The sequence below is a fragment of the Berghia stephanieae genome, chromosome 1 (genome assembly GCF_034508935.2).
Source record: "Berghia stephanieae isolate SIO BIC M18660-M18661 chromosome 1, UCSD_Bste_1.3, whole genome shotgun sequence".
NCBI lineage: Eukaryota > Metazoa > Mollusca > Gastropoda > Nudibranchia > Aeolidiidae > Berghia > Berghia stephanieae.
This window is the reverse complement of record NC_088360.1, coordinates 58,839,198-58,911,227: the sequence shown is the minus strand read 5'-3', so window position 1 is coordinate 58,911,227 and position 72,030 is coordinate 58,839,198. Positions and strand designations below refer to the sequence as shown.

At 34.3% G+C, this 72,030-nt stretch overlaps 2 protein-coding genes across 9 annotated transcripts; one reads left to right on the top strand and one right to left on the bottom strand.

The window, feature by feature from the left end:
• Positions 1-19,160: 19,160 nt before the first annotated feature.
• Positions 19,161-52,552, bottom strand: LOC144978365 (protein O-linked-mannose beta-1,2-N-acetylglucosaminyltransferase 1-like). Of its 8 annotated transcripts, XM_078924319.1 has the most exons (20): positions 52,481-52,534; positions 50,709-50,739; positions 48,937-48,964; positions 34,973-35,122; positions 34,092-34,176; positions 33,529-33,632; positions 33,107-33,172; positions 31,172-31,285; positions 30,758-30,875; positions 29,671-29,769; positions 28,830-28,954; positions 27,727-27,797; positions 27,032-27,107; positions 26,522-26,647; positions 25,555-25,613; positions 23,327-23,399; positions 22,269-22,397; positions 21,796-21,986; positions 20,139-20,253; positions 19,161-19,539 (listed from the first exon to the last, which is right to left on the bottom strand). In XM_078924319.1, the coding sequence occupies exons 4-20, from the start codon at positions 35,102-35,104 to the stop codon at positions 19,282-19,284; spliced, it is 1,941 nt and encodes a 646-aa protein (XP_078780445.1). In that variant the 5' UTR covers positions 35,105-35,122; positions 48,937-48,964; positions 50,709-50,739; positions 52,481-52,534; the 3' UTR covers positions 19,161-19,281. The 8 variants fall into 8 exon arrangements, with proteins under 8 accessions (XP_078780445.1, XP_078780455.1, XP_078780480.1 ...); XM_078924329.1 differs by lacking the exon at positions 50,709-50,739 and having other exon boundaries at positions 52,477-52,544; XM_078924354.1 differs by lacking the exon at positions 48,937-48,964 and having other exon boundaries at positions 52,481-52,514.
• A 3,776-nt stretch (positions 52,553-56,328) lies between these two features.
• On the top strand, positions 56,329-57,582 carry LOC144964360 (phospholysine phosphohistidine inorganic pyrophosphate phosphatase-like). Its single transcript, XM_078898511.1, has one exon. The coding sequence runs from the start codon at positions 56,401-56,403 to the stop codon at positions 57,220-57,222; it is 822 nt and encodes a 273-aa protein (XP_078754637.1). The 5' UTR covers positions 56,329-56,400; the 3' UTR covers positions 57,223-57,582.
• Positions 57,583-72,030: the final 14,448 nt, after the last annotated feature.

The window sequence follows — 72,030 nt, the reverse complement described above, 5'->3', positions numbered from 1 at the left end:
GCCGGGACATGACGTCTGATTTGCGATAAATATTTCTTCTTTTTTTTTTTTCGTTCAGACAGAGACAACACAATTAACGACCAGATACTCATTTTATACCTGAGTACGGTAAGAGAGTGTGAGGAAAGAGTCTTTTCCAAGGATTCAACTATGCGCCGCTCAGAGCGGGACTCAAACCTAGGACCTTCCGATCTGGTAATACCACTAGACCACAAAGTATCAAACTCCAATAACTTGTTCAATCGCTAACTTTGACAAGGCCCTTTACTTGAACTGGTTTTACTGGAATACTTTCTAGGAAAGGGAATAGCTAGGGGGGGTTATGGGGTCTGTTGACCTTGTCGCCTTGACACCTTGGCGGCCGGTGAGATCACTATAGTATTATTCTCTTTCCTCCCACATTGCCTTTTCCCTTTCTATGCTGCTCTCCGACCTAATCCTGGAATGAGCTAACTTAGTTTGTCCTACCCTGGTTGGGATTCTTAACCGAGAGGCAAACAATGACATGGTCTGAATATATTTCCTTTTTTGAGGGGAGAGAGGAGGGGGGAGATGATATTTTTACCCCTTATAATCCATCCCTCTATTATGTATGGATATGGATCCCTTGTTTTGGTCTTGTTTGGAACGTTTAGAGTCTCAACTAGACACATCGATAGATTGCTCTTGTAATTTACTTAATATCCCTTGTTAAAACTTGTTAACCTTTTCTTGGATGCTTTTACCTGAAGTTCTACAATCTTTTGAATTTATTTTTCTTTTTAATAAAATGCAAACCAAATCTAAAGAGAAACGAAAACAAAGAGGGAAAAAAGAAAACCAGGAACAAAACAAGGAATAGGAGCATCTGGATGTTTGATATTTAGGAGATTATTCTTGATCCAGACGCTCTGATAGTTCGCACGCGGATTTTCTTCTTTTTCCTATGATGTCTATAAATAGAATGCAAATTTTGAAAAAAAAAAAAAAAAAAAAAAAAAAGGAAAGGAAAGAAAAATAGGAACAGGCCCAGTTGACTGGAAAGACACGATGACCAAAAGTAAGTTGAGCGGGCCGGAATAAGAGCAAGGAAAATGCCAGGTACGCAATGTGAATAAGCTTTACACATGTCTACAGTCTTCGCCTGTTGGGAACAGAAAGTAGGTCGTAGTAAATCTGGAATACATTCCTTTAAGGTTTTTCTTTAAGAAAAATCTAGGCCTCCAATACAAATACGAAGAGCAGAGCAAAGAAGGCACATTGTGGAAACAAACCTTTCTTCTAAAAAAAAAAAATAGAAGAAAAAGAGAGGCATTCAATATGGGAATCTAGATAATCCATCAAACAAATGTCTGGTGTCAAGAGGAATCATACAGGGTGTCCAAATTGAGCAAATTGGGGGTGTATAATCTTACCCAAGGAAAAAAAACGAAAGTACCTGAAGCGGGCTCTGACCCGGCGACTTCCAAGTCGCAATACAATGCCTTAACCACTCGGGCACCTCGCCCTCTTTTGCAGAAGCAAACTAAAAATTGAGCAAAAATGCATTATGCTAAGACGCAGAATTTTTGTATTTTATTTTGTGATATGTCGTTACTTGTAGTTTGACGGGGCAAGGCTTTAGACCTCCCATGGCTTTATGGCTATTGGTTTATGTCATGATGAATTTCTTCCTCACTTCACTTGTCTTACCAGATGACGAATGTGTGAGGGGTCCGCTCCCCCATCATAAAATGCATACTTACTGTCTTAGTGAGCGATAACAGCAATGAATGGCGGTGGTGTGGTCACGTGACAAGAGGGTTTTATTTTATGAGTCTCTGATTTTAATATGGTCTCTGTATAATAATGGATTCAGATTGAGGTGAAATCGTTAGAAAACTGGACATCTATTGTAAAGAAGCAGATACAGCTTTTCTTATTAAAAGCAAATGTTGAGCCATTTTGGTGTTGATGACTCAAAATTATATAAACTCACCAACTTTTTAAGGTTTCTTTCACCCCTACCCCGCCATCGATTCAAATTCCTCCACTAATATTTTATCATTTTTCACAAAATGTCGATTGACAAATGTTGTTAAATAAAAACTTCAGCATCAGAAAAAAACTCTTTTTACAGTAATAAAATAAAATTACAACCGCCCATTATGAGACTGATTTCTCGTAAGCTGTAGGCATGATATTGCAAAAGGTATTTATAAATAGTAGATAGAATGTAGGTATTATCTGAACCAAGACTTAAAGTTTTGTTATCATGATCATCCCATGATACAAATTAAAAGGTCTAAACTGATTATTAAATTGAAAACCCTTAGGATTGTTTTTACTTCAAAGAAAAGGCTTCAGTTGCTAGATCTATGAAATTAAAAAATCAAAATCGGAGGAATGTTCTCGTGTTACAAATCAACAAAGACCGAATGATTTTCAAAACTATTTTATAAAAACACAGACCTTATCACGTTCTTTTTCTTTGTGCGAGTATTTTTATTATCTAAATAGGCCTACTCCCTAACCGCGCCAGTAGTTTTTTTTTGTCTTCAATACTCTAGATGCGAGTGGTACCTATGTTTGAGGCAAATAGAGGACTGGCGCCGTGCACACATATCAACTTGAAGTAATTGAATTCGGTCAGAGCATAGGATAAACACCCCACCATGCGCATTTGAAAATCACCAATACAAAGACGATGCGGGAGACCCGGCTTCGTTATATAAACTATTTGATGAGACTGCTTGACCCACATTCAACAGTCGGCCTTATGTTCGCCTTATCTTAAATTCTTTTGCCTTATTCTTTTTCAAACAAATTTCCCCCATCACACTTATGATTAAATTTGAACTGATGATAAACGATCTCACTAGTTTTTAGAAGCTAAGCAAGACTTTTTGTGCTATTAAGAAGCATCCTCCATAATTTTTCAATTCATTAACAAATATTTAAACGTATTTTTAAAACTCCTTTCGAAGACTCATAAATTTACATTAGAACTTCAACAGTGTTGTTACTTTCTTCCAATTGCACATAAATTATGTATTACACTTAAAATGCCGCTTTGAGCACATTTAGTCGACATTGCGCTACATACAGGTTCATGTTTGTTTTGTATATTATTATTATTTAGTGTGTACGTGCGTGCATGTGTGTGTGTGTGTGTGTGTTTCAAAGGGAAATAGATGCTGTCGGTTCTAAGGCACCGTTACTCAGAGAGATGATTACAGGAGGAGAGAGGATATTATAGTCTCTTAACCATCAAAAGGTGACAGGCACTCATATCCCACTGTTTCCCTTAGAGAAAAGGACTCCAGCAAGGGCGTTGACAAAACCAAATTGTCTCACCCTAGGACAGGGAAAGAAAGCTGCTGGAGAGGGGAAAAAAGGTGAGAGGACCGTCCAAATTAGTAAGACCCGCCAAGCGCTCTTCAAGCGTGGACTTAAATCTTAAAAATAGAGTTAGATGACAAGGTTGATGAAAGAGAGGACAAAATAAGCATAAGCAATAGGCAAAAAGTCCTTTTATTATAGCTCTTTGTTTTGTTTAGTTTTTTGGGTGTTTTTTTCTTCATTTCAATGGGTTTTATGTAGCTTGAATCAAAATTATGTTATTTTAATATAGCATCAAAAAGGGAGATGTGAAAAGTTTGTGTTGGTTTTGTTTTGTTTGTTTGCTTGCTTGTATTGTTTTTAGAGGTTTTATAGCGCTTGCGACATTTTTAGGTGATTCAAGTGCCAGTAAATAGGAATATGGTACTGGAAAAATTGTAAAATTGAAGTTACCAAGCACCAAAGAAAAATTCAGACGAAAGGAACTGGTTCCAACAGGGAATAGAAAATTCCACGAGAAATTTATCAATTATGTCTATTTTGACAATACCTTAATGTCCCAACCAGCCACAAGCACATGATTCCCCTATGTAAATGCACCCGTCTCAAATGTTTACAAACAAACAAATCTATATATTTTAAAAATAGTGCATAGCGGAGAGATAATTTAGAAGCAAAAAATATCATATATCCAAAAAGAAAAAAAAAGAGGGGGGGGGGGGGGGGGGGGGGGCGAGGGACTGTATATTTGACTGCATCCCTCCCAGCTTGGGATCTCTTCCACGACCAAGAGGAAAAAAAAAACAGCAATCCCAATCCAAAACAAAGACAGAGAGCAACACAAAAAGGTAAAACAGATATAGGGGAAATAAGACACCGCAAAAATTATCTTTCTGCCCACCATATGAGGTCAAAAGACACCATGCCTAATCGTTATAGGTCTGCGCTAACAACCACAGAAGAAAAGGGAGAGAAAAGGGAGTAGTTATTCAAACAGGGAACAGAGGGAGATTCATCAAGCAATTTATCAATGTGTCCAGTTTGAAACACATAAAAACTAGCACAGGTCCCGCTAATTGGGCAACATCGAGTGGTTACAAATGTTTAAAAAGATAGATACTAAACAATAATAATAATAATAATAATAATAATAATAATAATAATAATAATAATAATAATAATAATAATAAAGACGACGACGACGACGACGACGGCGATGATTATGATGGTGATGAAGATAATGACGATGATAAATAATAACAACAACAATAATAATAATAATAATAATAATAATAATAATAATAATAATAATAATAATAATAATAATAATAATAATAATAATAATAATAATAATAGTTTGTTTTTGTCTTTATGGGTTTAACGGCGCTTGCAACACATTTAGGTCGTATCAGCGCCAGTAAAAAGGAAGAAAATGGGATAGTGCCTACTAATAGTAGTAAAAGTTCTAGAATTGCAAGTACCCCAGAAAAAGTAAGGCGAATGGGGAACTGGTTCAAATAGGGAGATCACCTAAATGTCTCATCCTGACTCAAGCGCAGGTCCCCACTAAGAGGAACACCCTCAATTTTTTACAAATCATAAATATATGTAAAACTAAAAATAATACAGTACATAACAGAGAAGTGATTTACAAGACAAAAAATATCATCTCCCTAAAAGCTAACTATACATTTGACTGTTTCCCTCCCAACCAAGTTATCCGGCCAGAGTCAGGACAAAACCAAGTATCATTCCAAGACAAAGACAGAACGCATGTTGGAAAACGTGTAGGCTATATAGGGGGGATAGAAGACACAGTAAGTACCTCCCTGCCCACTATGAGAGATCAAGTACGGCACCTAGAATAATAATAATAACAATAATAATAATAATAATAATAATAATAATAATAATAATAATAATAATAATAATAATAATAATAATAATAATAATAATAATAATACTAATAATACTAATAATACTAATAATAATAATAATAATAATAAAAAAAAGAAGAAGAAGAGAAGAAGAAGAAGAAGAAGAAGAAGAAGAAGAAGAAGAAGAAGAAGAAGAAGAAGAGAAGAAGAAGAAGAAGAGAAGAAGAAGAAGAAGAAGAAGAAGAAGAAGAAGAAGAAGAAGAAGAAGAGAAGAAGAAGAAGAAGAAGAAGAAGAAGAAGAAGAAGAAGAAGAAGAAGAAGAAGAAGAAGAAGAAGAAGAAGAAGAAGAAGAAGAAGAAGAAGAAGAAGAAGAAGAAGAAGAAGAAGAAGAAGAAGAAGAAGAAGAGATGATTTACAAGAACAAAGATGATATCTCTCAGAAAGAGGATAAAAGGAAAACGAAAAATGAACAGCAGTGACTGTCAACAATGACTGTGTCATTCCGATATGATGAGAGAAAAAAAAAGAAGTCAAAATATTTTTTAAAATGTTATTGTCATTTATTTGATCAGGTAATCATTAATATACGACATAAATTACCACAACCGCTGTACTTCATATTAGGAACATACAATTATTTGTTTTAAATATTGGGATAGCTATCATAAGAAAGAACTTAACACGTAACATCGATTCAGGTCCAAAACCTTCTTCAGCACATATTATATCGGGATGTACTTAATGCTTAGAATTATATTTCAAGCTTATTTCATTTTTTTTAATTGTGTCAAAACAAAGGCCGTCATTAAGGAGAGTGAATTTTGTTAGTTCACCTTTTATTTAAACTGAAAATTCCATATCCCAGTTATTTTTAAAAAAATGTTAATTCAATATTATTCGTTTCTTTCATTCCGACATAAAACTGGATTGACGAGGCAAGTCAGATCAGCGGGTGGTTGGATGGGAGCATCACCGTTGAATCATATACCTATGATGTTCGCATGGGTGTACGATCCGATAGTGATGTCGTTTCTTCTTCTCTTTACTAGCCTATCCTGCTTCTTTGGTTTGTGATTGTATTTTTGACAGGGGATATTTTTTTTCCTGTAAATCCTCTGCCTGTTTGTTCTTGGTTATTTATAATTTAGCTTATGATATCTTTAGGTTATGATTTTGATTGACATTTGTACTATTTTTGTTAGATTGCTTGTTTTTTTGTTTCAGCGGTCTCTCATATAACCTCAATTGTGTTGGAAGAGACCTAAAGCAACAAACAAACAAAAAAAACAAGTCAGATCAAGTATTTACACTCAAATCAATTAGAGATTTGCCGTGTCTTGTACATACTTTTTCGGCGTTTTATAACAAACATGACTATTATTTAAAAGTGTATTTCAACGCGAGTTGAATTGAAAACAATGGGGTATAAAATTTGTAAATCTTCTTTTACACGCACCTTCAAAAAAAGGAATAAAGAGAGGATAAGTTCAACAAGGGAAAACAAATAAATTAAAAGAGCAATTTACCAATGAATGTGGTTTGAGGTTTGTTAGTCAGAATATAATAGTATTTTCATTGTTGGTGAAGATCCAAAAGTAGTTGTGACTATTGTCTAAGACCAGATTACAGATGGAGGTACAATATCCTCTTTCCTCTACTTTTGCTCTCCCCCCTTATCCATCCTTTCTTCTTTTCACTGATTATTGAATTAACGAAGTATTTCACATGTATCTTTAAATTTCTCAAAGTCAAAATAAAAATCAAACAAAGCAAAACTATGATACATAATGAAATAAAAAATATGATAATATAGTGCACTCAAATTAAAATTTAAGTATTCCTTATTTACAAAAAAAAAAGATCTGGAATCCATTGTATAAACATACAAACAACAAAATTTCTATAGAATGATGTATTTAAGCAACACACACATACACACAGACACGCACCACATACATATATATATATATATATATATATATATATATATATATATATATATATATATATATATATATATGTATATATGTCAGCATATTCCGTGTTCATTTGATAAATATTCCCTAAATATTCCATATCTTATGAACAAGATATCCATTATTCAAAACTATTTAAACGTATTTAATAAAAATATTAAAAATAAAATTCAAAATGGAGGAATTTGATTTAAAAAAAAAAAAAAAAAAAAAAAAAAAATATATATATATATATATATATATATATATATATATATATATATATATATATATATATATATATATATATATATATATATTATATAATATAGGGTGCGCGAAAATAAAAGGCCCCACTTTGGAGATCTGTCATTTTAAAAGTAATAATAGTAGATACTTGTCCTTTTGACACAATCATTGTTTATTATTTAATAATAGCCATGTGAAATTTCTAAAACATTGAACAAGTAGTTATTATTTTACAAGACTTTATAAAAACGTACCCTAAAAACATAATATCAAAGTTGCGTCAGGATTTCAAAAAGCTCATACATGATCGTTTGTCTGTTTTTAAGGGTTTTACGGCACTTGCAACGCATTAAGGTCATGTCAGCGCCAGTAAAAAGGAAGAAAATGGGATAGTGAAAAGTTCTAGAATTACAATTAAAGCACCCAAGAAAAGGTAAGACAAATGGGAATTGGTTCAAATAAGAAACAGGTGTAGATTCCAAGAGCACACTATCAAAGTACTTGGTTTGAGATCACTAAAAGTATCATCCAGACACAAGCACAGGTCCCCACTAAGAGGAATACACTCAAATATTTTACAAATCGTATATAAAATAAAGAAAATATAATACAATCCATAACAGAGAGATGATTTACGAGGAAAAAAATATAATCTCCCAAAACTAACTATATATTTGACTGTTTTCCTCTCAGCTAGAGTATCCAGCCAGGGCCAGGACAAAACCAAGTAATCTCATTCCAAGACAAAGACAGAGAGTGAGTTGGAAGTTATATAAGGGGAGAGAAGACACAGTAAGTGCCTCCCTGCCCATATGTTATCGGTCGAACAATTGAACGACGAATATCATCAATAGTTATTCTGTCCCAAGCATCCTGGATTGCTGCTTTCAATTGCTCTTCATCGAATACTTTTTGTGTGCCCTTGTACACAATGTTTGACATTATGGCCCAAATGCATAGGATTGAAATCGGGGCTCATGGGATGGCATTCATCTTTTGTTATGAATTTAATGTTGTTTTCAACTAAGAATGTTACTAAGAATGTTTGTGTCGATCTACTAGTGTGGGATGTAGCCCCATCTTGTAGGAAAATAAACGAATTATCTGGATACAGTGTTAAGCAATATGGTAACATTTTTTCCTTAAGCAGGACTGTATAATTTTGTGGATTCACTTTTGTTGTTTTGGTATCAATGAAATGGAGACAGTTTTGCCATTCCGACTAACCCATCCCAAAACCATAATTTTTTTTGGAGAACCGATTACTCTCGTGGTAAAGTCTATCCAGTGAAATGTCACTTTTTCTACTACGGTACACAACGTCACTATGACTGTTTCTTGCAAGTTCAATAGTGACGTCTTTTTTGTCAGTAAAAATGATATGCTTACGTCGTTGTGGGTGAATTTGTCTAGCAAAACTCTTGCTTGTGTTTTGCGTTTTCTCTCGAAGTTTTCAGACTTTCTGCTGGTTTTGATTTGCTTGAAAGGGCAGAGATTAAGATCTTTTTTTATAATCTGCTGTACGGAAAAGTCACTTATACTACGACATCAGTAACTTCACGAGTAGAGAGATGGGATCCAGGATTGTCTTCTTGAGACAGAATAGCATCTTCCACAAAGTCGATATTTCCCTCTACCCTCGCTGAACAGGGGCGGCCACCACCTTTTCTTCTATGAATTGACCCTTCTTTTTGTACTTTTGTAATGATTTTGTTAACTGTCCTGACTGACCAGTTCGTATTCGGAAATTCTCGAACAATCTTTTTACCAGTCCAATCCTTTTCCTCGAATAATGCTTTAATAACACTTTTATCTTCCTCAGAATAAACCATGAGGCTGTTAGTTGTCAGTTTTAGGAATTCTGCTTTCTTGTTTTGATTGTTCAACACAGTGCAAATGCGTACAATGAAACAGGAAGTAAATGGGGTGAGCTGCACCCTACACTTGCGGCAAGATCTTGCCCAGTAATCGACAGGACGTTCAAAGTAATTCATGACGCGAATTTCTCGAACTCTTGATATGACAATTTTTGGTGATATTCTTTGAACAGCTATATCTCTTGACCTTGAACCTTTCATTCATTTTTCTTGAAATTTGAGATTCGTAAAAACAAGTTATTAGATTCACAGTGTGCAAAATATTATGATGATTCATAAATATTATCATAGTTTTAAAGAGCTCTACTTTGAGGCCTTTTATATTCTCGATATATATATATAATATATATATATATATATATATATATATATATATATATATATATATATATATATATATATATATATAATAGCCAACATGGTATTTGGAGACGGGGAATATGTAACAGTAAATTATTTACATCTGACATGAATTATTTCATATATATTTAATAACAACATGTTTTTAGAGTCATAAATTCACATTTCTACTGTGTAAAGAGGACAATCATTTGTCTATCACTGAAGGTTTTCAATTATCTAGATTGCCGCCCAACTACTATAATCACTTCTGGGAGATCCTTCTAGATAAGGAGGAATCTAGAAATATTTTCATGCTCGAACCTATGTCACAGGCTTGCTACTTGGGCATCAAAGAAGCCCTTTAAACAAGTTATATGAGTAGGTTCCAATAATATGCTTCGATCTAGGCAAAATGAACACAACCTTTAAACCTTTATCTTAAATGTCATTTATAAGAAGAAGAACAAATATTAGATGAAAGAATATATAAGTAAATTGTTTCTTATAAGTAAACTGCTTCTTAAGCAAGAGGTAAATTGATTAAAATTCTACGAAATATTTTCCCTATTATCTTATCTTTGTAAATTCCAGACAGTAAATTATTAGCCAAATTGTCTATCAAATAAAACATAAAATCAAACCAAAAACTTTGCCTGAGCAGAGAAGGTTGACAGTCAAATTGAAGGATATGTATATGTGTAAATGCGACAAGAGTAGGTAACATATTGTTATATTATTAACATTAAAAAAAAACAATTTGAAAAAAAAGAAAAGAATAAAAGCTTCTACTTTAATCACAAATATGATGAAGATGTTTCAAGTTTCTAATTTGTCGATAAAATAGACAATTAATAAAACACTAAGGATGAATGTGAAATGAGATGTTCAACATTATACTTTCTCACAGTTGTCTGTTTTGTTTTTACGGGTTTTACTACATTTGAGACAATTTAGGTCCTGTCAGTGCCAGTAAAAATGAAAATGATTGGGGAAAAGTTGTAGATCTGAAATTATAAGCCCAAATGAAAAAGTAAGACAAAGGGGACTGGTTCAAATAGAGGACAGCCGATTCCATGAGCAATCCATCAATGCGCCTATTTTGACATCACCTAAAACTCCCCTCTAGGTTCAAGCGAAGGATCCAGCTATGAAAGATGCACTCAAATGCTTACAAAGTACAACATTATAAAAACTAATAACTATAATAGCACATAATAGAGAGATAATTTCCAAGGAAAAAGATATAGCATACATTTGACTGCCTCCCTCTCAATCTCAGCTAAAGGACCCCACCATAATCAAAGACACAGAGCAATGTGGAAAGGTAAAACAACTATAGGGTTAGTTACAAAAAATTTCCTTTTTGGGATGCAATAAAGTATTATTATTATTATTATTATTATTATTAGAAAACACAGCAAAAGTGTCCTGTCCACCCACCATGGGAAGTCAAAAGAACCCGAACACCACAATCATCTCTAGCATCTTATTCATCGCCTATTTTGTTAACAAAGGAGAAACCCTATACGTCCACATTGTTTATCTTTTGGCTTCAATTTAATCTTTTATTTTATATTTTTATTGCTTTTTACAAGCTTCAATCAGCAATATTTGCAGATTAAAATTTAAGTAGGTACAGGAGTAATGCACGAAAACAATCAAACGAATCAGTGGATTTTTGGAATGCACCTGAATACCACTGACAAGAGAAATTTGAATTATGATAATAATAATAATAATAATAATAGATCTTTATTGTCCATAAATATGGCAATTTGTCATTTAGTTACACTTGTCATAACGTTATATGATAACTATAACATTGAACAGACACCTCTACCCATTCTCTCTCTCTTCCTCTCTTTCTTTCACGCGTGCGACATACACAACATTAACATATTCATTTCATTTTCAATTCGTTACATTCTTGGCAATTCAACACCAAATATTATCATCATTATCAATTGGTCACTTCATCTAACATTAAACAAATTAATCAGTCAATCAGTCAACGCATCAATCCTTGGTTTTGCTGTACCATATGAAATATTCAACATTTTTATTGCTGATGGAACGAACGTCGATTTATACTTGTTAGTTCCACATTTAATCTGACAAAAACTTCTCCCAGATGGCAAAAGACCAAATTCATGGTATAAAATGTTTTTTTTTTATTGTTGGTAATTGAGAATGCTTTCCTTTCTATTGCTTTTCCGTGAATTCTTTCTACTTCATCAACAGGATGGTTTATTATTTTTGATGCCTCTTTGTAATTCTAAATCATCATACAACGCTTTATGTAATATTAAGCGAAGGATAGGTCTTCAATCAACAAATCGCGAAATAAGATGAAATTAGCGGTGCACTTTTGTGTCGGAAGTAAACAAGGCCGCCGCCATTTCGATTTCCTTCAGACAAAAACATTGATACGAACGATTTTTCCGAGGATTTGAAGCAGAACTCTAAACGTTAAAGTTTGAAGTACATACCATTCATTAATACGAACAATCATACAACGTTTAATACGGAAATGAGTGAAATGTTGTCATGAAACAAATAAATATCAAAAGAATTCATCACATAGGTGTAACTGTGCGTCGCTATTCAGCGCCGCCATTTTGAAAAAAAAAAAAAAAAAAAAAAAACATCTAAGGTATAATTGAACAACTGATTCATTAGAAAAACATCTGCATTTTTGATAATACAACGAATCACACGGAGACCTGTTTTAAAATGGAATGATTGATAAATAGTATCTATCACATTATTGCTTTATCAGTTGACAAAAGTTGACAATCTTATCCAAAGCAATGATACAAAAAAAAACAACTTACATTCATTTATATACAATTCATTATTGTCAATATCCTTATAACAATGCGTAGAGATCCCAACAAGCAGATTTACAGACCCCAATTTTCTCTTTCTCAAAAGAGTACCGTCAACCGAAAAGGCAAAAAAAAAATAGAATGGGTAAAATTTATTTTTTCTGTGCGAGTTTATTGAGCATGGAACTATAATGTGTTTGAGATAGATTGTCTGATTTCTAGCAGCAGTAACAATACCACTCCCCTTTCCCCCCAAGTCTCACACAAATGCTGTCAGGATATCCAGGTAGTTTGTTATAATATTACAGTCTCTCAGAGAGGCAATATGCAAAGAGGGAATTAAAAAAACAAAAGTCAAAAGAAAAATGCATCTTTACATGCAACAGCCTCCCTTATGGAATCCAATCAGAGTCTAGAAAAATCCAAGTCATCTCATTCAGGACACCCCGAAAGAAAGTCACAAGGAAAGGGACAGTAAATTAAGGGGTTAGAAATCCTAACCATTTACCCTAACCATCTGCTGGATTTCGAAATTGCACAGTAATAACAAATGGCATTTCGGAGGGGGAAATATGGCAGAGGAGACAACGCTAAAGCCCCATCATAAGAAAACAGTGGGCCATTACATATAGAGACTTAAATTTTCTTTTAAATTCATTTTATGAATAATGGTTTCTACAGCATTTAAAAAAAAATAGAAGTAGAATGTTTAAATCTCTGAAATCAAGGAGAATCTTCAATTATTATCCTGTTTTTTAATGTATTGATTCACTGGTCTCAAAGCTTGCTATGAAACAAATATTTGATACAAAAAATAACAAAAAAAATCATTGTTTTATAATTAATGTAATTTACAAGATGCTGCATAAGCTATTGGAAGGATTTTGTTTATCAGCCCAAAAATTATAACATGTTTGAAAACAAGTTAAACGTCTCTTTTCAAGTAAAGACGACAACTAACACTATAACCAAAAACAAATCAGAGAAATTTCTAGTAATGTTAATATTTCTGGACCTAATTTTTCTGATGTAATTTACGCGAAACACATTGGTCCCCAATTATGAGCTAATTTGGTTTAAAAGATGAAAAGAAAACTGAAAACTGAATTATGAAAAAAAATGATTTCTACTCCTGATAATTGATCACTGAGAGTAAAATGATAACGAAATTAAAAGAACAAAATGCCAAGCACAGAACCTTTCGGGCTCAAAACCCGTCTTTGGTGAACAACAAGAAACAATGAAAACATAAATACATTACTAAAAATATTTCTCTACCGAAGATCAGGTTTTATCAGTAATATATTTATTTTTTCATTGTTTTTTGGGGGGTTTTTTGTTGTTGTTGGCTGAAGAAGGGTTTTGAACCAGAAATGTTTTTTGTTTGGGGGTTTTTTGGTTCTTTTTTTAAAGCTGTTATATTTATTTTTGTATATTACTTTTTACAGTCCACAGCTTCTAGCAGTTTAGTATCACAATAGAATAATACAAAATATCTAATTAAATACCTAAAACTTGTGAAATGTAATTTACGTGAATTGGAATGACCCTATTACACCCCCCCCCCCCCAACACACACACACACAAAACCCCCTAAAAATGGAATATCTCTGATCCACTTGGATTTCATACCACGACTGTTCTAAAAATGAAATGAAAAAGAAGTTAATTTTAGAAAAGGAAGAAAGGTCAGACTTTTCGGAGCCAGCACCATTTCAAAAGAGTGAATAACTGGAAATCAGAATGTCATATCGGGACAAACTTGATTTGAGTCTATTTGACAATATATATTAGAGAACATTATCTTTTCTTCATTGAATTTATTGTAATCAATTTAATCTATATAATATATAATACATTGCACATTATATCAACCTTGGGCTTACATTGTGTTACAATGTAACATAGAAAAAATACATCATCACCATTCCATATCATTCAGCAAAACCTCAAATATTACACAGTTTTTAAAAAGCAAATACGTAAATAATCGCAAATCAGAATGTAAATATTCATTGGTAAGAATGGCAGAGGTATATGAATATCAATGCTTTATCATAGAAAAGTTTTCGAAAGAAATTCAATATATTATGATGGTCACATTTCACATCATATTTATCATGTATCTAGACTAAATGTTGGGGCAATAGAACATGTAATGATAAGACTAAAAATTTATTTCTGAAAAGTGTATTAAGACAAGACCATTGCCAGAACAAACCGAGAGACTAATTTGCATCTGAAATAATGTCAGTTATTTAGATGCTTTGAGATGAAAACGACGAGATGTTATCCACTAAATTTTTTTTTTTTTTTTTTGATTAATGGATTGACAATTTTGGTTAAAACCAGTGCCAGTTAAGAAGAAAGCCTGTTCCCTCTACACCCACAGCACTGTGTGGCCTTTACTAATACACCTTTCCCTAGCTTGCAGAGATGCAGTTCTTAAGCAATCATGGTAAACATCGCCCATAAGTAATTATTACTGGCCTCATTGGGATTAATAAAGTGTCAAATAATTTTTTTTCAATTAAAAGATCCGGATTGAAATACAGAGTTATAAAATAGTCTAATTCTGATTGATGTACAGAGTTATAAAATAGTCTAATTCTGATTGATGTACAGAGTTATAAAATAGTCTAATTCTGAGACAAGACCAGAATGGAACATGGAAGGAGACATAAGATACAGGTGTATAATATCAACAACAAAAGGTGATCTCCGCATCCTACTGACTAAAGGTGGTCTTCCTTTGAGTAACCTTCTCCCTTGACACTTTGCATAAGACATAGATGGATGATAATAAAGTGGGATGACATAAATAATGGATCATTACAATTTCCAAATTAAAAAGCAATAACCAATTATCTTATGTAATGATTCAGAAAAAGCAAAAATCATCACAACCTCAAAAATAAATAAGTAAATGGCATTAATAATACAATTTCACTCTTAATAATAATATAATAATAATAATAATAATAATAATAATAATAATAATAATAATAATAATAATAATAATACTAATAATAATAATAATAATAGATAAAATCATTCATTCATTCATTAATAAACACATAAATACATGAATATTTAAATAAATGATCAAATAAACAAACTAAAAAAGAAACAAAACATGTAAGCGTCTAAACATAAAAAGCAACACAGTTACCTTTGCTAAAATCATTTGCTGCTTGAAAAGAATATTGACATAATTTAATAACAAAAGGCAGGAATTTTTAATGCAGTATAGAAAAAAAAAAAGGATCTACGGCAATTCTCTTGAGACCAAACCACTTTGCATTCAGATAACACATGTGGTTTAGGTCATTTAGCAATTGAATAATGTATCTCAAATAGCCAATGACTTAAAGTCATTATGTCCACTAAAGGGAAGTAATCAACTAATTATGTATTCGATGAGGAGAAAAATAAAAAGTAGAAACATTTTGATATTCAATTTGAAATAAGGAACTAGATTTTAAAAGTCGGATTTAAAAATATAAAATTAGGTAATATCTGACATTGTATCAAATATGGATGTAGAGGCGGGGCGCAAAAAAATCACAAGAACTTAAAATGTTTACAATCTGTAGTTGTATCACTTTAGTTTTTTTTATAACTAACATCTTGAACAAAATACTGGTTTACTCAAACAATTAATATGTACAAAACAATTGTAATAACAATTTAGATTATGTAAGTTAAGCACCAATTCCTCCAGGGAAGACTCTAAAACTCAAAGCACATCTATATTTACATTAATCATAAATTATTTTCTTATTCACAAACAAACAAATGAACATGAACTAACAGGTAACTAGAACGATAGAGTTGGCTCTCTAGTGTTTGATGTTCATGTGTTTACTAACACTCTCTATTCATTTTTACTTTTTTTTCATTATTTTGGCAACTGCACAAAAATAGATATATTTACATATATTAAATGTATAATCAAGCTAGATAATGCTAAATATAATATCAATACAATTCGTCAAAAACAATGTTACTACTTTTAAATTTCAGAATTCATGTGAGAATTTAGAGATAAACATCATATCTATTGGCCTCTGTATAAAATGACAGACTAAAATATGAGCATTAATATGTAAAAGTAAAGGTAACTCATGGTAAAGGTAACATTAGAACATGTAACTTCCTACGACATTCAAGCTTTTCATTACCAAATATTATCAGGGCTTGTTATTGCGGTGATATAGGTGAAGAACGTTTATATATCACAAAAAATTGTCCAAAGTGGTGCCAAAAACTGTCTACAACAGAAATCAAAGACAAGTGTTAGTATGGGCATGTGCATGAAACATCTTTACTTAGAAAGACAAATGAATTGTCTGAAGTCATTTGCTTTTCCAAGAAGTGGGCACCTACCAGACAGCAGCATCAACAAAACTGGAAGCTGCCTCTGGCACAAATATTGTGACAACCCTGAACTTTAAAACCAAACTATTTTCAGGAAGAAAAATATTGACCAGCAGTCTTGTTTAGTTTGGGCTTGGGATAAATTAGGGCACTTCAGCGCCAGCTAAACAACATTATAGTTTAAAATATTTAGATGAGTTGACAAGAACATTTAAAAAGAAAATGTAAGGCAAAGGGGGGAAATTCAACAGAAATCAGATGTAGATTCTGTGCAATATATCCCTGTAACACATCTGAAACCATCTAAAAGTCTAACAACACCACTGCCACAGGATCTCCGTCAAAAGAGACACATTCAATTGACTACATAATAATCATCTATTAAGAGCCCAACAATAACAAAATATATAGAGGGGAGATGATTTCCAAGGAAAACATCATGGAACCTGTAAGGCAATATGACATTTTTCTTTTTCGACAGAGACAAAGCTGTTATAATCAAGGTAATCATTTTACACCTGAGTAAGACGAGAGAATTTGAGTAAAGAATATTTTCCTAGGACTCAACTTTGTGACATTCAAAGATGGGCTTGAAACTGGGACCTATCATTCCGAAAGCAAGTGACATACCACAAGACCACAAAAGCTGCTCGATGACACATGGGAAGAAAAGAGGTAGTCAGGCTTTGACCAACCCAATGTTTTCACTTTTTGTAAGAAGGTACAAATAGAAATGGATGGATGAAATAACTGGTTCATGTATATTAGGTTTTGATATATGAAAACCAACCCCAAAGCCTCGAGAGCATTAACAAGATTTAGCGCATAATACTTTTGAAAGGAATTTCTTTACGTTTAGCATGGGCAAAGTGGTCATTGCTTCATATCTAGAAGGAATTTTTGTTTAACCCTATTTTCATACTAATAATCATAACAACATCAACAATAATACTAATAATAATACTAATACTAATAATACTAATACTAATACTAATAATAATAATAATAATAATAATAATAATAATAATAATAATAATAATAATAATAATAATAAAAATTATAATGATAATAACAATAATAAAAATTATCTATTATTATCATGATTATTATGATGATGATGATGATGACGATTATTATAATTATTATTATTATTATTATTATTATTATTATTATTATATATTATTACATTATTACGCATTATTATTATTATTATTATTATTATTATTAATTATTATTATTATTATTATTATTATTATTATTATTATTATTATTATTATTGTTATTATTATTATTATTATTATTGTTATTATTATTACTATTATCATTGTTGTTATTATTACTATTATTATTGTTATTATTATTATTATTATTATTATTATTATTATTATTATTATTATTATTATTATTATTATTGTTATAGAAAATTGTGAGATAAAATGAAAGAAATGGCATTCCTTTGTTGAAATCTTTAGTATTAGTAATATTTTTCTATATAAAGTCATGGGGGCCAAATGGACCCCAAATCAGGAAATCTCAAATTCCAGATGAGCATGCTCAGTGTGAGTAAACTATGCACGTGAGAAACATGAAATTTGGCATGGTCATGGACCTCATCATTTTAGGAAAAGTCACCAAATTTCAGGTCTCTGTGTCAAAAATTGACTGTTTTATGACCCTGGGGTCTTTTTGGCCCCCAAGTATGGAAATAGGGTAATACAGCAAGTTATACAGGAAATATAGTGAGTTCAATTCCCCCCACAGTGGCTCATTTTGCAGCACTGCATTTGCTACCTTAGGATAGACCCTGAAGAAAAAATTCTCTTTGGAAATTTTATATTTTTATTTCTCATCATTGTACTTTAAAGGAGGATAATATGCACCAAGAGAAATTGTGACAGCAGATTGTTTCTTTTGTAAAAGATGCCATCATCCAAAAAAAATAAAAACCTTTGTTCTGAAGGGGCAGGATATTTTTAAAAATGACTCTACAAATGTGAGTATAATAATGATAAAAATAATGTCATCATATTGCCTCAATGTTCAAAAGATCACAATAAACAATATTTTCCACAGTATATGCGATTTCAAGCTTTTGATTTTTTAGTATTGTTATTTTCTTACAAACCCTCTAGTTATACGATGCAATGCCTTTGGTTAAAATCACAGTGCTTACACGATACCACCCCTACCCCCTCTTTTTTAAACGAAAGACAATATTATTTATTATGTGATGAAAGCCTGGTGTCATCCACTTTAAACGTGATTAAGTCATGTCTAGTTTCTTGTTATAGAATTAATCAAGTTTGAGAGGAAAAGTGAAATAACCATTTTATGATATTAAAAGAGATTGATTTAGTGCTGTTTTTTTTTTTTTTAACTCCCAATAATGTCATTCGATCAAGGAGGGGTGAGCAAATATGAAACAAAGCATTTCCAAAAACACAAAATTAGATATGAAACTATAACATAGCTATCATCTCTCTTTTTTAGCGGGTGACTTATTTTCCTTGGGCATAGAAATAGGTAGAACATCATTTGGTTTATATGAAGAATACGCTGAGGCAGGGACACCAATGATAAAGACCTGTCGCTTGTAGATGAACAACCTCCACATGCTTTTGTGAATCCCCCTTACGTCTAAATCCCATATGTGTAAACATTTGGCTATGGCCTTCCAAGTATCAAAATCTGTTGCTGTTTTCATTTCTATATATGCCACAACAACATCACCCTGAAATGGAAACAAAATAAAAACAAGAATCAAATCTATCAAAATAGGATCAATAGATCTATATCTATATAAACAAATCAACAAATCTTTGGTCTTTATTTTGTATTGAATGCTTTGAGAGATAGTGACTGCGCTTCTCCCTCAACACACACACACACACACACACACACACACACACAGACAAACACATCCATAACCAAAAACAAATTATTTTTATTCACATAATGGCATTCCTTAAAAAGAAGAAAGATGCCCATCAAATTAAAGCACAATGTCAATTGCAATCCCTCATGTTGAATCAGTAAACAGGAGAAAAATAGTCAAGAAATAAACAGAGCACTGTTTATACACTTAGCCCCCCACTCTAACCACCTGCCTTTCTTCAGTAGACACGATTTTAAATATCTAAGTACAATCATGTCTCCCTAATTCTGTACCCCAGAAAGCTAAAGAGGGTGAAATTTTACTTCTTTATATTTACCCTATAATCTGGAAATTTTTCATTTTGGATCTAAACATCTAATATGGGAATAAGTAGTAATAATATCTTTCTTTTTTTTTTTCATGGCTTCACATGGCTTTTATCTTTTTTAACGTACCTCTTTAACATTGCTAGGAATAAAGTTTGGGTCACAAGGAGTGGTGGAATGATTAGCAACTTTTGCTTGGGATAACTGGTCAGTGACAAGCGTCTCATAACTGGATTTCTTCATCCTAGAGTTCAAAAGCAGATGAGAATTTTCCTGACAATTAAATTTATCATTGGAAAAAACAAGATTATGTAAGAATACCATCTACCATTTACAAAATATTACAAAACAGATATTGGCAATTTGTAATATCATGGTTACTAATCATTGAGAAAAAATGGTGATGATTCCTGTGAAAAAATTTTTTGTAATAGAAAAAGTCAACATTTGCTAATAATAATTGCTATTGATCGTAATCGTCATCATTATCAAAATCACGATTATCGTTGTGCAAATTATGTATATTTTTTAAAAGACAGTCTCTATCTAATGTAGTTTCCAAATTTAAATTTAATGTTTTGCTATTTACCAGGAAAATTTGATTCCTGATTTGAATTCTGATTTTCGACATGGAGATAACAAGTGGTATGACTTATCTCCGTTTTCTTTTCTGTATTCCATCAACAGTTGTCAGTTTACCGCAGTTTCATTTCAGAGCCTAGTTCTTTTTAATGTCACTAATATTGTTATCAAGAATTATTTTGAAAGTTTGTTCCGGAGAGTTGGGGTGTTTCTAGAAAAAGTGCATCCTCCACATGACACTTAAGAGCTCTTTCCTAGAGCAGCCAGCAATTTCCCATGGGATGATGAGCAAAGGAATATAACTGTAGTTAGTTGTGAAGATAAGAAGGTTGACATGTGTTGAGACATTTAAAACACAATACCATAACTTTGCATAACATTCCCTCTTTAACTGGAAGCCAATGAAGCTCTTTTAGCAGAGGTGACGCATGATGTTTCTTGCTGCAGTTCAGGACTACTCTTGCAGCTTTGTTTTGAATTCTTTGCCGCCTGAGTATACTTTCGTTGGTGATGTTCAAAAAGAGAGTTACAACAATCAAGTTAGAACCATGAGTGAATCAAGGGTTTTTTTTTTTTCACATTACCAAATCTGTTGAGATGGAAATTTAGGCATTGAGAAAGATATATTTATGTTCTTATGGTCTAATGTCATATTTTCATCCATGAAGATGCCGAGATTTTTAACACTGAATTAACTTTGCACAATCAAGCCATTTATTTTACATTTGATATTTCCAATAGACTTTGTAATATTGAGGTGACCTAAAATGACAATTTCAATCATTTTGTCATTCAACTTTAATTTATTTGTGCTATCCAATTGTTTACATAATGTACACACTTTTCGATTGTAACTAACGTTTGACTTAGATCATTTTGTTTGCATGCCATATGTACTTGTGTGCCATCTGCATAAACATGGTAATCAAAGTTATATTTTCTAAGAAAAAAATAAAAAGTCACTTGTTTTATTTCCATCCATTTATGTTTATATCATTATTAAAAGATTATTAATGAAAAGCTTTAGGATGTTGTTTTTATTCCTATACTCTATACCAAATAACTCCTCTTAAATGATATATAAAACTACAGACACTTGTAAACACTCACAACGACCTAAATGACCACATACAAAAATACTCATATAAAGTGTGTAAAAAAAATCACACGCAAACATTTTAAAAAACTGACAGCACAAACTTACATGTTTAAGTTCTTCAATCTTATCCCACCATCTGCTTGCAGTCTATGCCTGGAGAAGTAGCTATCCTGGAAATGTGGATTCATATTAATACCTCTGCTACCAAAATGGAAGGTGCGGCTCACATCAGGAATGATGCATTCTCTCCCCTTGCGAATGCTTTCTGTCCGCATCCACATGTCCCAATCCCAGCGCTAAAATATAAAGCAAATGAAAAGAAGAAAAAAAAAAAAAAAAGGATAGAAAATTAGTTTCCCCTACTCTTTGCCGATTTTTTCTTCAGTTCTTGGTCGCTGAACTCCAATTCCTCCTTTCTCCTCATCTCTTCTTCCAGATACTCCTCATCCTTCCCCTTTACCATGCCTTTCACTCAACTCATATCACTAGAAAGAAAGAAACATTGCTGCTCCACCTCCTCCTTTTACACCTCCATCAAATTCCTTTTCTAGAAGAGAGATTTCAGCTGCATTACATACCTTTTCAGGTGTTGGCCATTGTGGTTCTAACTCATTCTTGTAAAGAGACCTTTTCAGTAGCCATCCCAGACCTGGCATAGTTTCCACTCGATAAAGAAGACCTGGGTCTTGACAAGTTTGGTCGTAGCCCTGTGAAAATAACAAAAGTTAAATAAACCACTTTAATGCTATGAATGCTCACCAAAAGCTTTGACTCAAATGAATAAAAAAAGAAGAAAGAAAACAGAAATAAATGACAATTACAAAAAAACAACAAACAATTCTTATGACAAAAAGCAAACAAATCTAAAGCTGAATGACATAAACTCCAATCCAAAGCATAGGAGGCACTGTCACTGTCTGCTAAACGCTACAGACCTGGATAAATTCTTGTTACAAAGGTCTTACAGACTACTTTATCTACTTCAATAAACAAATCATATTTTATCTTAATCCTTCTTTTTTTAAAATAACAATTCAATGGAATGACTCAAATTCAATGGACGAATACTTTGTACATTTTTTCTTTATTCATTATTATGCACTGGTGTTAGACATTTACACATTTTCTAATATCTGTGTAAGGTCAGTATCATCTGAGATCTCTATAGTCTCTTTTGAATTTTGCTCCTCTGTCTGATGGTTCTTGGGGGAAAAGCTAGTTTTGTACCCCTCATATTAACAAAAAACATCATTTTTTTTATATTCATGAGCAACAATATCTAAATATAATGAGTTGTGATTTGCTGTAAGTTGCACGGGGGGGGGGGGGGTATCTCACAAAAGACAAAATGACAAAAACTATTATTTTAAGAGTTTCCCTTTAAGTGAAGAACCCCAGACATTGATAAGGCTGAACAAGTCTTTTTCCATTAGAAAGCAAAGAAGTAGACAAATATCAAAGCGCAAGAGTTGACTTCGCTGTTCACAAACGAGAGTCAAGTTCCACAGCCAGATCTGAGGAAATATGGCAATTAGTCTTATGTCCTCTAAAAAAAAGACTTAATTTTCATCTTTTGCATGACACTCAAAAATACAAATAATCCTCTGTTTAAGTGCCATAAATTGAGCAATCTCACCTGATCATTCCAAGCAGATATGCAGTAGAGGCTAGGATCTTCCTCCAAAAGGAATTTGGTCTGGCTAAAATAGCTATAGGATGAAAATGAAAATGATAACTTCTGTGTGCAAAGATGAAAATTGAGAATATTTATCTCAAAATGCTGAAATCATCAAATATAATATGCAAAATACTCGTGAAAGTCATGTGACCAGAGTTAAGCTATTAGTTACTCCTCAGAGGATTTTAAGTTCCAAGCATACAAGTGATAGATTAAATACCTTCAAACTAATATATTTTAGCCTTTTTTAAAAACAAAACAGAAAAGATATGGATTCAGTCAAAGGAAATATTCAATCTCTGACATTTATAATCAGATCTGATAAAGTTGAATTTTAACATCAAATTGTATAATAGACCTGCATGTGAGTCCTGACCAAATTGTCTGAACTTTTTCACACATATCGCATTACCGGATCTTGTATTTTGTTACTCAGTACTTAGTCATATACATTTTCTTTTGGATTGTCCGACCGAATATATTTATTTTAAAATGTTAAAAAGTACCAAAAATTTATAGGGAGAAGGGACAGCATGGAGGTAGAGTGGTAGTTTGATATTTTTTCAAAAATAAAAATTTATAAATATTTTTTTTACATAGACAGATAGCCTTTAAAAAGCATTTAATAAGATACCTTACTTTTGGATCTAGGATAAACGCTTCCAAAGTCATGATGATTTTACTACTCTAAATTTACTCTTACAAAAAGCTCAAAATTGATTGAGAATTCCCCCACTGGAAAGCCTCTCGATAAGGTGACTACTGATTAAAACGGGATTTTAGAATAGAAAAAAAGAGGGTTGGTCACTTGTGGTCAACATTAAACATACTGCACTGTCTTCAATCTTTATAAAATTTGATATAGACATAGACAAATGAATTATCTAAATGCCTTCACTTTTATTTTTTTGCTATCTCAATTTTGAAAAAGATTTCAAAAGTTTTAAAATGACGTTATATTTATCAAATTATAATTTTTGATACAATATGTCAACATTGATTTCTATCACATCAAAAGAAATCTTGATCTCTGCCCTTTAAATGATACCAGAGCCATTCATATACTGTGAAAAATAATGCAACAGTGATTATGTGAAATTGTGTTATTCAAATTTTAACCCAAAGTTGCGCTTCACTTGTCCAATGGCTAATCGGCACCTGTCTACCTAAAGACTGGAATCAGTTTCAGTTAGGGCTGGGGTTGAGTGAGTTAAGAAATCTTGTGAAGCTTGGAGAGAGGACGAGTCTCTGTCTCAGCAGTGAAAACAGCCGCAACGACTGAGTTGTTTTTTATTTTTTTCTCTTTTTTTTTTTCTCTTGTGTTACTCACTTTGACTTTGAACTTTGAGAATGCCTCTTTATGACATGAATGATTTTCCTTTGCCACCGTAATCGGACCCCCCATAGTAGTTTTTAACCTGGAATAATTGATCGTATCTCTAAAGAGCAATAACCATCCCAATCATTAGACTTTAATCCACTGGCAAAAAAAAAAATTTTTAAATGCAGCACCCGGCTGTGCTGGCTCTCTCACATACTCCGAAAGAAAATCATCGGTGCAGTCTTTCTCTTCCGGATCCCATTTGAATAGATTTCGAACACCATTCTCAACTGACTTCAGATCCGATGAACGGTCAAAGAATTGTTCAGGCATGATAACAAAAAAATAATGTAATATATACAATGACAAATCCAGAAAGTTGATTGATAGAGCGAATAAAATTGAAATGTAGCAACGCTCAATTGAAAACCAAAAGTTACTTGAATGGAATACCGAAAGTATGAAAACGAAAGTTAACGAACTGCGCAAGCTCGATTATATCAACACACTTCTCGTTTTTCAGACAGTGAAGAGTTGCGGTCAAATCGGAGACTAGCGAAGTTTCCCGATAATTGCCGAATGAGCGCTTGAGAGTGCCGACAATATTGTCGGCAATCCGATACCCACTCGTCGGCACTTGACTGCTCGCCGCCGGTCGAGTTGGGGATCGCCGACACTCTGACAATTGACGTCACTCGCAATCAGATTACTTTAGCAATAAAAAAATAAGTGATCCGGGAGATCGCAACGACCGTGATTGTCGGAAAACCAACAATTGTCGGCACACATGTAGGTCTAGTATAAGGAGGAGCGGTCTAGTATAAGGAGGAGCATTTCGGAAACTGTTAAAAATAAAAATACTTACTTGAAAAAATCAGGTGAAACAGATAAATCCTCTTCGATGATAATAGCATACTGAGCATTCTGTAAAAATAAGAAATGAAGGCATGCATAATCAAACATGAATAAAACATATCTAAATATCTAATTTTGCATCTACTAACTTTATCTCTGCTCCTTTGTCTCTAGTTATTGAAGAAAGGAAATTCAAAATAAAAAAGTAAGTTCATGTCTAGAGTGAAAATATTCATTTGCTAAATGCATGAGAAAATTTGTTGTTTTTTTTGGTGAAATTCCTAGTTGTGAAAAGTTGTAGAAATCCGTCAGATGCCGGAAAAAATTGAATCCCATTTTATCTCAAATTCCAATAGAGGCATTATTTCTGGACAAAATGCAATTTGAATTTTGTAATTATCTCAATTAGGGCCGAAGTTATTCACATTTGAAGGAAAGGGGTCCAAAATTGTTAAAACAGAGAAAATCATTTTCTTCGATAGAGCTCAGAAAAAAATTAAATTATATCATCTATAGCTTCCAATTGTAAAATCCTTTCATGAGAATGTCGTTGGATGGATTATAAAAACGACGAAGTGAAAATAAAATCATGCAGATAATGATTTTTTTACCTTTGTTCACTCATTCTCAAGTGACATCTGATAGGTTTTGTCAAATTAGCACACACTTTATACAGTCGGACCATATTTTCAGTAAAAACAAACATATAGCAAATAACCCTCTTGTGCCTATGTCATTTTAAGCAATTGCATATCATTTTGCTATTATTTTACATTCTAAAATAATCAGATGGATGCCACATTACGATATACAATTTACGTTACTTACAGCTAATTACTAATACTAGGACTACATAATATTTTGATGAAATTGTTAAGGCAGTACAATATAAATGAGCTACAAAAGAGATTGATTTATACCAAACAAGGCCAAAATTGACAATAAAAGATTGAAAAATTACAACAAAAACTTCTTACTGGATGATAATTAAATACGGCTGTCAGACTGGCTTTATAGTGTTGTGAAATCCTAGCATTTTTTATTCCTTGAGGTGTGTGCTGAATGCCCCTCAAGCCAAGCAATTTGGTAACAGCCAATGGTTCCTGAAAAATATACAACGTTTAAGAAACTCATTTCATCATTTTCAAAATGTCTTTTAAAAAAAATAAATAAATAAACTTCTTGTGAAAGTGAGGAAACAAACATTGGTCAGAATGTATAAATGGCATATCGTGTAAAAAGTAATGAAAAAAGTATCAGGAAGTGAAATAAATATTTCAACATATAGTCTAGTCTTTCAAAAGCTTTGCAAATGAATAAATAAATAAATAAATAAATAAATAAACCAATAAATGAATTCATTTTCATTTCAGATAAACCATTCGGAAATTGACAACTTAATGAACTTATACTTCAACCAACTATTCTTATTTCAGATAAACCATTCTTATCCAATACTATTCTTGCAAAGAGTAAATCATTCTTACTTCATAATAGCCATCAATGAACACATTTATCATTTTTGGATCTGCTCCAGGAACTGTTAAAAGAGTTTGCAACATTCTGTTGGGGAAAAAAATTGAATTTGAATACAACTGTTAAAGTTTGATTAACTCAATGACTAAGACGTTGATTGTTTATAAAGAATCAGTCTTAGAATAGATCATTTGAAAATGGGGAATGATGTGTGGTTTAATGTAGACTTAATCTCTGATCACTTACAAGACACAATTAAATATATATATAAAGCTTTATCGTTACTGCTATGACCAGACTTTCAAAACCAGAGTCTTTTTCTTTATCTGATTTATATTATGTTGGCTTGGATTCCTTTTGGATTAATGATAAAAAGCCATAACTACCTCCCATTTTTGTTTCTTGTAATGTATCTACTTCCTAGTGCCCAAATAAGATCATCTTGCATAGAAAGATATGCACGACATTATTGTTCATGTTATCATTAATACCGCCCTTACGACCATCAGCAGCACACAACAATCACAAAAAGAATACTGAAAATAACAACAACAATAACAATGAAAATAATTACGCACTTAAAATAAATTAACAATGGTGATAACAACAACGAAGATTAAAGTCAACGATTACAACAATAACAATAGCACCAACAAAAACAATAATAGCAGCATCTAAAGCACCAACTGTATATCCTAAAATGTACCTGTATAAGTAATGAGGCCTGTCACTTGCAATGATGACGACTGGGACATTCTCTAGATTGTTATTCTCCAACTGGAAAATGTTCAATTTATAGGATCAAATGGGTGGTATTAAGGACATACAGCTATCCCATGATTTATCAAATGTCATATGCTCACTTTCTCTCACTTTCTTTAAAATATCCAATCTAAGTATCATTCAGCACACAATGCCAGTGTTTCATGTTTACTGTTTCCTTAAATAATGGATGATCTTTAAATAGAAGGAACGAAACTGCATCACTCAGTTCTTTGTTATTATTTTTAGCCAGCCATTTTTATGAGTAGTTCTCACTAAAACTGTATCAATCAGACTATAAAAGTTTAAGGTTACACATAGTATTGTGTGTTGGTACATTTCATCTGGCTGGCAAATGTTATAGGAGTGTTTTTAACTAAATGCATAGCATCAATACAGGGGGTCAATTACATCTTACAATATTTCGATATGTTAGGTTAAGTTTATGGTTATCTACTCAAGAGTAGATGCCCACTTGTACTTGTTCATACCATCAATATTGAGAAAGTGGAATCACATCTCCAACGAAAGAAAAATACTGAGGTCTATGGAATCTTCATAGTTGCACTTGAGAGTACTAGTGTGAAATTAATTGTTTCATTTCTATTTTGTTTCTCAGTTTAATGAAGCAATAATAATAATAATAATAATAATAATAATAATAATAATAATAATAATAATAATAATAATAATAATAATAATAATAATAATAATAATAATATGATTATTATATATATTATTATTATTATTATTATTATTATTATTATTATTATTATTATTATTATTATTATTATTATTATTATTATTATTATTATTATTATTATTATTATTATTATTGTTATCATTATATTATTATTATTATTATTATTATTATATTATTATTATTTATATTATTATTATTTTATTATTATTATTATTATTATTATTATTATTTTTATTATTATTATTATATATTATTATCATTATGAGTATTATTATCAAAATAGTTAACTGTGCTTTTTTTGGGCATTCGGAAAATGCGTTACTTATCATTTCATAGCTTCTCACCTTTATCACAGGAAAAACAATTGGTGATGGCACATCACAGTCACAAACACTACCGTAACCTTCCACTTTACCACAAAACGCTTTTCTCCGTAAGCCTTCTTCATTATCCGGCCATTTACAGTCACCTAAATTATTTTTTAAGGAAATTATTTACTGTTACAAGTAAAATAAAAATATATTACTCGCTTGGTACTTTAAAAAATATTATTCAATCTCTGTCTCAGATAGAAACACTCTCACAGAACAAAACTGCAGTTTCCGGATTGCCATTTGTCTAATGTCTAGAGTATATAAATCAAGTATTGCCTTTAACATGCAGCACCAAAAAAAAAAGTAAAAATACGGAAAAATGACATAGACAAATAAATCACAGTGATTATATTTGAGGTACTCTTAAAGAAATGGATACTATTGCCAGAGGGTAAATTGTAATATGAAAAGCAAAATCGGTGTATTATATATTTCATATCTCAGGTGTATCTCAAAAATTTTAAAAATAATCTTTATCAATCAGTAATTAAAGCATAATTGAAAAGTATACTGGATACTCCAAGAATTTCACCATGGAGTAAATGATAGAACAGCATTAACGATATCGTGTATTCTGAACTTCATGACATCTATTTTATAAAAATGTGATTTAAAGATTATCAAAGTCAGTATATTTGTTGGGTTTTTGTTTTTATAATGAACATCTGCATTGCAATAATTAATTGAAACTGAATTATAAATCCCTATCAAATATTTCAAGGAGTGAAAAATGTTTTGGACAGTGGGCTCAACCGTTTTGGTAATGAAATCCATCTTAAAATAACCAAAAAACATAACTTTAACAACATACCTGCAGATTCAGAGAGATGAGCGTTTACTTTGAGCGCTGCTTTCTCTGCCCATTCCAAGGATTTGGGGGCTTTACTTAGAGTCTCGCCCAACGTTATGCCTGAATGATATGAACCATACATATTAATAACTTAAAAGAACATCAAAGATAATAACCCATGGTGTTAGGGACAAATCTGAACAAACTTTGAGAAAACAATATTATCAGGACTTAACAAATAATTTCTGGTAATCAAGCTTAGAAATGTGAAGGGGAACATAATAAAACAATGAATAAAGTGAACCGAATGATAAGATTTATTTCACTTACTGACATGAATTGTATTTTTATTGTAAAGCACTTTGAGATGCAATTGTATAGAAAGCTCAGATATAAGGACAGTGTCTATTACCATCATATCCAGCAAGATCAAATAAATTAGATAAGATTTAAAACCCATAGTTAGACAAAGCACTGATGGTTAAGATGGTACCGTCTGCTTTATGGTCAAAGTCAAAAACAATTTGAAAACGTATATAGTCCAGATTGTCTGGTAGTTTTTTACCCTGAAAAGAAGCTGAACGGGCATGCAAGTGTGATGGATTGGGAATTTAACTTGCTGAGTACATGCAAATTGCATGGAAGTTAAATGTATGCAATAAAAAGAAAGAGGGACATATAAAGTTTTAGCAAGCAATGGTTCCTCTATGTCCAGGGAATATTTGTATCCAAATCATCACCATCAATATCTCAGAATCATTATGCTTAAATCTTTGATGATTATTTTTTTCCGAGATATGTGACTAGGACTTTTAAGTACATCAATAGGCATATTGTGAATGTCTTCATCATAATGCTGTCTGGATATACAAGTGCTAAATTAGTATCCTTTTTCTTGCATTGCCAAAGTAAATTAAAGCTGATTTCTGATGCTGGTCACAAAATCCACAGTCCTCCAAAGGTCATTGTCATTGCCATAGAGTTTTGTAGTGATATCTGAGTCTCAAGACCAACACCTGTTTCTATCAGCATCAATTCATTATATCAACATTATACATCTGTCAGATATCAATCGAGAAAATAAAATCGAACTGTCAACATCATTTACCTCCTTTGATGCACACAAAAGCCCACATGTCTCTGTAGTAAAGATTTCCAATTTTCTGGCTTCCCAAACTCCTTAGCAGTTGGCGAGCAGGTTCCTTGAGAGAAAATGAACCCTCATCCTTAAAAAAAAAAAACAACATTATATGGAGGAGTTAAACTATTTCACTGGAAAAAGATTATCGACCATCAAAGGCTGCACAAAAATGAATCAAATTATGGTAATAGGAGTAGAAAAAAATTCAACCTCCATCTATAAATGTTTGATAAAACACTGAAATTACTAAATAAAAGGGCCTAAAGACGTTCGTCCAAAAGCTTGTGTAAAAGGAATGTTGGAGTTAACAATATTGCTCTTTTATTTAAATTGTTTTCCTCCTATAAAAGATTTTTTGAGCTTCACGCATATGGATTATACCTTGATAGCAAAGACAAGAATCCTTCCATTAGAGACCATGTTGATAAAGAGAGCCATGGCATCATCTTCAAATGGGCTATAGGTATCAAAAGACCTCTTGGACATAACACTCCCCTGTGAAAAATATAAAGTAAAAATCAAAGTATGACGCTGAGTGAAAAAGTCACGGGACTGCTTATTACTTTAAAACAAATTGAATCAATACCAAGCATCATACCTCAAATTAAAGCTTAGCATCAGCCGAGTAGAAAGCTACTTCTTCGCATAGTTTCTGCCTCTCTCGATAGCGACAGTCCACCATTTTGTAAGGGCATGTATCATGTCCTTGTAAAACTAAGTTAACTGAACTTTGGCTTCTTCATCATCTTCAAAGCAATGTCCCCTCATTGCCACTTCAGTGGACCAAAAAGATGAAAGTCAGAAGATGTAAAGTCTGGTGAATAAGGAGGGTGAGACAGTGTTGTCCATCAAAATGATGCGATTTACCTCCCTTTTCCTAGCACTTGTGTGTGGATGGACGGACATTTTCATGATGAAACAGTGCTCGTTCCATCTCCAAATCTGGTTTAACTTGACGAATTATTGCTTTCAGTTGCTCCAGAGACTATATGTACTGTTCAGAGTTGACAATGGCTGCTCCCTGTGGTTAGGAAATCAACTGCAATTACACCTCTAATGTCCCAAAACACTGTTGGCATAAGTTTCCCAGCTGATTTCTTAGCTTTAATGTTTTTGGTGTTTGGGGAAGAGGGATGTCGCCATTCCAATGATTGTCTCTTTGACTCAGGTTCTTATGATGAACCAAGGTTTCATGTCAAGTGATTTTTCTACTGAGAAAGCTGCCATCTCTCCCAATAAGCCAGGGGTAAACTTGGAACAACAAATCACCCCTTCCCGCTTGTGATCAACTACCTAGGCACCCAATGAGCACAGAGATCAAGGATTTGACGAGTTGATGAGCACTTCCATGACTGATTTCAAGGTCTCCTGCTATCTCATCAAGAGATATTCTTCTGTCAGATTTGACCAAAGCTTCTGTCTTTATTTGATTCATTGAGTTGACACTGCTTGGATGGAGGCCATCACATGGTCTATCAGATAAAGGCATGGTTGAGGGGGTGTAAGATAAAATGTTGGATTGCATCTCATTTTCTTCTAAATGATAAGATATACATTCAGCCAACTAAAAAATACTGTCTCTACCTAATGCTTGAGCTTTATAAACTTTCTCAAGGCATTTGAAAATGTAACTCGAGATTTGTTCCTTGAAAACGAGACATTCAATTACAGCTCTCTGTTGCTGACGGATATCTATGGGACCAGCCATTTTGAACAACTAAAATTTTGTCAAAATTTGACGGAAACAAAATTTTCTAATTTTGGTTTCAGGGGTACATGTGTAAGTTTAATTGAACCAAATATGACATCAAATTAAAAAGGAAAGAACTCAGTAGGACATTTGTCCCATTACTTTTGACTCAGCCTCATAAAGTTCCATTTAGTCCCTTCCCAATGAAAAATTTGTCTAAAAACCTATTTCAAAAGATGACAGATGACATTAGCCACCATGTAATGATGCAAAGAAAGTAACAGCGTTTAAGTTATTTGCTCAAAGAAAAAAATGAAATACATGCCAAAAGCAGCACCCAGATTCAAGTCCTGAGAACAGGATGAGGCTAAACTCTTTGAATGTTCCACAAATTATTCACATGGTAATTATATAAAGGTAGAAGAGACGGCAAGAGCTTATCTATTTCTGAATATTCCAAAGAGCAGGAACAGGATCCTCTTTTTCCACAATATTTTACTTAATTCGATAGAGTTCCTTATAACACCTAAGATAATCTACATCACATTTCCACTCCAGGATTAATGCAACACCTAATGCTCTTTCCTAATTGGCTGACTGTTACCCTTCTGATTGAGTTCTCTTACCGTAGCTTGGTTGAGGACAATTATATTGATACCTCTGTCTTTATCTTTATCTGCCTGGTGTAAGACCTGAAAAAAAAGGAAACCGATGAAGTTTAGAAATAATTCATTAATTCAAATTCAGACAAATAATTCGCTTCTCTGCCAAACAAAAAGTATCACACTTGCTCTTGAAACCTCTTCAAGTATGTTATCTTATTGTTATATTTTCAACTCAATTCTTATTTTCTGTTACTAATTGTGTGGATGAAGGGTCCAAGCTAGAAACATTTCTCATCGTTAAATTCTTCAAAATCTATTTATGGCTTTTCTTAAGTTTTGTCTCAGTCAGGCCGTTATTGGTTTCAAACAATGCAGTATTTTTGGTGATAATATAAAGAAAGCATATGAAAATTGGCATTTGTAAAAAAGGAGAACATACTCACTGTAGTTCCATCTACAGCAACAAACACGCTTTCTTTACTTGAGACAACATCAATGGTGATGGAAGATTGGCCAACCTGATGCATTTTCTTGACTGTTTCATAATCTGATCAGTGTAATGGAGTGGTGAAAGTGATGGAAATGATGATGATGATGATGATGATGATGATGATGATGATGATGATGATGATGATGATGATTATTATTATCATTATTATTATTACTATTATTATTATTGTTATTATTATCATTATTAATGATAACAGTGATGATAATGCCAAGGACGACTATGACTAAGATAATAATGATTATCATCATCATCATCATCATCATCATCATCATTATTATACTATTATTATTATTATTATTATTATTATTATTATTATTTATTATTATTATTATTATTATTATTATTATATTATTATTATTAGAATTATTATTATTACTATCAAAGTTAATGATAACAGCGATGATGATGCCAAGGACGACTATGACAATAATGATGATGATGATGACGATGATGATGAAGATGATGATGATTTTAAAGGGTGTTTTCAAAACAGACCTTTGTCCGACAATTTCTTGCTAGTGTCGAATATATAAAGCAGATTAATAACAGCTGTGATGATTAAAACCCCTAATAGGCCAGCCTGTAGATAAAACAAAGTAAAATCAAGCTTTATCATTGTCTTTAGTAAGTTCTTATTTCTGACATCGTGGAATGACCATGCTTTAGCAGAAAACAAACACTACAATATTTACCAGTCGTCAGAAATATAATATATACCATGGTTGTGACATCAGAGGCTCATTGATATGAAATGTCTTGTAAAAATGTCAACTAATGGTGAGTGTGGCCAGTGACTGAATGGCTGACATTGATCCCTAAATCTCTAAGCCCGGCATTGTGCTATGTGTGAGGCATTTCATATAGCCTACGTTACCACCCAACTCAGGGCTGAACTAGTACCTGGCATTGACAGATGTTGTAAGAGTGCTAATACAAAATGGATGCATAACAAGTGGCTTGTATTGTATGAGATGGAAATTTGGTTTCATCTGACTTGGGAAGAGTTATAAATGAAGCACATCTCAAAAAGCACGTAGAAATCATTTTGACATGTTCGTGTGTTGAAGTTCTTAAATAGGCTCTTAACACAGTTCTAAAGTAACGAAATGTGGTGCCGTGATTTTTTTTGCATGCGGGCTTAACGAATGCTCAGATTTACATTGTTTTCCACATTTCATGAACTGTTCTCACCTACAACGGTTTATCATTTGCTTGCAATACTTTCGATGATTTGTATATATAGCTTGACCTAAATAAAAAGATTTTATGACCTCTGTCTAATAGTAATAATGAGTCACTCATAATAAATACATATAAACAATTAACTGTGTATGAGGATTATGGTAAGGATTTTATATAAACTTTTGAAAACGTACTTTAAAGAATTTTCGTATACATCTACCACTGGCCAAATAGGAGACCGCCCTGGTCCCTGAGACAGTTGACGCCTTCATCCAGGGCTTAGGGTAAAATGGTTTGGCTTTCGGGTTGGGAATCCAGTCATCCATTGTATGCCTGCTCCCTCTCTGAAAAAAAGACAACACATAATCTTGGATGGACACTTGTTAGTTTGTTGTTAGGTTACTCTTGTAGGTCATATCAACATCTGGGAATGAGGAGGATGAAAGGAAGGTTAAAAGGTTATAGATATTGGGTTTATTAGTGCTCAGATAAAAAGACAAAAAGAGTAGTTGGATGGTGACGTTGATAGTTGATATTTCGTCTCTCTCCTCTTCCTCCTCATTTCCTCCACCACCTCCTCTTTCCGAGATGGATACGTGAATATAAACCAACTTAACTCAGCCACATGGAGTAAATGCGAATTTTAATGATTTTTTTATTTTTATTTGTATACAAATAATAAAAGTGTTTTGTATAAGGGGAATAAATCAAAATACAAAACACTTTTATTATCTGTATACAAATAAAAATTTTAAAATCATTAAAATTCGTATTATATATAATGCATCAAAACGACACTCGGGAGTATTCATTGGAAACTGACACAGACAAATAAATGCTTTTGTAGTTATTTAAAGGTGTTCATAAGTCTATGACTAACTGTAGGAAGCCTATATTAAGTAAACCAGATAAAATGAAACGATTTTAAACAATAGAAAATATCTCATAACCTTCACCAAGAGCTAAACGTTTTCTTACCAATTAAATAATCTGTTAATAAATCGCCCATAACCCAAAACATGACAATGACACATTGAAAGAGATCAAAAGGGCTGAAAAAACCCTCAAAAAAGCAACAACAAAAAGGCTGAACAGACACCTGGTATAATGTTATTATCGCTAGTTAACACAACTGACCGGTCCATCATCAAATGTTAAAGTAATGCAAGGCGTAGATGACCGTCTACAACGAATTAAGTTATCCATCAGTCACTATCAACAACAAGGCGTGTATTTAAAGAGGAAAAGAACAGCATGATCACACAACTTATAGTCCTCAAACAGGTTTCATGGCAGCTTGAACAACATGCGAGAAAAATTTTTACTTGTAACTAAAACGCAGATACCCAAATTAGCTCGAGATGAATCGTCTAAACGAATATATTAAAACCGATTAATTATGTACACAAAATACTATATAAATTGTCCTGGTACCTTCGTAAAAACGGTCAATTGAAACGACAACCTCGGTAAGAAACTATAACATCAAAAGTTAATGTAAAAACGCGGCTTCCCTCAACCCTTAACAATAAGAACCGTGTTGCGATGTTATGGCTGTGCAGTTGGCATCAATAGATCTATTATAAAATCCCTCAATAAGCAATAAAAGGTCCATTTGTTGTGTCGCAAATACGAGTATATATAATTCATTGCTGGCTTTAGAGCTTTATTTATAGATCACATGGAAGTTGGGAGCTAGCATTTTAAGATCGTAAAAATTATAAAATCTGGGTCAGGTTCTTCTTTTTGACACAGTATATCACGTGTGTATTGACCGTTTTAGAAAGTATATAACACATCAAAACATCAAACGTGTTCCTTTCCCTTTAACCATAATCAAATCATAACACATCTATTAGATATTACGAGATAGCGTTTTGAGTAATAACGAGGAGAAATGCAGTTACGGCAATCTTTATCAGAAATCGTGGTGATTTTTTCTTGGTCACAAAAAAGCGGTACCACAGAGTAGAGTAGGCCCACTTAGCGGTATTTAACAACAAAGTCAATAACATAACTGGGATATTTATGGAATTCACGTTAAAGTGAGATTCTAATTTATATTATATGTACGGGAAAAAATCTGCCGATTTTATCAAAATAAAATAAAGGCCGTGGTGAACCGCGTTACCGATCATGTCCCATCGGTACTCGAGCTCCAACAGTCGACATCTCTTATAAGGATATGAAATATTGAAATCTAGCTGCATTTTAAGCTTATAAATTTATTCAGCATTGTTCTGTTGGGTCTCAAAACATCGTTTCAATGTCATTTCAATGGCATTCTACTCTTTGAGTTTGAGAGCTTTGCCGCTTCCTTACTGGTCATTCAACCGTCAAGATATATCTCAATACTGAGAGGGGAAAATGTTCATGTCACGGTGTATGTTTGCCACGGTTGTACTTTACATTTTTGTAACGTTCCCGTCACACTAGTTCGTTTCAACTTTATAATTTAATTTGAGTGAAGTTAATGGAAATCCGATTGGAATTGAGCTAGTTTAAGGCACAATAAACTTTGTTATGATATATGAATTAAACTTTATCTCTAAAAATCTGCAAGTGAATTTATTTGTCCGTGACATACTTAGTCAATCATTCATGTCATTTTAAAATGCAACACGCCCATATCTGATGGATCTTAACATTTCTTCCAGTTTTTCCAGCGTGAATGATCGAATCGGCCTTTATTATTAGCATGGAACTTCGAAGTTCTTACAGTGTACACTATTTCTGCCACGAAACTTAAGTATATATGGGTCTTTCCGATGATTGTCTTCCTTCAGCGACACTCGTTAACTGTTCTTCGCGTCTTATGTTACGTGAATCACAAAACAAAATGTTATATTTAGAAGTATTAAAACTAATCTCCATTGTGAAAGCTTGAAATTAATGTGGGTGAGTATTAGTGTCTATCGTATGGGAAATGAGTAACTGCTTTCCATATTTTATCAAGATTTCACTACACCGCTCTTTTTCTTTCTTTTTTTTTTTTAATTACGTTACTGTTTTCTTTTCAAGGTCGATTATAATTGCCAAACGGGAAAAAATGAGGTCAATTAGGGGCTGCTCGGCTTCTGGCTACCACAGATATGACGACGGCCACATTGCCGCTTACGGACAATCTTTGCACGATGAATGTTTGATTTTTGTTCATTTTTTGATATTTTGGTTCTCTGTTTTGATACTTCCAAAATTAATGAATGTCACAGTAAAATGCATCACGATCGTGTCATGTTCATAGCATGCATCACATTTTCTGAATCGTTGAATTGCTTTAACCCCAGTCATTATGAGAGTAACTCTTAAATGTTAACATTTTTAAAAGTGAAGAACGATTAATTGCGGTTTTATTCAATCACTTACCGAACATCGTTTTTTGGTTATTTTATACATATGAAACAGACCCTCGCCGGAATCTTAGTCATTTGTTAAACGTAACGTGCGTCACTTTTTCTGACTAAATCTCGTTAACTGATAATCAAATAACTGTTCAATTTTTTTTTTTCAGGATTATGTAAAATGTTCTTAGTCAGGTTTCATAGTCATCGGTTACAGCACCATAGTTTGGGATTTTTCCTCTTTACGGTGTATAAAAAACGAAGGGTCTAGGATGAGTGAACATTTTGGTGTTTTACTTTTACATTAACTTAACAATATCATACACCGTGAATTCAGTTGTGATTATGATCACTGAACTCGGCCACAGGGTGGCATTTCACGACAGTCGTATGCACTATTCACTAACATTGCCACCCCGGGTTCAAAATGACAAAGCAAATTGTGCACTTTTGTACACACTTGACATCAACAAAATTGTTACAATTTAACAGTTGAAAGCCAGAGGCATGGCTTGCTGTTGTGATTTCTACATTCATAAAAACTTATTTTAAAAAAATATGGATTAACTCACTCAACCCTAACACCGACTATATCCGTAGTATACCCCGGGCTACTTTTACCCCATGCCTATTTCTTTATTACCTTTTTCTGAGACAAATTATAGGCGTAGTATCAAAGCTGATGTTCTTAATGTTTACATGTTAACGGTAGTTGAATAAAACTACCTATGCACATGCCCATTTTTAATACATATTTTTTCCAACTTTAAAAAGTAGCAAAAATCTCTAGGATTGAGTGAGTTAAACATGCAAATTAGTCACAATGAGAAAAATTTACAAGTTTTTCTCTAGAGAGGCGAAGCATGCGGCAAACAGCAATATGATCTGGCACACAACCAGGAATCCATAGGGAAGAGGTCAAATTTATAATTATGTCATCTTAATTATTCATCTCTTGTATTCTGATACAGCGGTTCCTTTGAAAGATTATACTCTACAAAACTTACACATGGAATCTAGTGTTAAAGAAGTTTAGATTCAGTGATATTTTACATTGGTACATTCAAAGCGCCCGTCAGTGAACATAATTCATGAAAAGATCAAAGGAATTCGGCATTGTGAATAAATTGTTTGGTCAATCACTATCGGTTTTTAAAATTCGTTAAGCCCGCATGCAAAAAAATCACGGCACCACATTTCGTTACTTTGGAGGAATATGCAGTATTCCGTGCGCACGGGGCTTGGAAACTACTACTACTACTACTACTACTACTACTACTACTACTACTACTACTACTACTACTACTACTACTACTACTACTACTACTACTACTTCTACTACTACTACAACAACAGTCCACTCCGGATAATCGCAACACTTGGGTATCAGCAAAAATGTTGCGATTAACTGAAGTTGAGATTCCGGTCCACTATTGCAACATATTCCCTCTGAGTTTACAAAGGCTTGGGACTGTGCATGGCCTCATGGGTACTTTGGTAACCGTCCATTTGGCCCTCCAGCAGGGAGCTGATACATGGCCTAGTGGCTGTGACCCGATTTTTTTTTTTACTTTAGAGTGATGGGTCTCAGAAAAAGTTCCATTATGGATGGATTTTAATGATGTATGTCTTATTTACTTCGGGAGGAATTACTCTATCGTTTGGTGTAGTTTATTTTTAAATCAATGACAATTTAGTATATCTTTTGATTGTGAATAAAATAGGGCATAATTCAGCTTTGGATAATTAGAAACTGAGAAATTGGTAAATCAGAATTTCATGACGGCACGTGGATTTAACATCTTAACTTTTAAATAAAATTAAATTCATGGCAAAGCTGTATACTGCATCCATGAAATTTGTTCCAGCAAAATCCTTACTCAAATCTTAGCGGCCATTTTAGGCCAGTTTTGAAATCCAAAGGGTGGTTACTACCGGAAATGCAACAGTTTCAGGTCACGAAGTCCGTCAGTAAATAACAAAGGCAAATAGAAGACCATTTTTCAGCTTTTAAACCAACATAACTTTTCTTCTGCTTATCTGATTTTCACATTTTTCGTATCATTAGAATCGTGTTGAAAAGCACTTTATAATGATATAGGTTTCATTGAGCGCAATCCAATTTGAATTTTTTTACCAAAGTACCTGTGCTTTATTATGTTTTTCAACTTTCTTTAGTGTGTGCGTGCGTGTTTTGCTTTTTAAAATCTTTTTCTTTTCTTTTTATGTTTGTAAAGTCCATCATTTTCCTTTGTGTTTGGCATCACTCATTTCCCTAAGAAGGCATCAAGGGTCGTCAGTTTTTTTTGCTGAGGCTAGATGTTTATAATAATGGAAGCAAATCGGTTAAATATTCTTCTTGAATGAGGCAATAGAAATTTATCATGGGGTCACATTTGACTGCAAAGACCCATACTGCAAAGCCCGCCCTCTTTTGTCTCTAATAGGTTGGTGACACACTACGGTAGCATTTAACCCCGCCCACTCTCGATCCTTCAACCTGTCATGATGAAATTTAATCATGAAATTTTGTTTTATTGATTTCTTGAATTTAATAATAATAATAATAATAATAATAATAATAATAATAATAATAATAATAATAATAATAATAATAATAATAATAATAATAATAATAATAAAAAATAATAATAATAATAATAATAAATGGCATTTATATAGCGCTTTACCCCGTTGTCACAGGCTCTAAGCGCTTTACAGTGATATAAAACAAAACATATTACAGTGAGACAAGTGTGAAGGAAACGTGATACGAATTCAATTTAACAACAACAAAACATGAAAATAATATTGCAACATTATGACGTAAAAAGTACAAATCTTATAGGCAACTCTTTTTTCCACAGGAAGCCAATGTAACTCACGGAGAAGAAGAGTTGCTGACGGGTATTTTTTGTTATTGCGTACAATGAGCCTGGCTGCGTTATTTTGAGCAACCTGAAGTTTGCTAATTTTGTCTTTAGCTAAATTCGCCCAAAGGGAGTTACAATAGTCCAATTTAGATAAAACCGGGAATTAATTAAAAGTTCTGCTATATGCTTCGGTATTAAATTACGAATTTTGCTTATTTTTTTTTTCATTTCTATGTACATAGATTGTATGGTGTTATTCACGTGGCTTGTCATGGAAAGATCTTTATCAATGATGACGCCAATTTACCAGTTTTCAAGGAATAAAATTTGTTGCGATTAACCGAAGTTTGTTGCGATTAACAAGTGACTTTTATATAGAATTAATTGCGTTTCTTGGGAAAAGTTGCGATCAACCGAGTTGCGATTATCCGGAGTGGACTGCACTACTACTACTACTGTTGCCACCGCCCGAGTCATCACCGATCCCCTCCTATTATAACATTTATTAATAGTAAATGCATTCACCCAAACACACATCCACACACAAACACATATATACACACACACACACACACACACACACACAATGGAACTAATCCATACTTCATTAATGCCTGACCTGGCCTATACAATTGTAAATAAATAAGTAATAACAAACCCTTCTGGACACACAATGAAGCTTTCATGAAATTATCAGCGATCAAGCCTGGCGTATTCACGTATTCATCGTTCAATCGGAGATTGGTTCGATAACCAATTAATTTTAGCACAGGCAGTCGTGTTTTCGCTATTCCTCTGTCTTTAAAAAAAAATGACTTTAAAGATCAAAAAGTAACAAAATGATAAAACGTAATACACTTATACACGAAGTTGACGTCACTCGGGTCTTTGTTACTGCTTTTTGCCATCCGCGTTTATGAGTAATTCTCACTAAACTATATTAACCAGACAATAAACGTTTAATGTTACACATAGTTTTGTGTGTTGGTCCGTTATACTTCCGGATGACAATGTTGTGAGATTCTAATCCAAGCGCATACTATCTACACATTGATTAAGCCTTGTGTTGCCACACATACGCACACACACACACACACACACACACACACAAGCACCATCAGAGCTGGAGAAATGAGACTATAGCAGCCTCAATTTGCCAATAATATTCCTTAAACCAAAACTCAGGTGTATTGTGAAACGAGCTACTGATAACTTGAAACTGACTTGTTTGATTGCTCGGCAGACTTTGATTATGTCTTCTTTTTCTTTTCAACAAGTGGAGATAAGGGGTACAATATATAAAATGTAAAATAAAATGGTAATTTTAAAAATATATAAGCGACAACGAATCAAGAAAAATAAACTCGATTCGTGAACAGTCGAGCACTCTTTCCGTACGAAATCAATTTATTAGCAAATAATAAGAATTATTTCCAATTGCGAATGATAATGTTAGGTTAAGAAATCAAAAGCTACAATAGACACTTAGATAGCCACGCCTCTCGGACAGTCGTCAAAGTGTAAACAATGGCAGTGATTGGTTAACATAACAAACTACACAGGATTTACTATCGATGGTATGTGTCTACGTAAAACACCCACAGTTCTACTGCTTGATCAGTGGCACAAATACAGAAAACTGTTTAAATTCAAACGTCTATAAGATGATCGATAAAAAATAGTGTGATAACTAGTGATCCATTTGGCGGTATAAAAACAATAACAATGATCAGAGAGAGAGGTCGATTTCATTCAAGTTATTGTTTATAAACAACCAACTATGCTTGTCCGACCACGTGTGAAGTAGTAGTCGTAGTAATAGTAGTACGTAGTAGTAACGGGAGGAGGAGAAATAAAGCGACGGAGATGCAGAATGTATGTAATGTATAGAAACACTCGTAGTCGGGGGGGGGGGGGGGGGGGGCTTTAAATATTTGGAATATGATGAATATGTATTAAGATTAAGTAGGGAAACAATGAAAACATAGGGATGAATAAATGAGGTTACGAATCTAAGTTAAACCCAATTAAATTTGTCAATTTGACTTACTATTAAACTGGCAAAGAATGATTTCAATTCCATCTAAAACGAAAAGACTCCCACTTCTCAATGTTCTGTCTTTAACTCAGAATAATATACTTCCTAAACCAATGTTTTAAGCGCTGCATCCCACAGTCTAATGCGCTAAAGACGAATACAGCTATGGATTTCGATCCCTGCAAAAATCAATAAGACGCTTCAGTGTAATCAAAATAAAATATTCATCCTTCTAACCACTCACTTTAATCACGCGATGTGACCGATTCCATTGTACAAGTACAATCATTTGTGTGGTCTTTCTTTGTAAAGTCGTTACGGTATTGAAAAGGACAAAAGGTCTGATTTTAGAACGGGCTCGTCGTTAATGTTAATGTAGTGCCAATTCCATTAGGCATAGAAATTCTAAATCATGTACTCATATCGCAGGGTGTCCTGGGTTTTTTTTTTTTTTTTGTTTTTTTTTACGTTTTTTTTTTAATATATATATATATATTTATTTTTTTTTTTTTTTTTTGTGGGGGGGGGGGGTCGGGAGAGCTTGTGACTTGCCCAATTTATAGATAGTGTGCGCTTGACTTAGAAGCTCCCAACATTGCCATCCGGGAGTATAACGGACCAACACATAAAATTATGCGAGTAACCTTAAACGTTTATGGTCTCGTTAATACAGTTTCGTGAGAATTACTCATAACCGCGGATGGCAAAAAGCAATAACAAAGACCCGAGTGACGTCAACTTCGTTCTATCTATAGCATTCAAAGATGGAAATTGTGCACCTTTCTATGATCTTTCCACATTTGTCGCAACTGCATATTGTTTGCTCACAATGGAAAGGCATAGCTGTTTTTCAAATACTTTTAGGGTTTTTATTTTAAGTCGAGGGATTTTTGGATCCTTTGACATTAAGGAAGGAAGGGTGGGGGAGTGGATTTTTTTGTTTGTTGCTTTAGGTCTCTTCCAACACAATTGAGGTTATATGAGAGACCGCTGAAACAAAAAAACAAGCAATCTAACAAAAATAGTACAAATGTAAATCAAAATCATAACCTAAAGATATCATAAGCTAAATTATAAATAACCAAGAACAAACAGGCAGAAGATTTACAGAAAAAAAATTTATCCCCTGTCAAAAATACAATCACAAACCAAAGAAGCAGGACAGGCTAGTAAAGAGAAGAAGAAACGACATCACTATCGGATCGTACACCCATGCAAACATCATAGGTATATGATTCAAGGGTGATGCTCCCATCCAACCACCGCGGGGAGTGGATTAATTCCTTATTTAATCCTGGAGTCCAAATGAACCCAGTTACAAATTAATTACGTGAAAGACGGAGGGAGGATAAGCAGTGTTATGACTGGACCAAAGCGACCACACCAGATAGCAGAGTGACGAAAAATACACATTATGTATAGTTTAAATACTTTAATAAGTGTAATTAAATACACCATACGATTGAGAGTGATCTGCACTTATTTGTACACATCGATTGAGAGACAAATGAGGTTGGATACGCCTACCACACCTGATAATTAATGTCTCCAATTCCAATGAGTTAAATTCTCTGATGGGATTGTTTGGTTTTTTTTTTCTTCTTTTTAAAAAAAGGGTTTTACGGCGCTTGCGACACATTTAGGTCATTTCAGCGCCAGTAAAAAGGAAGAAAATGGGATAGTCAATAAAGTTATAGATTTACAATTGAAAGCAGACTAGAAAAAGTAAGACAAACAGGAAGGTTCAAATAGGGAACAGATGTAGATTCCAAGAGCACACTATCACTATCACTATCAGTGTACTTAGTTTGAGATCACTCAAAAGTCTCATCCAGACACAAGCACAGGTCCTCACTAAAACGAATACGCTCAAATGTTTACATACCAATATAATTAGAACAAAAATATGTGACAGTACAAAAGAGATGGTTTACAAGGAAATACTAACATCTCCCAAAACTTTAACTATACATTTGACTGTTTCCATCCCAGTCTAGGACTCCGGCCAGGGCTGGGACAAAACTAAGTAATCCTATTCCAAGACAAAGGCAGGAAGCAACTCGGAAAACACATATAAGGGGATAGAAGACCCCACCCAGTCTGATGGGATTCACACCCAAAAAAAAAAAATTAGACACCAATAGAGATATGAACTCCAATGAAAAGTAATTCCTAGACTACGTGAGATGGGCACCAGTGTAGAACGAGCCCAGAACTATGGAAGTTGAATGGCCAAGACATATTGTTCCATGTTTAATCCTCACCGGTGTCCTATAGAGATAGTCTCGGGTTCACTCTCCACTGGATGTCTTACTCCGTATCCCTGGGTCATTCCCCAGTAGTGTCCATATCTCGTAGACCAAGGTTTATTCCCAACTTGTACCCACCTCCCCTGGTAGTGGGTTCAATCCCCACTGGTATCCACCTCTCATAGCCCTGGATTCACTCACTCCCCACTGGTATCCACTTCAGTGAGTCTCAGGTTCGCTCCCAATTTGATGTGCATCTACCATAGTCCCCACTCCCCACTTGTGTCCACCTCCGGGTTCAATTTCTACTCGTGACACCCCTCTTAGATGTGGGTTAATCTCTACTGGACAGAGCCTTGGGTTCACTCCTTAGTAGTGTCCACATCTCACCGTCTTACGCCACTTGTGTCTCATCCTATAGTCCTTTGATCGTTTCCCATTGGTGTTTACCCCCATTGTTCCGGATGCACTCCACACTGGTGTCCACCTCACATTCCCCATTGATTTCTACCTCCCATAGCCCCAGGTTCACACAATATTCACTTATATCCATATCTGAAGTCCAGGGTTTGCTCCTCATTGGTGTCCTTCCATTTTTTTAAATCCCAGGTTTACTGTCCACTTGTGTCCATCTCCCCTAATCCCAGGTTCAATCACCTCTGGTGTCGACCTCCCACGATCCCAGATTCAGTCCCCACGTTTGTCCACCCGGGGTATTACGGAGTAACTCTCCACTGGGTGTCTTCTTCCTCAGCCTTCGGCTCACTTCCCATTGGCCACATCTCACTGTCCCTTGTTCACTTGTCACTGGTGTCCACCCTAGACAGTTCTGGGTTCTCTCCCAACTGTTGCCCACCTACAATAGACTGGTTCACTCCCTACCGGGGTGGATTTCGATGGATTTCGGTATTCAGTAGTACCGTCTATCTGACCTACTCTATTTTTTTTTCCCGGGTCCCAGAGAACTATTTTGCCTTCGGGCCCATGAAAACTCATTGAACCTATGGAGCACAATGCCCATACGAGGATCTGTAGATCGATAAACTACAGACAAAGATGAGGAGGAAGAAGATGAAGAAGGAGGAGAAGGAGGAGGATGAGAAGAAAAAGAAAATGGTGACTGATGATGATTGTGATAATAGGAGAAGCGGAACAGCAGTTTTAAGAAGAAAAGTCATACTACCCATTTTTACAACTCGCGTCTTGTCCAGTTGTGACATACAATTTTGATTGTTACCCAGTCGAATCTAGCCTTAAATACTGGTATAAACTCCAGAGTAATCAACCCTATGGCTCTTAGAACTTGTTGCGAGAGGCATGATCGCCGATTTCTGAACTTGACTGCAACTCAACTATACAACAAACCCGGTACTTAATAATCTAGAGGCTGCGGCTATTCAAACTTAAATGCACATGTGGACAATCAACAAGTTATTGTTATTACGCATGTCTGAATATTCCCTCATCGCAGTATAGTATAGTTGTTTTTTGAAGTTATTGTTTGATTTTATTTTTTAATTTCAATTTATTTAAATTATTCACAATTCACATAAAATTAATGCACATAGCTGCCAACTTTTCAAAAATAAAATAAGGAACGCTCATTTGGCCTGGGGTGAGGGGACAACGTGTGCCCCCCCCCCCCCCCCCCCCCCCTTTCATCGAATCGCAACATATAAAAGTCAGCCTTTTTAATTACTATTACTAACACTAACAAGTTTGAGATAACAGAGGCCAGTCCAAAAGTTGCTAAATTATCGGGTTTAGTACCAGCACATTTTTCTTTTGTTTGTTTGTTGCTTTAGGTCTCTTCCAACACAATTGAGGTTATATGAGAGACCGCTGAAACAAAAAAACAAGCAATCTAACAAAAATAGTACAAATGTAAATCAAAATCATAACCTAAAGATATCATAAGCTAAATTATAAATAACCAAGAACAAACAGGCAGAAGATTTACAGAAAAAAAAAATATCCCCTGTCAAAAATACAATCACAAACCAAAGAAGCAGGATAGGCTAGTAATAGTAAAGAGAAGAAGAAACGACATCACTATCGGATCGTACACCCATGCGAACATCATAGGTATATATGATTCAAGGGTGATGCTCCCATCCAACCACCCGCTACCAGCACATTTGAATCGTTAAAATGACACTTTCCACAATGAGATCAAAATTTCAGAACAGACAATATAAAGAAAGAATTCAACTGCCTCAACTTTGATAAGGACCAATACACAAGAAGCACAATTGTAAAATAAATGAAATAACTTAAGATGGTTAGAAATGCATAACTGCCAACCCGGTATATCACTTGAGAGGGCGTTTTGGGGTAAAAATTAGGTGAGTTCAGATAAAGAGTAGACGATTGCATATATATGTTTTCTTTCATGCAACATAATGGTCTATAAGTAGTATACTATAATAGTAGTTATAGTAAAATGCACCTCTAAATATTAGAGAATTCCTACTTCTTTACTTTGACAAGATAAACACATCTAAAAATGGAGTATACTTATTTTTCTTGAACCTAAAACGTTACAAAAGCTTGCTTGAAAAAAAATAAATAATTAAAATCAGATGAAGATGTTTTTTAAAGGGATTAAATTTATATATTTCATAAATTAATAAAGGGAAATAATCATTGTCATGTTTGATCTATATAAGCAATTGATTTTCTGATTGAATTCCTTCCAATCAAAGATGTGGATTTAATTTTATTCTTAATTAAAATAATATTTGTAACAAATAGTGAAAGTATCAATACTGTCTTAGAATATTCAAAGTATATCGAGGCTAACATCCATATTCTATGGAAATCTCCAATACATTATGAAAGGTTTGAGTAAAATACAGGCGTCATATAAACGAATGAAACTTTTTTAATTGTTGAAAATCATTTATGATAGAGGCATAATTCAAATTAAAGAGCTACACAAATGGAGATTATGCTCTCACTGGACACCAATAATAATAATAATAATAATAATAATAATAACAATAATAGTAGTAGTAATAGTAATAATAATGGATCAATAATAATAATTCATTAGGCTCACATGTCTTTTTTACCACAAATTAGTCAAAAATTACAAAATACGGATTTTGAACTAAAAATAAGGACTTACAGACTCAGGAAGTCAAATACGGAACAAATCCGTTTTTAACGGAACGGTTGGCAGCTATGAATGCAAATAAAAGTAACAATAAATGATGTGTAGTAACTATCAATAGGTAATCTAAACTCACTTTATTTGATGTGAAAAAGGACCAAATCATCAAACAATGGGAAATCAAGTTAGATATTAAAAAGAAAAGGGTTCAAAAGTAACACGAAAGTCAGTCAATCTAACTGTGGTCTAAAGGATGGCTTTTCTAACATCTGTACATGACGTCCAAATAAAATCATGACAAAATAATATATATTCTTATAGTGTTAGACAGGCAACAATCCTCCTACAGTCCGAAGAAGGGATTGTTAGCTGAGTCAGTGTGATATGGGCAAAACAGAATTCATTCTAAACTCCTCTTTTATATCTATCAGTTTCACCCACTGCCCGCACAGTGTCTGCCTTGTGTTTGCGCACGCACATTGGAGTTTGAGTCTGCATTACCATTTCGTAATTCTATTGAATGACTGATAAGATTCACTTACCTACACACCTCAACGGGTGAAATGATTTCTGTCAGTTGTAGTAGTATGAGGTATCAAAGAAGGAAAAAAGTATAAGTCAAATTCAAGATGCACACAAATTCCACAAAATCAAAATAAAGCGAAATATCCACTAAATGTGCTCAAAATGCTTTACACCGGGACACCATTTTTTTTTTTACCTCTATTTATCTCTTTTCTTACTGGTATTGATTTTTAAAATCTCCTTTATTTTCTTAAAACTTATTTATTGATATATGTTAATTTATCATTGTTCTTCTTCTTACTACTTTTCTTTTATTATAATCTTCATTTTTATTTCTTTCATTTATTTGTCATTATCATTTTTATAATACATTTTCACAAGTACACTTTTACCATGCTTTATATTATATAATTATAATAATTAGATATTGTTGTCACAACATTAAACTTTAACAGAGTCAATGTGATCAGTGCAAAATTTTCTGAGCCATACTGTGATTTGTTGATTAATGTGCACAAAATTGTGTGCGAGAGGGAGTGAAAATGAAAGTTGAACGAACAAGAGTAAATGGGTTGTCAGGAAAAGAAAAGCTGGCAAAGAGGATAGATTTTGTCTGTGAATTGAATTTGATTTTTATTTCATGTAGATTAAACCCAAAGCTATTTCGACTCAATTCCTATTTTTTTCCTGACCTTTTATCCTATAACAGTGATTGGGTAGATGGGTCTGTTAGCTCTTGAAGAACGCATATTGTAATATGTATTTCTATTCCATTTGAGGAATCTCTAGCAATTTTTACTTTCTGTTTAGTGATACAGAAACCAAGGTTGTTTATTGGTAAAATTCTACACCAAGGCATGATATAGATCGGGGAAACTATAAGTCCTAGCGAAGAGACCACCAGACTGCCAAGAATGAAGCTTCTAGTGATGATAGTGAAAAAGTGAGTGGAAAATTCAAGGTTGGTGAGAGAGTTTAGGTGAAACCGCCTTATGCCAGATGTACGTCAAAGTGGGAAAAGGGTACTGTGACTGCAGTGAATTTGATTGACAATGTTAATGTTGATGGTATACCACAACACATATTGGATATACAGAGTGTTGTTGAAGCCGAAAGTGAAAACAATGTAGAGAACACCACCAGGCCGCAATAGGCGTTTGACATTCAGAGTTTGAGGGAAGGTGACGGTGAGGAAAGAGAAGGTGAAATGCAGAGATTGGAGGAAGATGGCATTGAGGAAAAAGTGGAGAAACAGGTTTCGGGCAACTTGGAGTGGAGGAAGAAGTGAATCCGTGTAGAGCAGAGCCAGAAGATGAAATTGGAAGAAGTTGGAGATTGAGACGGGTGGGGCCAAGGACGCTCAGGCCACCAGTTTGGCTCGAGGACTATGATATGATTGCTCACCGGATGATGAAATAGACAATTTGTAATAGACTAAGACAGTGTGATTTTTCGTTCAGGGGAGCGTATCAGTGTGGTTTGTTGATTGATGTGCACAAAATTGTGGGACTCTGTGCGAGAGGTGGTGTGAAAACGAAAGTTGAACAGGCAAGAGTGTCATGAGAGTCAAGAGAAGAAAAGCGGTAGAGAGGATAGATTTTGTCTGTGAACTGAATTTGATTGTTTTTTTCACAGGGATTAAACTACAAATAACTAGCACAACCTAACAGGTAACAGTAACAGTACCAGATATCGCTCTAACACTAACATTAACACTTACTATTACTAACGGTGCGACACCTAGCCTGCCTAAATGATAATGCCTACCCAAATTCTTAAATATGCCTACCTTTTATAAAACGGGAATCAATCTTTGTTTACTGTTTAAAATTAGACGACGGTCGAGAATAGGCGTGCAACATAATAGTTTTGAATACATGTGAAATATGTAATGTAAATGATGTAAAAGTAAACAGGTTTGTTTGGAATTGCTCCCATACGCGAGATAATACTAGGAAGTGTCTAGGGAGACCAAGATTTTGGTCTCCCAAGCCAAAATCGGCCAATTTGGCTAGGGAGACCAAGATTTTGGTCTCCCGGCGTAAAACTGTATTTATATAACTGTTTCTTTATGTTGAAGAGGTGAGTTTTTACTTCTATTTATTTATTGCTTGCCTGTTTGTCTTTGTTGCTGTTTTTGCTTAAAAAATTTTTTTCTTTATTTTTTTTTTTTTGGTTGGGGGGGGTATAATCACGCCAACAAATGTCAGAAAAGAGATGCAAGTTATCGGCCGGTCGCCCACACAATTTTTTTTTTTTACATATAAATTTATATACAAATAATCAAATAATAATAATTTTTAAAATCGAAATATAAAACCAGAAAATAGAAGTTGCATTGAAGGTAAAATAAGCTTTAGAAAGACCTTATTAAATGGAATGAATGGGATGAAGGTGGCTCTGTAGCGCAGTGGACAAGCTGTCACTGTCAGACTCCAACCTTGAAAGTACCGGGTTCGATTCCCATTGTTGACATTTTTTTTTTTGATTTACTTTGTTTTTGTTTGCTTTATTTTCTTTCTTTTTTTTTTTTTTTTTCAAAAACTTTTTATCATGTTTTTAAAAAGCTTCGATTTTAATTTTCTAAAATTATTTATTTGAGATCAGTATTTGTTTGCCATGTGTCTTTTTACTTTTGATTTTTTAAATTATTGTTATTATTCTTTAATCTATTATCATTGTACATCGGTAATCACTAAGCAGCGTGCTAAACTACAATCTAAAACTATTTAAAACTCATGGACGTATGCAGCAACATTTTCATTAATTTACCATAACCGCCAACGGAGGTGCATAAAACGGTGCGTTTTTGTACACCTCCAACGGAGGTGTATAAAAACGCCACCTATTATTTTCTCTCCGTGTCCAAAGAGGGCTCAGCATGCATTGTTATCTTATGTAAAACAAACTTGACAGTAAATATCTCAAGGTTTTGTTCTTGTTGCTTGTACGTATCTTTGATTTCCATTTCGTAATAGTAATAGCGTCATGATTTTTTCCGTTTTTACATAATTCTCCCACCACATCTGGCCCCGTGGTTTTATGCATTTTAAAAATGAAAGAACAACAAAAACATAAAGGAAAGCAATGAATAATAGAAGTAAAAACTCGCCTCTTTAACATAAAGAAACAGTTCCATAAACGAAAATCTTGGTCTCCCTAGCCAAATTGGCCGATTTTGGCTAGGGACTAGGGAGACCAAAATCTTGGTCTCCCTAGCCTCTACCATATCTAAACGAAATATTGCATCAAAGTGCTGAAAGAGAAAAAAAGAAGCCTTAACATTCGCTATTATACCCCACACGACGTCACTAACACAAGAAAAAACAACACACCACAGAAAAGGAACGAGACCTGCAGTGCTTCATCATATTCTCATGGACTAAAAATAAAATCAACAACAACAGCTGGGAATCGGGAACAAAAACAATCCAGAACACACAACAAATGCGTTCCTACACGATTTAACGGCCCTTCGCCTTCCCCCAATATGTATTTTTAAAACCTGATATTATATGTTAAAACACAAAAAGATCCCTTTTTCATCGTGTGAGTGCCTGCCTATGCTAAAAACATCCGACCATCAGTCAACAACAAGAACATCTTTCAATATATAGAATGTAAGAGGTTGCCAGATTATTTTTCAACAAAATGCCAGGGTAAGACTCAAAAAATGCCAAAACACTCAAAAAGATGCCAAAGTCTGTTGACTCCCACCCCACTAAGAAAACTACTCACTTTTGATAGACAATTTACTATCATATCCTGGTGGCTTGCGTGTTTTCTTTTCTTTTTCTTATATTTTTTTTTTTTTTTTTGAATTATACTAAATTTCCTGTTGGGGTAATTATTTACCTACTGACTACTAAGTGGAGTGCTAAACCACTACACCACGGTTGGATTTTAAGAATGAAAAGAAATGTGAAGATGTTTGTTTTTACGCGTTTAGAAATAATTAAGAAAAGGTGTCATTTGAAGTATAATATACAAGAAAAGAAAATGCCAAATGAAAATGCCAAATGCCAAATGATTTTTCTAATGCCAACGGTTTTCAAAAATGCCAGATTTTTGGAATCTGGCATTTAAAATGCCAAACTGGCAACCCTAGAATGTAAGTGGCAGGATCGGATGACAGTTGAGGCAGTAGCCTACTTCCTCATTCATAGTAAGGATGGTCAATGGTTGATACTACAATTGGTATCGACAATATTATTGGCATCAAATCCACTATCGAGAGATATTCGAGTCCTTACTAACTTCAAGCAAAAATACAAGAAGACATAGTATGCTAGGATCTTTACACCATCAATATTTGATTGAATTTTTTTTTAACGCCGTTTGGTATAGAGAAACTGGTTTGGCATGATGATGGAAATAAAGTTTGTTTGTTTTTCCGCTAAGGGTTTTTATTTGTGAGATCTTTTGTTATTTACTTTATTTAACTTTTGTTTTCTGTAGGATATGTATTAAAACTACTTTCGGGGAGTATCATCAAAACAATCGTTGATTAGAGGTGCTTTGCCCATTTTTCTTTTCTAAATGGTCATATGTAACAGTATAAATACATGCCCCTCCCTCCTCCCCCTTAAAAAAAAACAATTCAAAACAAAATCCAGCCAAACACAATTTCCAACATATGATTCTTTCTCTTTCCTTTTTTTTTTCTTCTGAGGCTTAAAATATGTGTCAATGTGGCTGAGAAGATAGTATACTGCAATTCCATCCAATAAAACAGTATTTGAACCTCGTTGTTAGTATCTCTGTATTGTTTCGTTTTGTTTTCCCTTTTGCAAGAAAAAAAAACAACACTGTTGCTATCTTACAACACTGAGCTCGGCCCGAGCCTGAGTTTATATTGGTCATTACTCGAGATAGACGCTAACTGAAATATCCCCCCTACGGACGAGTAAAGGGAATTCTATAATTATTATTGTTATCATTATTATCATTATTATTATTATTATTATTATTATTATTATTATTATTATTATTATTATTATTATTATTATTATTATTATTATTATTATTATTATTATTATTACGATTATTATTATCATTATGACTACTATTATGTTAATATTATTATTATCATATTAATATTAGAAGTGGTATTAGTAGCAGTAGTAGTACTAGTAGTAGTAGTAGTAGTAGTAGTAGTAGTAGTAGTAGTAGTAGCAGTAGTAGTCGTAGTAGTAGTAGTAGTAGTAGTAGTAGTAGTAGTAGTAGTAGCAGTATCCTTATTATTATTATTATTATTATTATTATTATTATTATTATTATTATTATTATTATTATTATTATTATTATTATTATTATTATATTATTATTATTATCATTATTATTATTTATTATTATTACAGTGCACTCTGGATACGTCGACGTTGCCTAAGTCGATTTTTACCCAAGTCGATTTTTTTTCTTGGTCCCTCCCCCTTCTTCCTATATAACATTAGTAAAAAATAAAAAAACTCCACATAAGTCGATGTCGCTTAAGTCGATGTTATTATCACTCATGACTACAATAAAATCACAAATAAACAAGTATTTACATTGGTTCAAAAAGCTACCAGTAAGAATTTTCAGAAGTTAAGAATATCCGCGAACGATTGGCGCACATCGATGTGATGTAGGTGCTTTGCCTGACGTGTTCAATGTACATAAGCAATATTGAATAACTTTAATTTCTCCATCTCAAATTTTACATTGTCGCAACTTCAAGTTCAAGATTTTTTTGGTTCTAATCCCAGGCCATCCTATGTAATAGCCCTCTTAATTAGTATCAATTTTATCAAGAATTCAAGTCAAGTCTACAACTACAATGGCAAACCTGTCGCGGAAAAGGAAGATTCGATGCATTTGGAAAGTCTGGCATGCGACAGAAAATCATCGCATAGGAAATTGGCATACCAGCTATTTCTGTCTCGACGATTTACAAGAAGCATGACCTTGATCTAGAGGCTCCTACCCTTCCGCTTTTCGCGGAATAGTTTCACCTAATTGGTATACATTCGACATTCAAGACAAAAAATCCGCTTTTCACCTTTCCAATCGAGGAAAATTAAAAAAAAAAAATCTCTAGTGAAAAAAACGTGAGCTATGGCTTATTTTGTCAGCATCTCCCATGGTCAATCAACACACACTTTGTGTGTCTGATTAGTCCCTTCGAAGTGTGTGCTGCTGATGTCGGATAATATTATATTATGTTTGGGAGGGGGGTTGACCGAAGTATTATTATTATTATAGTGACTCCAATTTGTGAGGTCAATGACCTTGGTAATATTATATGTTGGCTTCAATTGGTAATAATATTATTGAGTACGGTCAGGTTCTTTCCCTATTTAATTTTAGCCCTGTGTACGTTGTGTGTGTGTGTGTGTGTGTGTGTGTGTGTGTGTGTACCGGCACGCGCGTTTGTTTGATTAGGTGTGTGTGGGGGGATGGAGGGGGGAGAGAGGAGGGTCCTGACAAGGTTAAATCCATGCTTTGCTCTCAGACGGCCTGGACTTGTGTGTTCTCTATTATTATTTGACCCCATTCTTAGTCTTTACACAATCTGTACATTTTTACACATTTTATATTTTTAATCATTTGAGTACTTTTGGGTTGTTTATTACATTTTCTGTTGCAAAGCATGTCATAGTCAATAACAGTAAGTTGATTCGGCTTTTTTTATCTCAAATTCCGATTTTTATGTATTCTGATTCCTCTATGGGGCTATTGGGGGTAGGAGCCTCTGATGACCATTGCAGAGACCGCGCGATATGAAGAGACATACTTATTCTAGATTGGTTTGCTTTGTTCAAATGAGTTTTTGCTCATTTGGTTACACTCCGGTTAAGTTGATTTTCGGATAAGTCGATTTTTTTCTCGGTTCCCCTGGGCATCGTCTTATCCGGAGTCCACTGTATTATTATTATTATTATTATTATTATTATCATTATTATTATTATTATTATTATTATTATTATTATTATTATTATTATTATTATATTATTATTATTATTAGGCATTATTGTTGTTTTCATTACTATTATTATTACTATCATTCATTTGTTAACTTTTCTTATTAATGCATCACTTTCTACAGTCGAAGAGGAGATGAAAGACGCTGGAAAGACATGGACATGGATGACTGGAAGAACTTTGTCGGAACCTTCAAGGAACCAAGTGGATAAGGTAAGGTAAGGATATTTGACCCTATAGTCTCGTCTCATTTCTTCGAATAGCCTAATAGTTGGTAAAATTTATATTTATTTTAATGCAATAAGTAATCTACACATAATGTTGTATTATCGACCAGTATCAACAAAGCGGCAATTTATTAAGTACCTACTAAGATAGTCTTGAACTCATGGTGAGTACTGAGTAATGAAATTGATTAGTGTCCATCTTTATCTATTTCCTCCATTATGAACTTTCAACCTTTCCAGTTAGTTTTCCCCTGATTTGTTTATTTTTCGACTTATTGAAAGTTTCTCAGAATGGCTTCAAAATGTTATAATAGTCAAATTAAAGGAGTTATACTTGATATCACCGGTGTATTAAAAAATGGAGAGGAAGCCATTCCCGGATCTGTTGACGCAATTAGCAGATTGAAGCAGCAAAGTAATTTGCAAGTACGCTTTTGTACCAACGAAACGTCCGTCACAAGACGAAGCCTCGTCGAATCGTTACAGAGGTTAGGCTTTGAAATAGAGGAGAAATCTGTTTTTTCCCCAATTCCAGCAATGTGTAAAATTTTGAAACAAAAAGGGTTACGACCTCACTTATTAATCAACCCAAAAGGAGTTAGCGACTTCTGTGAAGTAGACCAAAACAATCCAAATTGTGTAATTGTTGGGGATGCTGTTGATGCATTTTCATACCAGAATCTAAACAATGCATTTAGGTGCCTCATGAAAATGGAAAAGCCTCTGTTGTTCTCTCTTGGGAAAGGAAAATATTATCAGGATAATGACGAGTTAACGTTGGATGTTGGACCTTACATGGCCGCCCTGGAGTATGCAGCTGGGGTCAAAGCAGAGGTTGTAGGAAAACCATCAAAAACATTTTTCGATGCTGTAGTTGAAGATATGGGGCTTTTGCCTCGAGAGACAATTATGATTGGAGATGACATAGTCAATGATGTTGGCGGTGCCCAGGATTGTGGTATGTTGGGTGTGCAAGTGAGAACTGGAAAGTTTCGCCCTTCAGATGAAAATCATCCAATTGTGAAGCCAGATGCTTATGTGGACAACCTTGCGTGTTTTGTTGATCTGATGTTGGCCAACATATCAGTAAAGTTATCAAAGGAGGATATTTAAAATTTGTGATTAATTGACGGTTATTTATACACACTTTGATAATATGCTAAACAGTTTTTAAAAATATGGGTTGCCCACTGCAACATTGTGTGTTTATTTATTTTACGTACTTTCTACCAACCCATGTATATGCCTGGATGTTTCTTTATTAATTATATTTGTGACATTCCTATCTTGTATTTATTGGTATAATTTCCAACAAAAGTTTTACTAAAGAGTTTAAATGTATTTTTATCTTAAAGTAAAAGTATAATATACCGACAGCCATTTTACAGATGCTGTTCATTATTCAAAATGGGTTTTTTTTTACAGCGTCTTTACCAAAAATGTTGTAAATGTCTTTCTAATTACTGTTTTACAAACACTGATCTTTTAAACTTTAATATAATATATATATATATATATATATATATATATATATATATATATATATATATATATATATATATATATATATATATATATATATATAGGGTAAAGCGGGGCATGAGGCACCACCTTTTTGACCCCTCCAGCTAAAACTTTTTTTCCCTTGCTTATATGAGTGGGATGGGCTGAATATGGACTTAGTATGTTAATACTAACTTCCATGGAGTTGACCCAAAGATTGTTTAAGCATTCATCTGATATTTTTTTTTTTAATGTGATTTTATTAAATGTTGAGGTGTTTTACTTTATATCCAAGATCACTCAGGGCATTAAGCACCTCCTATTTGGGGCGTTAGGCACCAGGCCTACTGGCAGCAGAAATCACACAGCCACTCTTCGTTTTGAAGGTCTTCAAAAGAAATCACAATGTCTGTGCATTCAGTGTGGTACCATGAGTATGAGTCACATAAGTCACATTGAACCCAATTTCTTCCTTGGGTGTGGCCACATCTGTGGCAAGACGTGGTGGTTTTTCGTCGTCCGAGTCCGACAACGGGCTTCTTGATCTGGACCTTGGACGTGAGGCGGTATTCTTGCCCCTTCCTTTTCGTTTTGACTTTCCTTTGCCACGCCCTCTTGCCACTGCTTCTTTAGCTGCAGTTGCCTCTGCAAGGCACTGCACGCAATTGTCAGAAGTCAAGCCGTGCCGATCTTCCCCTTGAAGATGCTTGGAATCGAGGAGTGAGACGTTCCAGGAAAAAGTTCTTTAGTGATGGTGAAACACTTTGAGATGTCACAGAAGAGGGCCGTGATGATGGAGCTGATGTTGAGGGCAGTGACAATGTAGTTGGTGTTGAGGGTAGTGACGGTGGAGTTGACGAGGGCCATGATGGTAGAGCTGATGTTGAGGGCAGTGACGGTGGAGTTGACGAGGGCCATGATGGTAGAGCTGGCGGCGTTGAGGACAGTGACGGTGGAGTTGACGAGGGCCGTGATGGTAGAGCTGATGTTGAGGGCAGTGACTGTTGAGTTGATGTTGAGGGTGTGGTTAAAGGCTGTGCTACTTGAGTTGTCTGAGGTGTGGCATCTAGCACAACAACTTGGTTGTTAAAAGGACAGATGCCAGTGCTACTGAAGCCAGCTTTTATTGTTTCAGACTTGAATGACTCCTCCACAAGTGTTTTCAACATTTTAGGAAAGTCTTTTTTTCCTACAGGTCCATTGTGGGTTCTTGCAAATTTTGTAAGCAATGCTTGCCATTTCAGCTTCACTGGACGGAACACTGCACAGTCAAGTGGTTGGAGATGGTGAGTCATATGCGCTGGAAGACGCAGAAGTACTACGTCTTGTCTTGTCGCTGACATCTGTTGTATGGCGTAAAAAAAAATTTCCGTAACCAATCCAAAAAAAACCAGAGCCTCCATCCAACCTTTTGAACTGGTATTGTAGGCTGTGTCAGTGGGTCCATCCTTTGTCCACGCTTCATATAAGTTTTTCCCCTGGTACACCACATAAAGAGGAAGAAGCTTATCGCTAGCAGATGCGGCACAGTTTACAGTAATTTGTTCCCGTCCAGAGCCACCGATGACTGGTTCACTCTTTTGGCACCTCGGACTGCCAGGACAACGCTTGATTTGGAGTCGGTCACAAATCCAGTTTCATCAGTGATGAAAATTTGTACAGGCATGTCCTTGATTCCTGACTCGGTCAGAACATGATCCAACAACTGAAACCAGTGGTTTAGAACTTCTGGGTCTTCGGCTCTTGCACGTGCAGTGCTGAGTTGTTCAGTCTTTCGTGGAGTGATATCGGGATGTCTCTTTAGAAAGTTCGTCAGCTAATCATAGCCAGGACGGCCATCCTTGAATGGAGTCTCAATGTTTTATGTTGTCACAAAGTCCTTAACAACATCTTTAATCTCCTCAGAAGTGAAACTCCACCCCCATTCCGCCATCAGCTTGATGCATGATACTAATTCACGCTCATGAATCGGCGACAGAGCCGTGTTGAAACCAACACTGGTGTCGATTGGCACTTCACCAGATGTTCTCCTCAGTAGTGACTTTTTGTTAACCTTGTAGTATTTCGCAGCTTGGTTCAAACTCATCTGCTGATTCATCACTGCATTGTAAGCGTCTACCATATCTTGGCAATTGCTCAAATTGCGTCGAGACCCAGTCTCCTTTTTTTTGTGGTTCCGGACCATCTGTGGAAACAAGCGGGGCATTAGGCACCACATCTAGTCAAGACATAAAACATCATTTTGTGTTAATATTTCTGAAAGTGCAAGGCCTAAAGGTGTTTTTCAATGAAAAATAGACAAACAAATTACCCATATTAACAGATTTTCCCCTTTTCACCATCACAAAACCCCAAAATTCAAAGATTTTCACTCTATCACAGTCACTATGGGGCATTAGGCACCCCCTTCAGTGAAAGGATAATTTCTTCCTAAAACAACAACACAAATGGAAATTTGAGCAAACAAGATGATAAAAAGATGAATGATAGAGGAGATAATCATAGCACATTGCTTGTAAACCTGCTACTATGCTAATAAAGAAAAAAGCATCACTGTGAAATGGACAACAACAATAACAAAGGACAAAATATCAGTATCAGTAAGGCGTGTCATTTCTAGCTCTAAAACACCACATTTACCAAACAAATCAAATTATTCAATGCATTTATACTTACATTGGTTAGATCTTAACTCCAGTTCCACTGGAGAAGCTTGAATAACACCAAACTTGTGAACAAAAAAGGTTCTTCAGTAGAGCTGACTGCTGTCAAAAAGTTTTGCAACCACTTCTGAAAGGCTGAAGTTTTGGAGTGAAATGGTGCATTTCCTTCCTTAGAAAGAAAGACCTGTTTTCATTAGTTTAAAAAGGCTAATTGAGAATCCTGGCCTGTGGTTGGTCAATTATAATGTCGATGGAGGTGCCTATTGCCCCATAGGTCTGCAGAAGGCTTTTAGAGAGTTTTACAGTGGGTGTTTTTTTTTTGCGAGTAGTGCCTAATGCACGTATAGAATGTTTTTACTATCCAATTTTCTTCTTTTTTACTTTCGCTGATATGACCTAAACGTGTTGCAAGCGCCATAAAACCCTTGAAATAGGTACCACAATAGATGTCGTTTTTGTGGCAGAAAAAAAAACCTATATATTTTGCGTCATGCGTCGAAAAAAAGATTGTTTTTTAACCGGGTCATTAAACCGTTGATACCTCGGCCATTAAAAAGTGTACAGTAATAAAGTTGGTATCATCGGAAAGAGGAAAGTTTCAGCTTTATTCCTATACCAGATCAACAATAAAAAATGGGCATTTAAGGGAGGAAAATACCGTTTTAAAACTTTACAGCAGCGGAAAAACCCACATATTACTGATATAAAATTTGATCCGAGTCTGTCTAAAAGACAAACATCTTATCTCTATTTCTACCAATTTGTTTTAATGAAGGTTGTTTAATGGCCGAGGTATCGCATTTTAAAAAAGCCCACCAAATCCTTGTTTTCAGCTTTGGGTGTTATCGGATTTTTTTACACCTCATTGTAGTTTGTAACAGCAAATAAAATGCCGTGAGAATGAGATCTCAAATTATTGACAAAAAGAAAAGAGTTCACGAAAGCCACATGAATATTTTATTAAAGTACCTTCATAGTTTATGTTTTAGATAGTTTAAAACAAAATGAATAAGATAAATGTTGTTATTTCAATTGATAACTTTGGTCGGTACCGGTAAGTGGGTATGTTTTAACGATGGAACAGCCTAAATAAACCCCTCATTTTTCCAGTTTTTATTAACGTGTAAACTTTTTTGGATGACTTTCTAGCCTTGGTTTTCATTGAACGACGTTTGGTTTATATCAATTTCTACATGTAATTTTTTTTCAATTCTGGTTTGTCTCTCCATGTTTATTTATTGCTAAACAAAAAACACGGTACGAATTTATACACACACTCTCCACTCATGGCGGCCATGTTGTTGCTATGACAAAATGATTGTTTGACCTCGTTAGAACTGAAGTAGATTTTTACGGTCGAAGATATAATGTCGTTTTTAAAACAATTGCATAGGAATACCCACTACTTGTAGTTTATAAATAGAAAAAAGACACACAATGATTCGTCCCAATGTGTTAGAAAATTGAAAAAGCATTGTTATTGGTTATTTTATTTGGGAAAAGCGGTACTTGTAATGGTTATAAGATTGGAGAAGACTTCGAAGTGCCACTTCGTTATCTAACAGTTTGTTTTCTTTCTGATGCTTTCATGATAGTGATAGACTACGTATGTAAAGAAACAATAAGAGTTACTAGTGGACAATGAAGCAGTACATCTGTAGAAGTTAAATATTAATTCTTTACGCCATTAAAACTGCATCAAAATGGATAATAATAGGATGACGTGTATTTATTTGTTTTTGTTTGTTTGTATTTTTTTTTTTTTTTTTTGTATGTTTTTGTTTTAAATCGGGAAGAGCTGTAAGTTTAAGACGAGAAAAGAAGCGAAGAAAGAGGTCTTTTTTTTCAGTTTTGATTTTGGTGAGATTTGCGATACCTCAGTTCGTGCAATACTACTCGCCTCTCAAGCAAAGGGACGTTAACCATAAATAATCGGATGGCTAGGTCTTCAGGGTGTGTGTGGCGGAAAGTACTTTATTTCAGACTAGCGTCCTATCTAAAGGGTAGCCAATGTATATATCGATACCCTCCTAATAACATACAAAGAGACGATTTACAGTGGAAAAACCATCCCCCATTACAGGAATAATACATTTTACTGCACCCTTTCAGTTAAGGATCCCAGAGAGGGCCAAGGCAAAACCAAGCAATATAATTACCAGACACGTCCATAACGTAAAATGAAAGTGAAACAGACATTGCGGAAGTAAAGACACGATGTCTTGAGATTATAGGGGTTTCTTAAGAGGTTGATTTATAATTTTATGCTGCTGGTTCGAACAGTATGCTTATCATTCATGATTTCATGTTGAATTTGGGAAGGAAATATTGACTTTGCCAAAAAGTTAAGATGATTTTTGATTTCAGCAGGTCCGGTTTCCTATAGCGTGTTAAACTTTTCTTCTATCTTCATTATTTTGAGAGATATTTAATCTTTTATACATTTTGCTCGTGATTATAGCTATTTTTCTGCCAACATGAAAAATTGCGTGTTTCCTGATGTTTACTTCTTTATTTTTTAAAGACCATTTGAAGAAAATGTCTGAAAAAAATTGGATCTCTTCCCTGGAGTACTCTCTACCGTTGAAGTGAATTACATGTCATATTGTATGATCATTATGTTAATATAGTATATGGAATATGCTATTTCGTCATGCTGGAGGTCAAAACATTTACTTTCGCGAGTGTTTTCGGGAATTTTCAACAGACTGTAGATTTAGGAAAAAATTTGTGTCTGGTTCAAATCAGAATGCTGTATGAATATAGTAAGAAAAGTCAATTTTAAATATTTTAAAATTGTTTCTTGTGGTACCTACTTAAAAACAAAAACAAAACAAACAGAATTATTGGAGGTCTTAAAATTGATCATGAATATGGGGTGTTGCATGCAACATTTGACTTTTGTCACAATTAACATTTTACCACTGTAAATTAAATCCTAATGATACTTATTCGTATTAATGTTGTATCAAACAATTATGATTATAGATTTTTGCAATGGGGCTGTAGAGTTATTTATTGATCTCCATAAATATTTAAAAATATTTATCAATGGGTCTTCAAAAAAGACCTTCTCTTCCTAAGATGAATCTCGTTATTTGTTTGAAGCATTAGTCTACCTCTGGTGTTCTAATTTTTTTGTTTAAATGTTTCATGCAGCTTTGTGGTCTAATGGTATGACTCGCAAGATTTTACAAAGTACTTCTTCAGAAGTTTTTCAGGGATCAGCATCTTAAATTTTATTCTGATCAGGAATCATTTATATCATTAAGATAATTTAGATCAAATAAGCTGGTCCTGAATTATATGTATGACCTTTTTTTGAATGATTCATTTTTTTATCCACACCACTTACGGCGGAGGACATACATCGTAAATGAGTTGAGACTGTAGATTTATGAAATATAAGATGCACATTGAATGCTGCCCTTTGGCATAATTATACATCCTGCTGTAAGAAAGAGCGCTGTAATGAAAAGAAAGGAAAGATATAATTTATAGCGTTGAGACAACTTTACTATATTTAGTAACACAGCTATCTTGACTCAAAGTCAAAGAGGAGTTTTGTTGAAACTGATTTTACATATTAAAGATCAACTTCTCTGTGGTTTTGAAATTGAAATTGTCTTGTCTACTACTACTACATTTTAAAATTGTTCAGTTGACTAATACTATGTCATCTATTTGTAAAGCAAATCATTCACTTACTGACAAGAGCATCGAAGAGAGGTTTCCTATATATGTTATAACGCCTCCTTTTAGCTGATTATCAGAATTAGAAATTAAGGGAGACTGAGTAAACATCTTTTCCACACAACAGGAAAGTATAAAAATGTATCAACAGTTATTGCTAATTTCCATGACTGCTAGATTTTTTTTTTTGGAGATTTCAGTGAATTGAAATTTAAAGATCTCAATACTTTAGAGTTACATTCATATTATGTACTCGTATGTTGGTGTGTAATTTAGTATGTGGATGAACTGAATTTATAATACACTCATCATATTATATAGTATTTTCTGTTATATGGAATTTCATGATTAGAAATATGACAATCATAATATTTATATATATGTCATGATTAGAAATATGACAATCATAATATTTATATATATATATATATATATATATATATATATATATATATATATATATATATATATATATATATATATATATATATATATATATATATATAGAATATAGTTTCTATGGAACAATAATTACATTTGTACGGGTCTATATTATATTGCTGGGAAAAATCACATATTTTATAGTTTTGAAGGAATGCTGAATGTGTGTATAGCATAGCCTATATGAAATAGTAGATTTATTGTTTTTTTTCCAGTTGACACTACTGTTTACTGTAATATTTTGTTTATCGTGCACATTTGTTTTCTTTTGTTACCTTTTATTTTAATTCCCATATTGTATTTGTTTACTGCCTTATCCTTACCTTTTTAATTTTATACACTTGACTACACATGGCGTTGATTATATTATTTTCAAAATCCTGATTGCATTTGCTGCAACTAGTCTTTGAAAACACCAGAAGAGAATGTATTCAAAAAGTAATTGTGAATCTCAGTTCGTTAATGCTAACAATGGCCGGTGTTTATTTGAGTTATCAGTATATGCTTTGATATTATTGGTTTATAAACGTGTGTGTATATATATATATATATATATATATATATATATATATATATATATATATATATATATATATATATTAAAATAGCATTTACAACTAACATTTATTTAATTTATGGTGTTCAAAAGCATGAGAATTTTTAAAACTCTGTGATTAATTAAATACATTGTTATGTAGTATACAACTTTTTTTTTTGTTTATTGACCCTAAAGTAGTAATTCCTACCATCCTAGCATTTCTAATTTCCATATCAGAGAAGTTTTGGATGGCGTTTGATTTTCATATTCAAATAGAATCGGACTTATAATTTGTGTTATAATTTGTGTAGGATATTGATATGGTAGTTGGAATTTTCCAAGGAATAGCTTACCTATTTAAAAAAGATTGCGCAATATGAGCTAAAAGCGCTTTAAGAAGGATCCCCAGCTAACGCCAGCATTTAACATATGAGGCAAGATATGATGCTTGTAAGTTGTTTTTAAAATGTTTTCGATAATTCTGTTACTGGCCTGGTACTCATTTTGCATCTGAATATGGTGAGAGAATGTGACAAAAGAGCCCTTTCCAAGGACTCAACTTTGCACCGCCAGATTTGACCTCGAACCAGGGACCCTTAAATCCAAATGCAAGTGTCATACCACAAACCCGCATTAATGCCTCTATAATGACCAAGTGCTGTACTGAAAGCGACAATTAAAATTAAAACAAAACAAAGTAAACTCATCATATTTGTTAAACATTACATATATCATATTATTATATTTGATAAGGTATAGTGCTATAGTAGTCGCACCAAACTTGCAGTTGTTGCGAACGTGGTTACAACGTTGTTGAAACGTTGCAGTTCTAAATTCCATTCTTCTATTAATCATTCACATCTTTTATCTTTGGATTTTGTTACAAATTCATTTTTGACTGTAAATAGTCCTACAATCAAAAAACAACTATTATTATTATTATTATTATTATTATTATTATTATTATTATTATTATTATTATTATTATTATTATTATTATATTATTATTATTATTATATTATTATTATTATTATTATTATTATTATTATTATTATTATTATTATTATTATTATTATTATTATTATTATTATTATTATTTTGATTATTATTATTTTGTCGCATTTTATGCAAGATTCTAATTTAATAAAGAATTTCCTTCTGCCGCCATTCCCTGTTACAACTTTTGTATGAAATTAATTTATGTAGTATGTCATCAAAGGCATGTACATCATACTCATCCCGTCTTCTGTTTCCTTTTCCTCTCAGTAATGGTGTAATTTATCTTTCCATGTGACTTGTTATCATTATCCTGAAGTGAGACGATGTTGCCCAGATCCTGATACTGATACACTGGGTGTAGTCTTCTGACCTCCCATGGTGGGCAGCCTGGGTGGGGTTCCTGCCTCCCATAGTGGGCAGGGAGGTACATACTGTGTCTTCTATCCCCCTATATCTGTTTTCCAACTAGCTGTCTGTCTTTGTCTTGGAATGAGATTACTTGGTTTTGTCCTGGCCCTGGCCGGATACCTTGACTGGGAGGGAAACAGTCAGATGCATAGTTATTGTTTTGGGAGATGATATTTTTTTCCTTGTAAATCATCTCTCTGTTATGCATTGTATTATGTTTTCTTTATAATATATACGATTTGTAAAACATTTGAGTGTATTCCTCTTAGTGGGGACCTGTGCTTTTGTCTGGATGAGACTTTTAGGTAATCTCAAACTAAGAAGTGCTTTGATAGTGTGCTCTTGGAATCTACATCTGTTTCCTATTTGAACCAATTCCCCTTTTGTCTTCTCTTTTCTTGGCCACTTTAATTGTACAGTATATGTCTATAACTTTTTACTATCTTATTTTCTTCCTTTTTACTGGCGCTGATATGACCTAAATGTGTTGCAAGTGCCGTAAAACCCTTAAAAACAAACATGGTGGGCAGAGAGGACACTTCCTGTGTCTCCTGTCTCTCGACTCCCACATGTTTTTCATTTCCAATTTGCTCTCTCTCTCTCTCTCTCTCTCTCTCTCTCTCTCTCTCTCTCTCTCTCTCTCTCTCTCTCTCTCTCTCTCTCTCTCTCTCTCTCTCTCTCTCTCTCTCTCTCTCTCTCTCTCTTTCTCTCTCTCTCTCACACACACACACACACACACACACACTGGGTGGGGTTTCTGACCTCCCATAGTGGGTAGGGAGATACATACTGTGTCTTCTATCCCCGGGGAGCTGCAAGGTCTGGGCCGGACGTCCCGCTTGCTGAAAGGAAATTGATGTGCATTTCGAACCCAACACCTCTCATTTCCAGGTGCATTGATTGCCGCGTAATCCTGTCTGACAGAGATTATTGCATATTGCCTCTCATGCATTATTGTGTCCATAACAGCACCTTCCCGTGGTGTTCCCCGTTTCTACTGAGTTTGTTATGGGCGCGACCGAGTCCCCGGGGGTATAACCGGGCTAGGGAGTAGGTGGGACCCCTTCCTCTTAAGGTGCAGGAGACAGAACCCACCGATGAGTGGTACACGCTCTGCTCCTCACCCACCCACCTCACACTCATTATGTAGTGTGGTGTCCTCTGTATGTCCTTACTTTTCTTAATCTACCCCTATAGCTCATACTTGTTTCCTAGTGCTGTAACTTAAACACTTCTATACTCCCTCTTTGGTCGGCCTGTGGCCCATGTCTTCTGCATGACTATCTGTGATTGATTGTAATCATGTATCCTTCTTGAAAAATTGAGATTTTTAGGGGAAAGGGCTGGTATCCCTTTGTTTAAGGCCCACAGAATCTCTCATCGACACAAATGACCCAGGACGTGACGATCCTCTGTTTATGAAATATGGCCCTTTAAGCAGAAAGAATAACTGAAATTGATAACTGCAAGCCAGGAAACAGTAGGTGGCGGGGAATGGGCGACCGTCAATCATGAAAGAGACTGTGGGAAAGACAAAATGAAGGCTACTTGACTAAACCCTATAAAAGAAATTAATTATATGAGGAACATGCATCTGCAGCTCAACTCCTGATGTTATGCAGCTGACAAGGAATACAGGTTAGGTGGGAAGACAGACCAGAGACTCCCCAGCATGCCATGACAAACAAAAGGAAAGCATACGAGCTCGGACGTCGCCTCGAAAAAGGTCCGCGCCAGACAGTGAGTACCCAGGCTGATCTGCGCGAAAAGTCAGCTACTGGGACAAATAAATTCCACAAACATTTGGATATTTTACAAATTAACATTTGTGGAATCAGGAATAAAAAGACAGAGCTAAAGAAATTATTAAATGAAAAGGAAGTTCACATTGCTTTACTTCAGGAAACCATGTATAAAAATAGCGATCCATATATTGCTGGTTATACATACTATATCTGCAAATGTGACGACTGCCGTGGTGTTATTACTTATATAAGAAATGACATCACGGGAGATGTTACTTCTAAACCATCACAGAACTCAACCGATGTACAGAAAGTCACCTTATGGCACCTAAATAAGAAATTTACCATTTACAACATTTACAACCCTCCACGGTGTACTAAAAACCTAACAGATCTAAACAGTTCCCAATACAACAACACAATAATTGCTGGTGACTTCAATGGCCACTCTCCACTATGGGGATACAAAAATTTAAACAACACAGGAAAAGAACTAGAAAAGCTTTGCAATACAACCAACCTCACCATTTTACAAAAGGCTAGGGCTATTGGTCAGTACTGACTCCCAGGCGCTAGCACATGCGGGTCAGTACTGACGAACAGACGCCAGTGCCTGGAGGTCAGTACTGACCAATAACCTGGTGTCTATGTAGTAGTAGTAGTATACGAAGTGGAGATTAGTGGTGGCCAATCCTGGTGTTGAGTCCGCGTGGAGTCAGCGTTCCCAACGACTTGATCAGGTGGGTTTCCCTACGTCAGCGGGTGGAAGTGTCCGAATGGCAAAAACTAAACACACACACACACGCTGTACATCGCAGTAGTCCGGCAGATTTTTGAAGTGTCTGCACAGTTCGATATGTCGCGCAAGTGCTGCACGAATCTGTCACCCAGCCTCTTTCCGGTCTCACCAACGTAAGCAATCCCACACAGAGAGCACGTAATCGCATAGTTATCTATCTATATTCCACTTTACTATCACATCGCCAGCCATCCCACCGTTCGTATTTCCTTCGCGAAGATTCGCCCTTCGTTCATTCAACACCCCCCCCCCCCCAACCCCACCTCCGCCGTGACTTTTTCACCTCGCCCCCTACTGTTTCACTACAGCTTTCTACTACTTACTACTACGACTACCACTCACTACTACTATCACTACTGCTACTACTATTACTACTACTACTACTACTACTACTACTACTACTACTACTACTTATATATGTCTTTTATCTTCCATTATTTTCTGGAAGGTTCTGTTCCCTGACGCTGACCTTTTCTTATCAGTCAGATCACCCCCCTGGGGCACCCTATCCTCTACCCACGCTAACATTTCATTCATACGGCAACCACCATTGAGTACAGACGATACAAGATATTTTTCATTATATTGTATTTGTTTTCCACGTTTATTTGTGTATTGTTGTGCTGATGAAGGGTTTGTACCCGAAACGTCCATTGTCTGTTTTGTTCCCATACAAAGCCCTTCATTTTCACTCTTTCGTTAGTATTTTACGATCACCGGCTTCAGGCAGCCCTTACCGTTTTCTACTTTTCCTGTCTCAGTAAGATGCGAGCGAGCCGAATTTCAAATGACAGGAATGAAGAAAGACGAGACAATGAAAGAGCTTTCACTTTCAGTTCTGGCGCCACGCATCAGTGCAGTGAGCATGCGCGTTGGATGAACCGAAATATAGGGCTTCCAGTTTGGCGTATCAACACCAAATTTGGTCTTTTTCTCAGGATTGGACAATTTCACTTGTTTAATTAATTGATATATTTATTAAACAAATCTCACGTACACCGACAAAAAGATTTAGTGAAAACAAGGGCTTCCCTGCGACTAGTACTAGTATGGGACAGGAAATGCTGATTTATTTGTCGTAGAGCAAGTTATTTTTAAAAATGGCATTTTTCCATAATTTTGGTACCGTCAACGCCCGTGGCCAGGTCAGAACTGACCAACTGACATCAGTACTAGTAATAGTATTAGTCAGTACTGACCCCCAGACGCCGGTGCCTGTTCGTCAGTACTGACCCGCAGGTGCCAGCGCCTGGGGGTCAGTACTGACGAATAGCCACTCCGTTTACAAAATGCAGACTCAGTCCCCACCCTTCTTCACAGAGCTCATATGTCCCTTAGTCATCCCGATCTAACCATCATCTCCTCTGACCTTCTGAATTCTTGTCACATTAAAGTCCTGGATGAAATAGGCAGTGACCATAAACCAATTTTAACACAAATAACAGTTCAAACACAGAAGAAAACATTTGAGCAGAAATCCAAATGGAATTTCAAGAAAGCAAACTGGGATGTTTTCACAGCAACATTAGATGACCAGCTTCCAAAAATTACAGATACATCAAGTGTAGAACATTTAAACGAAGCCCTCACCAAAGCCATTCTTGCAGCTGCAAAAGCAGGAATTCCAAGAGGTAGTCGACAGAATTACAAACCCTTCTGGAGCAAAGAAATTGAAAAAGCAGTAAATGCAAGAAAGGAAACAAGGAAAAACTTAGAGGAAAACAAAACCATTAAAAACAAGATTGAGTACAATAAAGCATCGGCAATTATCAAAATAACTATTAACAACGCTAAAAGAAAGAAATGGGCAGACACATGCGCTAATATTGACCTCAATCAAAATGGGAAAAAAAGCATGGGCCTTACTTAATAATCTTAACAATGAAACCCCGAAAACCAACCCAAAGCCCATGAAAACTACAGAAGGAACAATCGTAGATGACCAAAAAAAAAAAAAGCCATGATCTTCAACAAACATTTTGCTTTAGTAAACAAGGCATCAAAAAGAAGTGAAAAGGACAAAAAATTGATTAAAGACCTTAAACATCAAGAAAAGGCCCCAAAAGCTATCTCATACCTGTTCAAAGAGGGCTTTACCATGTCAGAACTTCACAGAGCTATGAAAAAACTCAAGTTAAGGAAATCCCCTGGACCAGATAAGATACACAATGAAATGCTCTTGCATCTTAGCGTGAGAGGTAAACAGATGCTTCTCAAACTAATAAATCTAATTTGGGAGACAGGAATGGTACCAAGGGGATGGAAAAATGCTATTATAATTCCAATCTTAAAGAATGATAAACCACCCGACGAAACGAAAAGTTACCGACCAATATCTCTCACCTCATGTGTTCGAAAGATCGCTGAGAGAATGGTAAATAACCGATTATACTGGTGGCTGGAGACATGTGGCCTACTTAATAAATATCAGGCAGGCTTTAGGATAGGGCAAAGAACAGAAGATCAATTGTTTAGATTAAGTCAAAAAATAATTGATGGCTTTCAAGATGGAAAACATACAGTCGCGGTTTTTGTTGATCTCCAACAAGCCTATGACAAAGTATGGAGGAAAGGGTTGTTATCAAAAATGATGGACTACGGAATTGATGGAAATCTCTACTTCTGGATTAAACAATTTCTCAGTAACAGAACAATCCAAACAAAAATTAATAACGGACTGTCAAACAGAGAAGTATTAGAGGAAGGTCTCCCACAAGGATCCTGCCTCAGCTGTACTCTCTTTCTTATTTTTATAAATGATCTACCAGAAGTATTACAGACAGAAAAGGCCCTATATGCTGACGATTTAGTTATGTGGTATACTACAAAGCACCTACCAATAGCCAGCGGGTGGTTGGATGGGAGCATCACCCTTGAATCATATACCTATGATGTTCGCATGGGTGTACGATCCGATAGTGATGTCGTTTCTTCTTCTCTTTACTAGCCTATCCTGCTTCTTTGGTTTGTGATTGTATTTTTGACAGGGATATTTTTTTTCTGTAAATCTTCTGCCTGTTTGTTCTTGGTTATTTATAATTTAGCTTATGATATCTTTAGGTTATGATTTTGATTTACATTTGTACTATTTTTGTTAGATTGCTTGTTTTTTTTTTTGTTTCAGCGGTCTCT

Excerpts from the sequence above, each read along its gene's own strand:
- LOC144978365 (XM_078924305.1), bottom strand. The coding sequence starts at position 35,104 with ATGGATGACTGGATTCCCAACCCGAAAGCCAAACCATTTTACCCTAAG. Across the intron at positions 30,876-31,171 it reads TTCTTGTCTTTGCTATCAAG|GATGAGGGTTCATTTTCTCT; the intron begins GTATAATCCATA and ends TTTTTTTTTAAG. Across the intron at positions 23,400-25,554 it reads GTTTCACCTGATTTTTTCAA|CTATTTTAGCCAGACCAAAT; the intron begins GTAAGTATTTTT and ends TTCATCCTATAG.
- LOC144964360 (XM_078898511.1), top strand. The coding sequence starts at position 56,401 with ATGGCTTCAAAATGTTATAATAGTCAAATTAAAGGAGTTATACTTGAT.